General features: G+C 36.6%; 1 protein-coding gene across 3 annotated transcripts; it reads right to left on the reverse strand.

Annotated features, from left to right (window-relative positions):
• Window positions 1–24,823: 24,823 nt before the first annotated feature.
• On the reverse strand, window positions 24,824–52,234 carry P2ry10 (P2Y receptor family member 10). Of its 3 annotated transcripts, XM_048417923.3 has the most exons (3): window positions 38,337–38,472; window positions 34,764–34,865; window positions 24,824–27,375 (listed from the first exon to the last, which is right to left on the reverse strand). In XM_048417923.3, the coding sequence occupies exon 3, from the start codon at window positions 27,324–27,326 to the stop codon at window positions 26,340–26,342; it is 987 nt and encodes a 328-aa protein (XP_048273880.1). In that variant the 5' UTR covers window positions 27,327–27,375; window positions 34,764–34,865; window positions 38,337–38,472; the 3' UTR covers window positions 24,824–26,339. The 3 variants fall into 3 exon arrangements, with proteins under 3 accessions (XP_048273880.1, XP_048273881.1, XP_048273882.1); XM_048417924.3 differs by lacking the exons at window positions 34,764–34,865; window positions 38,337–38,472 and adding an exon at window positions 52,212–52,234; XM_048417925.3 differs by lacking the exon at window positions 34,764–34,865 and having other exon boundaries at window positions 38,337–38,516.
• Window positions 52,235–72,089: the final 19,855 nt, after the last annotated feature.

Here is a 72,089-nt window from a genome sequence, read left to right on the forward strand (position 1 = left end):
AAGCTTCTCTGTTTCAGGAAGTTTCATTTATTAATTGTTGATCTCAGTGTTTGTGCTACTGAGATTATATTTAGGAAGTGGTCTCCTGTGCCAATGCATCCAAGTGTACTTCCCACTTTCTCTTCTATGAGGTTCAGTGTGGTTAGTTTTATGTTGAGGTCTTTGATCCATTTGGACTTGAATTTTGTGCATTGTGATAGAAATGAATCTATTTGCATTCTTCTACATGTTGATACCTAGTTATGTCAACACCATTTGTGGAATATGCTTTCTTTTTTATTTTCTATTTTTAGCTTCTTTGTCAAAAATTAGGTGTTCATAGCTGTATGGATTGATATATGAGTCTTCAATTCGATTCCATTGGTCCTCCTGTCTGTTTTTATGTCAATACCAGGCTGTTTTCAGTACTGTAGCTCTATATAGTAGAGTTTGAAGTCAGGGATTGTGATGCCTCCAGAAGTTCTTTTGTTGTTCAGGATTATTTTGGCTATTCTGGGCTTTTGTTTTTCCATATTATGTTGAGTAATGTTCTTTTGAGGTCTGTTAAGTATTTTGCTGAAATTTTAATGGGTATTGCATTGAATCTGTAGATGACTTTTGGTAAGATTGCCATTTTTACTATGTCAATTCTACCTACCCAAGAGCATACGAGATCCTTTCATTTTCTGGTGTCTTCTTCAATTTCTTTCTTTAAAGTTTTAAAGTTCTTGTCATACAGGTCTTTCACTAGTTTAGTTAGCGTTACTGAACCTCATAAAACAGAAAGAGGGAAGTACACTTGAACACATTGACACAGGAGACCACTTCCTAAATATAACCTCAGTAACACAGACTCTGAGAGCAATAATTAATAAGACTTCCTGAAACTGAGATGCTTCTGTAAAGCAAAGGGCATGGTCAACAAGACAAGATGGTAGTCTACAGATAGAAAAAAGATCTTTACCAAGCCCACATTGGACAGAGGACTGATCTCCAAAGTATACAAAGAACTCAAGAAATTTGACATCAAAAGAACAAATAATTCAATTAAAAATGGGGTATAAACCTAAACAGAGAAATATCAACAGATGAATCTCAAAGGGCTAAAAGATACCTAAGGAAATGTTCAACATCCTTAGCCTTCAGAGAAATGCAAATCAGAACAACTCTGAGATTCCATATTATACCTGTCAGAATGATTCAAATTAAAAAAAAACACTAATGACAACTTATGCTGGAGAGGAGGTGGGATAAGTAGAACACTCCTCCATTGCTAGTGGGAGTGCAAACTTGTAAAGCCACTTTGGAAATCAATATGACGAATTATCAGAAAATTAGGAAGCAATTTACCTCAAGACTAGCAATACTGCTTTGGGGTATATACCCAAAAGAAACTGAATCATATCACAAGGACATGTGTTCAACTACGTTCATAGCAGCATTATTTGTCATAGCCAGAACTTGGAAACAACCTAGATGCCCCTCAACTGAAATGGATAAAGAAAAATTTGGTACGTTGACACAATGGAGTACTACACAGCAGTAAAAATAATATTGCAGGCAAATGGAAAAAAATATTGAGTGAGGTAACCCAGACCCAGAAAGACAAATATAATATGTATCCACTCTTAAGTGACTTTTAGACATAAAACAAAGAAAAACCAGTCTATAGCCCACAACTCCAGAGAATGTAGACAACAAAGCAGACCCTAAGAGAAACATACATGGATCTACATAGGAAGATAAAAATACAAGAGTTCCTGACTAAATTTGGAGCACTGGGGTCACAGGAGAGAGTAGAAGGTGAGAGGGGAGGAACCTCAAAAATGCATAATGTAATAAAAACAATAAAAAAATGTAAAAACTTTTAAACACATTTGTTTTAGAGACAGATGTGTTATGCTACAATCTGTAGATTTATCTAGCTCCAGAGTCAATGTTTCATGAACCTACAGAGTCTAGAATGCAATGGATATTCAGAAATAAATAAAATATGTCTCTTGACTTGGGTGTGGAGTTTAGTATATTGCCACCAGTATACTTCAAAGTTTTATGTTCTCACTGATCTGGAAAATCCATTGACACAGCATAGGCCTATTTTTAATAATAGCTGTCTTTGGGGAAGTGATCTTAGGGTCCTTCAAATATTTCCCAACGCTACATAAAATATGAAAGTTTAATGTTCTGTGTCCCTAACTGAAAACTGATTTCAGTTTTAGAAAAGCCAATGTCTTTGTCTTAGAGTAATACTTTAGGTTGTGATTTGTGGACTCCTTAGGCAGAAAACATATAGTTCAGGTCTATATCTCTAGCATATAGACCAGTAAGCACCCAATAAATGATGAATTAATAAGAAACTCATATTTTAGCATAAATGAAAGGTAGAAAGGTTAGTTTTGAATGTGAGGAAAATAGCACACTTAGAAAAGAGGATGGAGAAAACTAGCACTCATAGGATGCTGAAACAAAATTAGTATATTTTGCATTTTGGGAGGAGTTCAATTTTGGTTTGCTAAAGTATCTCGAAAATTCCTTAAGCTCTTTAAACCCTCCCTGGTATGTAAAAACTGTTTCTCTGTAGCCATGAAAAGAGTCATTTTCTGTACCCCAGTGAAATGATGCTGCCCATGAAAAATTTCTTTTGTTCTCTCCTAAGGAGAATATCATGTGAAAGGCTACAAATGAACCACAAAGAAGCATACCCTCTACTGCAAAACAATGAGATCTTCCTTTCTGCACCCAAGTTTGTACCTGGCTACTGTTCCTGGCTCCTAAAGGGAATATAGACTGACCAAAATTAAGGAGAGAAGAGTTTATGCAGTTTCTTCTATTGTTTATAATCCCCCAGCAGGTTCTTCAAACAAGAGGGCAAAGGATGATATGTGTTTATGTTATTTGTCTTTCAGAAAAATTTACTCAGTATTTTCTCCAGAGGGAAGCTGAGAAGGGAAGTGATAATTTCGGGTTCTTATGACAGGACTTAGCTTGGTCTGATCTGTTTCCACACATTTAATCTCCAAACAGATGTCAGCAGTTTTGTGAACCTCTCCAAGACGCTGGTTTTTGAAATCTGGACAATTCTGATGTTTAAAATGACTGTTAGTCAGGATTTGGTTTTGGTAGGAATGTTTCTACATTGAGGGCCAAACCCTAATTCCTAATAAGAATGTTAGTCTGTGCTGGGCCTGGAAACTATCAGAGCCACTTATTATTAATGGGCCAGTGAGAGTCCTGCTGACTCTTAATGATCAGGTGTTAACATTAAAAAGTGTTGTAAACTTCTCTGTGCAAGGACAGGAAAACTCAAGTGTAAGATTTCAAGGGCCCTTTTGTCATCCCCAGGAATTTCTTAAATAAGTCAAGATCAAAGGACTAATACATAAAGAAGAGAACAAATTATATATAAAAGTTCAACAACAGCTTATAACACTGTACATTGAAGGGAGATGTACTTTATTCTTCATATGGTATGTATCTTTTAATGAAAATATCCTGTTTGTGACAAAGCAAAACAATTTAGTATTAGCTGAATCTTACATTTCAATGTGTTTGGGACAGTGATACTTCCATAATTCTTGGTACAGTGAAGGTAAGACACAGAATAAGGAAAAATAAAGCCCAATGCTGGGGTTGAATATTAAAACATTTAAAGCTTCTATATGGTAGTCAGCCCAGTGAGATGGTTCAGCTGGTAAAGGCACTTACCATGGTGACCCGAGTTCAGTGTCTAGGACCCATATAATGGACTCCTGCAAGTTGTCCTCTGACTGCTCAGAGTACTTCATAGAATGTGAGCACACAAAGACATTCATGCAAAGTAAAGGAATCAGTGCAATGAAAATTTCCTCATGAACAACTTCCTAATATAATATCGCAGGAAGTTACTGCAGCAATTGGCATACAACCATCATGAGAAACTGGATACAAAGTGCATAGCATTTTCCGTCCCTTCATGGGAATTTCTGTTAAATATGAAATTATTTTAATATAAGAAGCAATTTTTATTTATGGATTTTTGAGATTTTATTCTTCACTTTTTCCAGGTTTCTTTTAGTTGGTATTCAGTTAGTAGGACTCATTCTGACACTTTCATGTACAAGTATGAGTGTACTTCACTCATGCTTCCTCCACACCCCTCAAACAATCCATCTTTCTGCAGCTTTCCATTGGTCCTCTTACTACTCCCAAATAGTGAATTTCTTTTGAAGGTTCTGTACGAAGGAAAACATGCAATATTTAACTTTCTGAGCCTGAATTCCATTGCTTAAAATGATGATCTTTTGGTGTAGGAGATCCTTCTGTCTTTGTGTTGCTTTCATTAGTTAATAAAAAAAAAACTGCTTTGGTCCCTTAATAGGGCAGAGCTTAGGTAGGTGGGGAAAATTAAACAGAATGCTGGGAGGAAGAAAGCAGAGTCGGAGAGAGCCACCATGGAGCTGCCAGAGTCAGACATGCTAAATCTTTCCCGGTAAGCCACTGCCATGCGGCGATACACAGATTAATAGAAATGGGTTATATCAAGATATGAGTTAGGCAGTAAAAGACTATAAATAATGGGCCAAGCAGTGTTTTAATTAATACAGTTTCTGTGTGGTTATTTCAGTACTAAGTTAGTCAAGTGGCCGAGACAAACAAGCAGGCTGCCCACTGTAACAATCTTTATTCATTTTCTTGCAACTATTATAATTTAATGAAATTTTTTGTCTATATGTATCTCACATTTTCATTGCCCAGTGAGCTATTGATAGACACCCAAACTTGTTGTACAGGGGGCCTTTTTTTTGGTTTTCTGGCTGCCTAGACTCCCAAAATAATCACACAGAAACTATATTATTTAAATCACTGCTTGGCCCATTAGCTCTAGCTTTTGATATGCTAACTCTTACATCCTAATTAACCCATCTCCATTCATCTGCGCATCACCACGAGGTCGTAGTCTACCAGCAAAGTTTCAGCACGTCTGCCTCCAGCAGCAGCTCCATGGCTTCTCCTTGACTCCTCCTCTTTTCTCCCAACATTCAGCTTATTTTCCCCCACCTAACTAAGTTCTACTTTGCTATAGGTCCAAAGCAGTTTCTTTATTAATCAGTGGTATTCACAACACACAGAGCGGAATTCCGCATCACAAACTGGCTTTGTATCATGATGTTTAATATTGACCATAAACTTGACAGCATCTAGAATCACCTTAGAGACAATTCTCTGGTCATGTTTGTAGAGAATTTTCGAGTTAAATTCAGTGAGGTAGATAAATCAGTTCTCCATGTGGGTTGCACAATTCCTGGACAGAGGTGATGGACTGTATGAAAGTGAGAAAGTGATCTGAGTACCAGCACCAATCACTGTCTACTTCCTGACTACAGATGCAATGTGGGCAAGAGTCTCACAGTACTGCTGCCATGGCTTCCTGCCAGAAAGGACTTCCTCTCAAACTGCAAGACCAAACAAACCTTTCCTTTTCAAGTTTGCTTTGGCGAAATATTCTGCCCCACTAATGAAGTAACTAATGCATATATATTGACTTCTGTGAATAGTAGAGCAATAAATGTTCATGTGTAAATATTGCAGTATGTTGATTTAGTTTCCTTTAGATACATTCAGGAATAATATAGGTAAAACTTATGTTTAGTTTTCAGTACTTTTGAGTTCTATAAAGATACCATCAGTTTACTTCCAATCAGTTATGTATAAGGATTCCTCTTTCCCAACATCTATGATAGCAATCATTGTCATTGATGGTAGACATTTTGACTCAGATGAAAAAAATCTCAAATGATCTTGAATTTGCATTTTTGTACTATAGTCATCATACACAAAGAAAATATTTTCCTGTTAGCTAATATGTTCTCATTTCTCCTACCACACCCCCTAGCAGTTATCATTATCTTTATTTTTCATGAGTTTGACCTATTAAAATTTTCTCATATAAGCATTACTACAGAGTGCCTTCCACAATGTGTATGCCATATTTTACTTAATATGCTGTTCTCTAATTCATCTATGTTATTACAAATGTCAAAATTTCCTGATTTTCTAAAGGTGAACTACATTTCTCAATAGTATGCATATACTAAATTTTCTTTTTATATTCATCCACCACAGGAAATATCTGTATCTTGGCTCTTTAAACAATATGAAAATGGACATAGGATTAGATTGTTTTATCATTATTTTGAATATATTTAGAAATATAGCCCTTAAATGAGATTGCTGCATCACATAGAAGATTTAATTTTAATATATGAGAGACTTCTATGGTCTTCTAAAAATATTTTCATTGAATATTTGTTGCCAGAAGTCACACTGACCAGAGAAGCAAGTAGGATAACAGCAGATCTTCACTTCTCCTCCAATACAAATCCCCAATTTCACCCCCAGATCTATAGGAAATGACCAGCCTACCACCCTTTTCTGTTCCAATTTCCAATGGATCACACAATTCTTTTCCTCCAACCATCCTTCCCCCATGCATCCCTTTATCCTAGCCCCCAACTCCAGAAGGCATTTCCTGAGAACGCTTCAGCCAAACTTGTGCAAAAAGCCGGTAGGCTGGTGAAGCTGGTAGGCCAGCTTGAGATCTTCATTCTTTCTCCTCTCCTCTAAGTCCAATCCTTCAGTCTCATCCCCAGCTCTAGAGCACACCACCTGCTGCTGCCCCTCCTCACTCTCTTCCCCAATTCCCAAGGACCATGCAGATCCTGGTGGGACATGGTGCTTTCCTTCCTCTTGTGAACTACCTACCCCTTCCTACCCCTGTTCCCCTTCTGAACTGTTCACTCCCAATACCTAGACATGTATTCTACTTGAACTCTCTAACCAGTGGCCACACCTGACAGGATACTGGAATAATTCCCTACCAGACAACACAGCCACCACAAACTCCCAAGAATCAGAGAGGGCAACAGAAAGCAAGGAACAAAACAGCCACCACAAAAAAGACAAGATGAGATTTCAGCATGTAGAATTAAAATCATTCCAAACCCAGATTCCTAAACACCAGCATAAAAACACAATCAATAAAAACCAGGAGACTATATCTCTACAAGAGCCCAGCAACCTACCACAGTATGCTCTGAGTATTGCAACATAGCTGAAGCACAAGACAATAACCTTAAAATATCCTTTCTGAATTAGATGTAGGTTCTGAAAAGGAAATGACTAAGTCCCTTAAGGAAATGTATGAAAACACAAACATGCTGTGGAAGGAAATGAATAAAACAATTCAAGACCTGAAAGTGGAAATGGAATAAGTAAAACAGAATACTGAGGGAATTCTGAAAATGAAAAATTAATGAACTGAAACAGGAACATTAGAGGCAAGCCTCACCAAAAGAATATAAGAGGTGGGAGAAAGAATATCAGACATTGAAGACAAAATAGAAGAAAGAGAAACCTCAATCAAAGAAATGTTAAATAATAAAAAAAAAAGAAATCCATGGGCTGGAGAGATGGCTCAGCGGTTAAGAGCATTGCCTGCTCTTCCAAAGGTCCTGAGTTCAATTCCCGGCAGCCACATGGTGACTCACAACCATCTGTAATGAGGTCTGGTGCCTTCTTCTGGTCTGCAGACAGAATATTGTATACATAATAAGTAAATAAATAAATATTTTAAAAAACTCCAGACACAAAACACCAAGGAAATCTGGGACACTATGGAAAGATCAAATCTATGCATAGGAAGAGAAGAAGAAAAAAAAATAAGTCAAAGCCACAGAAAGTGTTTTTTCAACAAAAGCATTGAAGAAAATTTTTCTAACAAAGAGATGGAGATGCCCATAAATGTATAAGAAGCATACAGAAACCAAATAGAATGGACCAAAAGGGAAGATCAATCATCACGCAATAATCAATGCAAGAAGCATACAGAACAAAGAAAGGATATTGAGATTGTAAGGAGCATGTAAGATGATTCCTAGAGGTCACACCAGTGCTTGGTTGTGGATTTCTGCTTTTTTTCCCCATCAGTTACTAGATGAAGTCTTCTGATGACAATTAGGGCAGTCACCATCTGGTCCAACTTCCAGGAATTCTGCTGAAGAGAAGGAGGAATGATTTTAGGAGCCAGGGGTGGTCAAGAACATCACCAGGAAACCCACAGAAACAATTAACCTGGGCTCCTAGGAGCTCACAGACCGAACCGACAGTTAGGGATCCTGCATGGGACCAACGTAGATCCTCTACATATGTGTGAGTATACAGTTGTGTAGCTTGTTCTTCTTGTGGGACTCCTAACAGTGAGAGCAGGGTCTGTCATTAATGCTTGAACTGACTTTTGGAAACCTATTCCTCATACTGAGTTTCCTCACTCAGCCTTAGTACAAAAGGAGGAACTTATTTGTACCTCAACTGGATATGCCATGCTTTGTTGATACCCATGGGAGGCCTGTCCATTTCTAAACAGAAACAGAGGAGGGGTGGATGGGAGAAGGGAAGGTATGTGGGGTTGAGAGCAGGGAATGGGAGGAGAAGAGAAAGGGAAAACAGATCAGGATGCAAAATAAATGAAAAGGAGTGGGGGAAATGTATAGCTAAATAAAACAATAAAAAGAGCACTAGAAAATTTAAGTAATTAACAAAAAGATGCATCTTAGTGAATCTGAGGAAAACAACACCAGATAGGATTTTTTTTTCTTTTCTTCAACCCCTCTGTATGTTTACTTGTTTCCATGGTTTATTTCTATCCCATTTTTTTTTTATTTTTATGTGAAGGAAATTTTTAAGCTGAAAGTGAATTATCTTTGTTACTAGAAAGTAGCTATGTCCAAGTAGAGAGAAAAGAAGTTTTAGTAGAGAAATCAGACTAAAGAAAATGAGAAGCAACGCTAATGAAAGATTATATTGAAGAATATACTTGAAATTTTTTAATCACTTTACTCTTTTTGATGTTTAAAAGCTGTTCACCAGGAGTATCCTGCTCACAAGCCTAATCAGAGGGACTTATCAGCAGTAATTTTTCAAGATGATTCTTTGTATCCTCTTCACACATGAGCACATTATAAGTAGTAATATGTTTCATTTACCAACATCTGCATAATTTAATGTAACAAACAAAGTGCCTTCATTTTTTCTTCTTGACATCTATTAAGACTAGAATCAATTTGCTCTATAGCTACATCCGACAGTGCTTAAATTAAATAACATCAGTAAAGTTTAGAACAAAGCGTATTTGGTTTAAATTCTTTCCTCCTCCATCTCTGCTACATGTGAAAGCTTTAATCCACCTCCAGGTATCAGGCAAATCCTGATGGATGCTGTGTTGTATATGTTAAGATCTCTATATCCAAAACGTATAAAATGAGATTTATCAGATTTATTTCTGCTATCATAAGTATTTTAAATATCCGAAATATTTGACAATATCCTAAACATCTGAAAACTGGACAGCTAGGGAAACCAGCATCTATCTGCTTAGTCCAAGAAGCTAGAATCTCAAAAAAGAAAAAAAAATTTGTGTGTATGAGGGCGAGGACTGATGTTGCAGCTGTAGTCTAAGCTTAAAAGCCGATAAAATAAAAGAAAAAGACCTGGAACCTGTGTAGATATGGACTTCACTAATTGGACTCAGTGTACTAAAAATATAATTATAAAAAAGAGGGGATATAATTGGGTTGTCGACATGAGTCGTTGGGACAATTGGAAAGGAAGAGTAAAGAGTGAATATAACTAAGATGCAGACATTTTCAAAGGTTAAAAAACTTAAGAGAACTCTGTGTTGCCTCTTGTGTGAGTCCATGTCCAGCAGAATCTGATGTCTATAAGCAATAGTAGCAGTAGCAACATTGCACCTGTCACAAGCACTCAATCTTCACACAGTGGCAAACTTTGACTTTCTGTTTGTTGTTACATGTGGTCTGGAGGTTTGTTTGTTTGTTTGTTTTTCCTGACTGTGCCTCCTATATTCAGGATTCATTTCCTTTATTCGTTTGATTAATCTATATTCCAAATGTCTCTGGGAACTCCTTTGTAGACTCAAACAGAAATGTGGAATATTATTTTAACTGTGTAAAGATGTGTTACATTTGTTTATGCTGCAGAATATAACTCTGTGCAAAGGTATGTTACATTTTTATGCTGCATTCCTTTAATTATGTAAAGGTGCATTGGAGTTGTTTCACTTTCCCTGCCTGAGGCACCAGAGTGGTCTAATAAAATGGCCAGTAGCTAGGCAGGAGAGGGATAGACAGGGCTGGCTAGCAGAAAGAATAAGTAGGAGACGAAATCTAAACTCAAGAAAAATGAGAACAAGAGGAAAAAGAGGGACATGCCCAGGACCAGAAGCCAGACAGCTGCCTGCCAGACATGGAGACAATAGAAAAGTAAGATATATGGAAAGAAAGGGTTTTTTTTTGTTTTGTTTTGTTTTTTTAAAGAAAAGCCTGTAGCATTTATTCTAATAGTTATTAATAATAAAAAGTTGAAGTCAGCTATCAGGAGGCAAAAGCTGAAAGCTCAGAGAAGCACAGTGGCCAGCAACTGAAGTTCTTACTTCTACTAATGCTCAGACGAAAGGGGCGATCCTGTCCTCAGACTGCAGACTGCATCCTCAGACTGACTGTTACTCAGACTGCTCCCCAGACTGCCTCCTTCAGACTGCTGCCTCAGATTGCAATAAACTCCTTTCTCCTCCTGCCTTATATTCCTCTCTCGCCCCAGCCCTATCACTCCTGTTCTACCTCCCTAGCGCTGGAATTAAAGGCATGTGATCCCAAGTGCTAAGATCACCTTTGCGTTAGCTGTTTCTCTTTCAGACTGGATCAATTTCCTGTAGCTCAGGGTGGCCTTGTACTAACAGAGATCCATCTTCCTCTGTCTCCAGAGTCCTGGGATTAAAGGTGTGTGCCACCAAGGCACATATAAGTCTATATAAACACACACAGGGGTATTATGCAAATGTTTTAAAGATTTTCATTCATTATCATACTTCATCTCTGTCCTGTACATGATCCACAGTACTTCAGCTGCCAAGATTTTAAGAATAGTGCAGGTAATATTCATAGTCATGTGGTTTATTTTTAAATAAAATCCAAACCACATTCTCAGCTTTTCAATTCCCTCCTTATTCTTCCCATCACATTTTCCTACTAGTTTCTTGTCATCTCACTTTTTAAATATACTCAATGAGTCCTTTTAGTACATATATACCTGAATGGGCATGGATATGTGACCGTCTACTAGAGCACGGGTAAGTTTCTCAGGGCCCCAAATCCCTGAAGAAAACCTACTTACCTCCCATCTGTCATCAATTACTCCTTTGCCAGATATGGAACTTAGTGAGCTCTGTCAGCTATGTTGGGATTTGGATTACTTGATCTTATGCAGGTCTTGCACATATTGTCACAGCCGCTATGAATTTATGTATAAAACCTATTGCCATGTCTGGCAAATAGTGTTACACTGCAGTCATCCATTACTTCTGGCTCTTAAAATGTTTTGTCCCCGCTTCCCATAGGGTCTTTGAGCCTTGGTGTGTGTGTGTGTGTGTGTGTGTGTGTGTGTGTGTGTGTGTGTGTGTGAGAGATATAGATGCCCTATTTATTCCACAACTCTCCATATTCTTTTTGTTCTCTGCATATTGAGTGGTTGTAAATCTTTGCATTAATTGCCATTTTTTTGCAAAAAGAAGCTTCTGTGCAGAAGGTTGAGAGAGGCAATATTCTAAAGATGTAAAGATAAGCATCCAAGGGCAGTTTTATTACTATATCCATTTGAAAGAATAATACTACCAGGTTCCCTGTTAGGGTCAATAACCTTGCCAGAGTCGCGTCTTTTTTTTTTTTTTTTGATTGACATCTGCATAACATGTAGAAGAACCTGTTAATCAGGTCTGAGTGTTCTCTTCTTATGTAAAATGATGGTAAGAAGCCCACAATGACTGAAATTTAAGAGAAAACAAAGATGGTCAAGGCTGCCACAAAACTCCCAGTAGTTTAAGAATCCCATGGAGGCTCTGAAAAGTGACAGTGATGAGGCAGTGGAAAAAAAGTCTGAAGGGCCTGCAATAGCTGGGAAAGAACATTTTTTAATGCCAAGTCTTATGGGAAGATCCTTTCAATAAATGTACTCACAAAACTGGAAAGAAAGACGGCAGAACAGAGTCACCCACCGTGGAAAGATTCTTTACCCTTCCCAGAGGCATCTCAGCCAGCAGGCTGCAAGCACAAAGTTCACCCAGTATGAGGAATGGGTTCCTAGGAACCAGCTTTTGAGACAGTCCCTGATCCCACTGCTAGGACTCTCACAAATAGACCAAGCTACACAACTGTCACACATTTGCAAAGGGCCTAGGTGGGTCCCATGCAGACTCCCTAGATGTCGGTCCAGAGGCTGTGAACTCCTAGGGGTTCAGATCAGCTGTCTTTGTGGGTTACCCCATTATGATCTTCAACCCCCTGGCTTCTTCCCTCTCTTCATCAGGATTCCAGCAACAAGGCCCAATGTTTGGCTATGAATCTCTGCATCTGCTTCCACCAGTTGCTGGACAGATGCAACCCTTTTAAAGCCACTTTTGAAAGGTCACTTTTAAAGCCGGTCTTTTAAATTTCTTTCTCTGTCATTTCACAAACTTCAATGTATTTAGATTAAGTTAACTGAAGAGTTATAGAATTACCAAGTTTTGAATGAATCATGTTTTTCCTACAGTATTATATATTTTTATTTACTATGCTGAGGTTTGTACCTCTGTTGAGATCTATATCTGGTACATGATTTTTCCTGGAGAGACAAAAGCAAATATCTTTTCATCCCACTAGGACACTGATGACAGACCAAAGAAACTATTCCATCTAAGTCGAGCTTAGTGAATTAGTGAATTTATTGGGGTTATTTGCATGAAAGTAAGTGAAGGGTTTTAGAGCCTTGCTCCTTGTTTCTGTTCCTTTTGCTTCTTGTGATCAGTCAGCATCCTGCTCTTGTCACCTGCCACCATAAATTTCCCACCAGCATGAACTCTAGTTCTCTGGAAACATAAGCTAAGATACAGTTTCTTCTCTAAGTTGCTTTGAGCTATGATATTGTATTACAACAATGAAAAAGTAATTCAATATAGGTGGATATATTACACTCTATTTAAACACCCTTCCCCCACAGTTAGCCATTCATTCTATCTACGTTTATTTTCTGGCAAAGTGAACTCTCATTTTTACTTTTATTTATATATTGTGTGTGATTCTGTATGTACATGGGCCACAGTGCATGTATACAGATCAGAGGACAATTTGCAGGAGCCGGTTCTCTCCTTCTACCATGTGGATGATGGGGCTTGAACTCAGGCCATCAGACTTAGTGGAAAATATATTTACCCACTGAGCCATTTTAATGGCCCCAAAATGAACTTTTGTCACAGCACTTTTTCAACTTTAATTCACCAAGAGAGTTCTCAAAGTATCATTGCTAACTCAAACTGTATTAATATTTTCTAGTCTTGATAATATTTTGTCAAATTACTTTTAATAAAATGAGTCATATTTTTACATTTCAGTAAAGCATTAACAAGACTGGTCTCCCACACATTGTCAGTACACAAAACCACTTCCACATGTGATCTACAGAAAGCTGAACTTCAGGAAGGTGGGGCACTTGAAATTCCTTCTATTAGTCATCCCCCTGTTTGCCACATAATCTTCTAGAGCTCTGTTTTAAATGTTCATATGTCCTGATGGATAATCTATAATGCTCCCATGAGGCAAAATCACACCATCATAGGTTAGTTTATTAATTCAAAAAACTTGAAAGAGAGCACTGTGGTAATGTGCCATAAATCAGGTTAGACTGTGAAATGTGCGTGTATATGAAAAGATGTAAAGTGGTTGTGTCCAGATTTTAGTGAAATGCTTCAGTTACAGAGATTGTGTTATTTCTCTGAATGCCGTAAAAATTTGGAAAGGTAACTTCCATTATGAATGAGCACTAATGAAAACTACTACAATAGCAATTTATGGAGCCAGTCTATTGTCACTATTTAGTCTTCATTATACTAGTAACATACAATTATTTGTACTTTTTTTTTAAAAAAACTGGGGCTTGGAAATTTTTAGTTAAATGAGGTGAAATGATTTACCCATGATCAGATAACCAGTAAGTAGAAGGAGCAGGACTTCAAAACCAGTCTATTCTACCCCAAAGTCACACTTCCCTAATTTGTTGTTTTGATTATCTGAAAGAGCAGACAGAAGAATGTGAGGATGCAGGCTGGTGACAGAGGAGAAGCCAAGTATGGCAGTTTCTGTGCAACCAGATTAGGGAATTGAAACAAAGTCTGAAAAAGATAGAAGCCAGGGAAAAGCAGCATGGAGAAAGCTAAAATTAATTTCTTCCCACACTCTGCTGTTCCCCTTTCTCTACAACATGCTTAAAATCATCATTATTCTGATGTGCTTCTGCTATGGTTTGCATATGTGTTATTCATCACAAAGGGTACATGGGCATCCTGCTTCAGTCTGTGGATGGAAGGCATCTTTAGATACATATCAAAAAAATTCAACTGTAGCCACACTGTGTATCAGGAAATGGTGATTCACTGCTGTGGCTTGTAGACTACATAGAATGAAGCTCAGTAGTTCTTGGTTAAAGTAAGTTTGATTTTCCAAAAAAAAAAAAAAAACGAAATTCCTTTCTCTCAGACACTTCATGTTTCTTGAACAACTAGGAAAAAACATTTTTTTAAAAAATGCAGTGAAATGAGAACTTGTCTTTCCTTATGACCTACTAAATGCATTATGAAAATCTTTCATAAAATACAGTTCTTCATTTAAAAAAATTTCCAGATACCCCAAAATAAAATTTGGGCCATTTTTAATTCCTTATATATATATTTTGCCTGTATATGTATAAATAATTTTCTTGTGCTTGGACAGACACTGTCTGAAGAGATGGTTAGCAAACATTTCTTCTTCCTCAATCATAAGTAATACAGCCACATCCTTTCTAAACTGTGTTCTACTGTTAATGGGTCAAATAAGTGCCTAGAAATATTCTAAAGTTGAGGTTACTCTAGAATTTAAGTAGTCAAACTGATGAGCAAATTTCTGTTTTGAACAAATGCTAATTAATCAAATGACTAACATGTGGTATGATATCCATAATAATTTAATAGCAGTCAATTAAGACAGCTTTATTGATTCATTCCTCACAAATTGAAAGACATTTAAACTGTATTTCATTTTCTTTGGGGAAGAAAAGGAAGAGCAAAGTGATTTGATAGGTTTATTTGTAATTGAATGATATTTTATTGAGCCTTTTATATTCTTAACAGTATTATATCATATAGCCAATTAATCTTTGCCCTAAAGTTCTACGTAAATTTAAAAATATTCAGATTTTAACGTATTGAATTGTATTTGTCAGTATTTTATTCAGATTTTTTATTGCATTTTTTGTAGGGAACTCTGATTTATTTTTAGCACTTCAAAGTAAGGACACAATTGAATTACAGGATGATTTAGTACTACCCTGTTTCTGCATTTTAGAAATCACACAAACAATTAACAATAAAATTAATGATGAAGCTCAGGAAACTCCTCAGAGAAGGGGGAGGAAGGATTATAGGAGCCAGAGGGCTCAAGGACATCCAGAGAACAGAGTCTACAGAATCAACTAAGCAGGGGTCATGGGGGCTCACAGAGACTGGAGCAGCAATCACAGAGCCTCTATAAGTCTGTACAAGGTCTTCTGAATACATGCTGTGGTTGTTTAGCTCAGGGTGTTTGTGGGACTCCTATCAGTGGAAGTGGGAATGTCTGACTCTTTTGCCTGCTCTTGGAAGCCTTTTCATTTTCCTGGGTTGTCTCATCCAGCCTTAATATGAAGGTTTGTGCCTAGTCTTACTGCATCTTGTTAAGCTGAGTTCAGCTGATAGCATTGGGAGACCTGGTCTTTTCTGAAGGGAAACAGAAGAGTGGTGGATCCAGGGGAAATGGAGGGGGCAGACAGGGAGAAGTGAAGGGAGGGGAGGCTGAGGTCATGGTGTATGTTATGGGAGAAGCATAAAAAAGTTCAAGTGAGCAAAACCTGAGAAAAAGTTTTGCAAATTATAAAACAAAATAACAGTATAGGCTCATGGGATATTTAAAAATTATATCAGGCATAACCAGTTTCCTTTGGTGGAAATGCACTAAATATTCATAATTTTATGTAATTATTTTTTAAACTATTATTGATTTTGATTCAGTTTGATAACTCTTATTTTGAGTCAAGGTTTCCTGTGTAGCACTGGTTGTCCAGGAACTAACTCTGTAGACCAGGCTGGTCTCAAACTCACAGAGATTTGCCTGCCTCTGCCTCCTGAGTGCTGGGATTTAAAGGCATGAGCCACCACTCCTGGTTCTGTTTTGCCAATTTTTCCGTATACTATCTATACCAATAAGATTTTCATCAGCGTATGACTATAAGGAAACAGTGTTTTTTACATTCAGCAAGACAGTTGTACATATGAATGGACAGCAGTTATGACAGTATAAACAAGACCCACACAAATTCAAAAGAAGCACAATTTTAGCATGGAGACTAGAGTTTGTTATGAAATGTCAGGGTTAGTTGTGGAACTACTGACAATTATTAGCTTCTGGCAGAGGCATAGTCAGTTTTCTTTAAGGGTTTAGCCCTTATTGGATTGACCACACTGTAGTGAAAGCCACAAAACAAAAAGGATATGATTATCACAAACTGTATTTGATGGGTTAAAGAAAAGAAAAAGGACACAAATTGAGTAGGCAAGGAATGGAGGATGCATCTGAGAAGAGTGGGAAGAGAAGAGAATGTGATTAAAATACATTGTACCAAATTCTCAAAAAAAATTAATAAAAAGTGAGAATAAAAGAATTTCCATATCTTTTGCATTGGATGTATAATTATGAGTCTGGTTTCTTTGTTTCTCCGAGGCAGGGAATGAGTTGTACCCAGTGTCATGCACATATTCCCAAACTACTGTAAGACTAAGATAATACACAACAATGTTTTTATCTTTATGTTTGATGAAGGGTCTCAAATTTTCTCACCTAGGATAGCGTCAAAATCCCTTCACAGCCCAGCTTCGCCTTGAATCTGTGATTTCATGCCAAAATCTCCCATATAGCCTGTAAATGGAGTATGCACTTTTGATTCCCAGTCACCCAGATCTGAATAATCACACAAACTATATTAATTATAACACTGTTTGGCCAGCAGTTCAGACATAACTCTAACTAGCTCTTACATCTTAAATTAACTCATTTCTGTTATTTTATATTTTACCACAACACTTGTGATTTGTTATCTCACATCTTGCTTCTACCTGACTACATCTTCTTTCTCCCTGAATTCAGTTTAGTTTTCCCACCTAGCTATATTCTACCCTTTCATAGGACAAAGGAGCTTCTTTATTAACAAATGGTAATAAAACATACTCACAGCATACAGAGGGGAATCTCAAATCAACTTCCATTTTCTGTCTAAATGAAAAGGAAGGTTTTAACTTTAACATAGTAAATTACATATAACAAACAGGTATCAAACAAGAATTACAGTTATAATACTCAATCTTTTTGTATCTGGCAAAATTAAAAAAATATTTAATCATCTACTTTATCTTTGTGAGTCTAAAGTTTTGTATCTATTTTATCTTTTATTATAACTAAGGAAAACTATAACCATCTGTCTTCAGCTCCATCAAGGACCCCAGAAAGATAAAATATTACCTAAATAAACAGGAAATGCATTGTAAGCAACTTCCAAAAGTCTAAAATTGACAGAGACATCTTTCTGCCTAGAAATTCACCCAAAGTTCTTCTGTAACATTGGGGCATCCGTCTTCAGCCTACAGGCTCATAGTATCTGTCAGACTTCTCCAAGAAGCAGGAAATTTGAGACTGTTTCACCTATATTGGTAGTTTGTTAGTCACTTTCTTTTGTGTCCTGAAGAATGTCAGATAGACTCTTTCATGAAACAGGAACCTTGAAGGAATGTCTCACCTTTTGGCAAGTTCAGCAGTCATTTCTCTGCAGGTCCTGTATGTCCAGTTTATACAGCATACAATCAAGCAATCCAGGCAAAGGCAGTTTCTTGCCCAAATCACTTGCCTTGTCGCACTGAAGGCAAATTTCATAACCCGGTTTTTCAGTGCCTATCAACCTCATTGAAGTAATTGGTACTGCCAGAAGCAGACATGTCTCATTGTTGAGAAAACTCTAAGTTCTTAAAACCTTTAAAATGCTATAGTCTGTAGTTTTCTGAAGTGCTGAAGATTGTCCATCTAACTGAATTATATCTCTGTATATCTAGAAAACCTAACTAACATGACTACAATTTTGGCTATTGTAAATGACTATCTGTTAATTATATTTATACAGTAATGTCATTATATATTTTAAAATATATTACATTTCTAAACAAACTATATAAATATAATACCTTAAACAAGAATAAAAATAAACATGTAACAAAATTGACCTTAAATTTGAATCAATGAACCAAAGTCTATACCAATGTAACATATTCATTTCTATATCATATCCCCCCTTTTCCAAAGAAAGAGATTGAGTGTGATCATTAGCCCCTTATAATTAACCTCCTTTAATTGAAATCAAACATTTATAAACAATAATTTTGGGAATTTAAGAATAGTTTTATCTAAACTGCTTCCTACTGTTCGTTGGATGAAGCATTCTTAAGGTTCATGGAAATATTTCACGGGGGAGGGGTTGATCCATTAAACCACATTGGAATCCACAGGTTTTCATCTTCTGTGAAAATAAAAAAACTCAAATTTTGAAGTCAAGATACCTTTAAAATATTGGCAGGCAGTGGTGGCACATGCCTTTAATCCCAGCAGTTGGGAGGCAGAGCCAGGCAGATCTCTGTGAGTTCGAGGCCAGCCTGGTCTACAAAAGCAAGTTCCAGGACAGGAAAGACTCCAAAGCTACACAGAGAAACCCTGTCTTGAAAAACCAAATATACATACACATATACATACATATATAACATATTATATATAACAGAATATAAATATATATATACATATATAATGTATATTTGGGGATATATATATAGTCAAAAAATTCAAAGAAAGCACAGTAATATGCATAAACCAGACCCTCCTTTTGTTGCAAAAGGAGCAGTGGGCTGCGTTCCCACCAGGATTCCAACTTCCCAACTAGTTTACACCCGAAATTATTACACAGAAACTGTATTCATTTAAACACTGCCTAGCCCATTAGTTCTAGCCTCTCATTAGCTAACTCCCACATCTTGACTAACCCATATCTAATAATCTGTATGCCACCACAAGGGTGTGACTTACTGGCATGAGTCTAGCCAGTGTCCTTCTCAGGAAGGGGAATCATGGTGTCTGCCTGACTCTGCTTTCTTTCTCCCAGCATTCTGTTCAGTCTACTCCACCTATCTGAATTCTGCCCTATCAAAAAACCAAGGCAGTTTCTTCATTAACCAAAGAAATTAACACATAGACAGAAGGCCCACCTACTCCAGTCTTTTCCATCTTTTCCTGTTCCATTATGCCTTTCTTATTCTATTTTTCCTTTAAGAACCTCAGTTTAATATCCTTAAATTTTTTTTTATCTATGACTCTGTTTGTCTTTTATCCTCTCTATCTAAAATCCATGAACATTTATCAAACTTACTGTAGCCCGTTTAGAGGTCTTTTTTGTCTGAATCTGTTCTTACTGTGTACTTGTAATTCTTTTCGGTCCAGCAGTGTTTTTTTTTAAAATGTGAAGTGCGGTGGCTAGGATTAATACTGTGGTTTTGTCTTTTGACTCAGCCTCGTCCAACATGAGGGAGTTATGTTTACCTCCAGCTCTGTGAGCCATGCTCACCACCCAAGCTCCAGGAATGCAGCAGGTACTCACTGATCTTCAGGCAAGCTTTATTTATTAAACTACAAATAAAATGAAATTATAACAGCTTACAAAATGGGGAAGGATTTTTGTCAACTGCACATCCAGTAGAGGGCTAATACTCAATATATATAAAGAACTAAAAAGCTAAATATCAAGAAAACAAATTAACCCTATTAAATGACCCAATTAAAAACTGAATACAGATCAAAACAGGGAATTCTCAAAAGAGGAAACTCAAATGGCTGAAAAGTACTTTAAGAAATGTTCATCAAGGAAACGCAAATCAAAACTGCTTTGAGATTTCATCTTATACCCATCAGAGTATAGGAAGAGGAAGTAGAATAGATAGTTCTGGATGAATAGAGAAGGGAAAACTGGAACAGGTTGATAAAGTGGGGAAAGACAGCTAAATTTAAGGGCCATTTGGAGGGTAATACAAAAACCTTATGGAGTAGACACTTCCTAAAATAAATAATAGTGATGTAAATGAAATCACAAAATAACAGGGAAGAGAGAGCACCAATTGGCCATCTCTTGTCACCAGACAAAACTTCCAGTGCAGGGATTGGGTTACATTTAATTGAGTTATTGGCCAAAAGGGTCTCATGGAAACCTTCAAACAACCCAGACTATTGCCAAAACTGTGGACTGTTTGTCACAAATGGATGGCAAGGCCCCGTTGCTGAAGACAACACCTGTACAAATGTTTAAGCATGCAGAAGTTGAGCTAGAACCTATATAAGGCCTCCACCCCTACATGCTTTGGTACAGGAAGATCCTCTGCCTGCTACATAAGGAGAAGTGAAAACTTTTACACAGCTGCAAATCCTTTGATCTGCAGTGGTGACCCGCCTGCAAGATGAGCTAGGGCAATGGTGGCACAAAGCTTGTGAGAGGAACCAACCAAAATCTAGTTTAACTTAAGGCCCACTCCATGAGATGGAACCCATACCTGACACTGTTTGGGTGACCAAGAACCTGAAACTAGATAGCCTAGAGACCTAAGGTAAAACCAAATACTACTTTTCTAAACAATAGTAATTACATCACAATAGAATGACTTCCAGTGAGTCTTGTACTCATAGATCAGTGTCTTCCTCAATCATCCTTGGAGAAGCTTCCTCCTGCAGCAGATGAGAACAAATATGGAGACCCACAATCAGACATTAGGCAGAAAGAGAGAATGAGACCTTGGAGCATTCGGTCCTAAGTAGGGGATCTCTGTCAATTACCTCCCCTCAGAGCTAAGGGAATCCTGCAGAGAAGGAGGCAGAAATAGTGTAAGATCCAGAAGGGAGGGAGATCACCATGAAAATATGGCCCTCTAAGTCAACATGACCATGCACAAATGAACTCACAGAGACCACGGCAGCATGCACTGGGCCTGCACAGGTCTTTATCAGATAGAGTTCTAGAGCAGAAAGGAGAAGTGAACACATGCCTCCATCTCTAACACAGAAGCTATTTCCTATTGATAAACCACTTGCAAACAAAACTTTAGTTTCCTTCAAGGGAATCTTACTGGGGATACAAACCACGCTTAAGGGTTGGCTGCATGCCCAACAGTAGATGGCCAACAGAAAATTAATTCAACAGTATCTTTGCAAATTTCTTGTCCCATAATGTCATGTCAGAGATTTCTCCTTTTATTTCTAATATTATTTTATTTTTGTTCTTATTTAATTTAATTGTATTTATAGTTTTGACTCCTTTCTTGCCCTGCAGGCCCTTTACACACATTTTTTGTTTTGTTTTTTTTTTTGTTGTTGTTGTTGTTGATTTCCAGACAGGGTTTCTCTGTAGCTTTGACGCTTATCCTGGAACTAGCTCTTGTAGACCAGGCTGTCCTTGAACTCACAGACATCTGCCTGCCTCTGCCTCCCAAGTGCTGGCATTAAAGGCATGCACCACCACTGCCCAGCTTACATACAGGTTATGGTTTCAAGTTTAGTGACTTTTGGGGATTTTTGAGTGTGCTACCAAGTGGGGCTCCACTTCAATAGCTGCTTTTTGTGCCTTTTCTTTGGCTATTTTCCTTCTACTCATTTGTTTTGTCCTATCCCAATGTGCTAGTCTTGTTTTACCTTACGTTATTTTATTATCATCCCTGAGAAGCTTGTTTATTTTCTAATGAAAGAAAGAAATGAAGTGGATCAAGATAGGCGAGGAGGTGGGGGAGAAACTGGGAGAAGTAGAGGCAGGGGAGGATGTAATCAGAATATATAAAAACCTGTTTTCAATAAAAAGAAAAATGAGATGCAAATAGCAATCTAATCCTATGCAACCACTGTATAAAATCATCTTTTCAAATAAATTGAGTACTGAAATGTGGGGGAAAAAGATTTGTTCTTCACAGATTTGTATACTTCTTAAAACTGAGGTTATGAATATCATCAAAGATAAAGAATTTATTACGACATAAATGATTGTGGTAAGTATTTAGAAGTGTGGTAAAATGACATTTAAATTTTTTATCTAAATGATTTTTAAGTTTAAAGTGGCAAATTATTATTGCATATATTTTGTTTTAAATTTTTAGGATTTATTTTCAATTTTATTTGTGTGTGTGCATATCATGTGTTTGTAGATACCTGAAGACATCTTAAAAGTGTATAAAAATCCCCCAGAAATAAAGTTACAAGCAGTTGTGAGCTGTAAGATGTGGATATTGGGAAACAAAAATGTGTCCTCTGTCCATCCCCCGTTTCATATTAAATGAAATTTTATGAGCTGGGCATGGTGGCACAAACATTTAATCCCAGCACTCAGGAGGCAGAGGCAGACAGATCTCTGTGAGTTCAAGGCCAGCTTGACCTACAAAGAAAGTACAACCAGGGGTGTTAAACAGAAAAACCCTATTTCAAGAAACCAAGATGAAAGAAAGAAATTTTATGATTTTGTAAAGAACTTGCAACACCAAGTATCATAACATTCTAACTATGTCTTTTTGAATAAAATAAAAATTACTTTAAAATATGAACATTCGCCAGTCATGGTGGCACACACCTTTACTCCTAGCAGTCATGGGGCAGAAGCAGGTGGATCTACACAGCTGGTCTACACAGGGAGATACTGCAAGTTCTAAACCAGCCAGAGCTACATAGTGTGAATCTGCCTTCAAAGAACAAATGAATTGAGAGAGTTCTTATGGGAGCCCTTACCCGTTGGGAAGAGTGGGTGTGTTGGACTGCAGGAGGCTGGGGGGGGGGGTCAGGAGAAGGGTTGCGGGAAGAACAGCGGAGGGAATGTAAAATGAAATTTAAAAAATAAATTATCATTTATAATAGCATGTTGTCTAAAAGTATAGTGATTAAGGACTTCATCTCTAAGCTTCAAATTCCAGAATTAAAAATATTGGGCCTGTAATTCCTTAACTATATACTCTTCCTTTGAGTTATCATTGTTTTTTTTTTCAGTTAACATACAAAGAAGTGGATTTCATTGTGATTAGCAGTATATGCTATTGTTTAGGGATGTTTGTCTTTTTTTGTTTGTTTCTGCTCTGTAAACTGGGAGTAGTTGTGATACATACATAATGGTATTATGAAAAGAAAATCAGTTTGAAAATCCATATTAAGCCCCTCATATATCTATACTGAATAATAGACAATAGCTATTTCTTTTGTAACTCTGTGATTACTCAAATATATGTTTGTGAAATTGTCTATAGAAACTAAATCTCAGAATGAATGAGTAAAAGATGATATATATTTACGACCAGGATTGTGTTTCTATTCTTATGTTCTGATCATTATTTATACATTCAAAATTTTAATTATGAGCCTTGCGTCTTTTGACCATTTAAAACTCCAGACCTGATGCTGGCATTTGAGGCTTTCTTACTCTAAACCTTTAATTTTATAAACCTATCAATGACTTCTTTTATATTTTCTATTCAAACTATAGTACTCTATGTTACTTTTTCCAACATTGGTATAGGAGAACATTGACAAAAATGTTGTTATTCTCACATAGTAAAATGAAAAATATTATTATACCTGTGTGCTTTTCTAGCATTTACTATTCTATAAATAAAAGAGCAAACAGTGCTCCAAATAAATAAAATCCCTTTCTCCTAAAAAGTAAAAAAGTAGAGAACATATCTAATCATGTAGAAATCGCAATATACACACACACACACACACACACACACACACACACACACACACATATATATATATATATATATATATATATATATATTGTTATGAGCTAAAATATTCTTTACATCTTTTTCAAAACTACCAGAATAGGAGTTGATGTGGTTTGTAAGTGGAGTTTAGCAGTTATCTTACAGTGATTTTGGGATACTGGAAAGCAGTTACTACTAGAATTGATTTTTTGAAGAGCCAGTTCCAGGCTGTATGGCTTGCTGTCCCCTTCTTCTTACCTCATATCTCTGCAATAAACAGAATCATAACTATCATAGTTACTACCCACTCTAATACCTTAAAATAATCTTGCTAATTGCTTTTTATTTTAACATGGAAGGTTAGATAGAATCATTAACTGTGAGCACCTTGTCTTGGGTTTCAGGCTCCTCATGTAAAATATTCTCATTATTTCAATCACCATCACCTTCCTCCTTGACATTATGTGAGGTTTTCCAGCCTTTGAAAGTCAAAAACAATCATTGCTTGCTTAGACATTGTCATTTTCCTTTATGAACACATAATTCACAACTAAAAAAAGCACCAAATATTTCTTTTAAATGAAGGACAAAATGAAAGGTAGGTAGTTTAATTTCCATGCTATTCAACAAACGGTGCAGAAAGCACTACTTTTCTCCCAACACTTGAAGGGAAACATATAAAATGCAAACTATGGGAGCTGATTATTTTTATTCTCCACAAAGACTATATAGTAGAATATGTGATTGACTTTCTTGAAAAGTCATCTCTTCAGAGTGAAATGGTGGGTAGAATGATTGTGATAATGCTACCGTTAATCACAAACACATTGAGAACCCTCTGCAAGCAGTGCCTGCAGATTCTGGTTAATAAAACACACACAATTCCAAGTTAAAAAAAAACACTTTATTGGTTTATAGTTACAGAAGTATCTAATGCCCAAGAAATGTACTTTTTATTCCTCCTTTTGGTGGTCTCTTCCTCTTCCTTAGGTAGTCTATAAGCATGTTATAAGGACTGTCACTTCCTTCTCTTGCATGCACAGCAAATGTCTATGTAAATTTTGGACCTAAAATACCAGTGAATTGTCAACCTGAGAAGCTGAGGAGTCCCGTGTATTTAAATCCTCTACAAGAATACTTAAACTAATATCTATAGCATTCAGAAAAAATAAAAGAAGCTCACATGTTACTGTCATATTTAGTCACAATGTGATGATACTTCACTCTTTCTAATGTAATTCTGTGAGTTTTGATAACTGAAAAATCTTGATATTTTGCTTGGTGACATGTAGTAATGTTTATGAATTTAAAAATGAGAGAATTTTAAAGCAGAAACCTACATTTCCTAAAATGTAACTCAGTTTTTCTAACCTTCTATTTATGGTATTTGCATGACTTACATTGAGCAGTAAGATTGACTTTGAGCTGCTGGACTTCCCATCGAGACTATGCAGATTCTTACAGTATTAGGACAAAAATATTTATCATAGAAGACTCTATGGTCAGAATCATACTAACCCACAATCTGTGGATTTTCCAAAGAGACTAAGAAAATTGTGTTAAAATGATCTTTATCTCCTGTGTTTATCTTCAGTTTGTGTCTTCAGCATTCAACTCAAACTTAGTATTGAAATAATACATATAAAAGCATAAGCAGCGGGAATAAATAATATATATCATGTATACTTAACTGTTAATTCTGAGACAAGTTAATTAACCTCTCTGATATTACATTTATGCCTTTGTATTTCCTTTTCCACATTTTTGTCACTTCTATTAGAAAGGTAAGAAGACATGTTATATTTAAAAATGTATAGGAAATTACCAGTTCAGAAAATGATAGACATCTATAAATGCTCAAGGAGTGGATTTACATGCCCTTTATTCAGTAGCAAGATTTCAGTGCAGATTGACTGATTTAATTTTTTGTGTCATTTCACCTGTGTTTTATGTCTTAGAAAGACTTGAAATTTTTAGTCCACTCAGAAATAAAATTATTCCATGGAAGACATTTACGTTTCTGTAAAGATTAATAGACATCATGCATTTCGGTACTTTTCTATTTACAAAAGACAATTTTAAATACCCACATTCAACTTATATTTGGTTGGGAACATCTGGAAAATCTTGGTCTGGTACTTGTAATTAATAAAATGCCATGAATTTTAAATTAGAAGCAGATGGATCCTATTTCCCTTTCTTCTCCCATTTTTTTTTTTAACATTGTGCCTTTATCAAGTGTGGGGCACAACCCTGTGACCACAACCCTCACACAGTAAAATTTATTTTTGCGATTTCCAATGTTCAATTAAAGAAATTGTTTGTCTGGCAATTTCTACCTTTGGAACAGGCCAAACAGCATAGGTAACGAGCAGAATAACTGAAGAATTATTTCATTTTAGCTAACCATTGATGAACCACTCTCCCTGCTCATGAGACGAGAACGGGTAACAGAGCTGCCATGGCGAGATAGCTGGTCACGAAACTCTGAAGCCATGAAATAATAAAGAATTGGGTCCAAAAGGCAGCAGAGACTTGCAAGGCACAGGCAGAAAGGATGGAAATACAGTGCACTTTTGACAATGGGACAACTGGTAATGATACTTTCTTTTACCATGGTGTAAAAAGTGAAGTTAATGTGATAAGGAGTGAAGCAGATGACAAAGACTGCAGCACACATGAAAACCATCCGCAAGGCCTTTTTCCTCTCACTAATTCCTTGGAAAGCAATCGGTGGCTGTTTCAAGGATATAGTTGTTTTCCAGGTACAATATGCGATGGTGATCACTGGAATCACAAATCCAGCCAGCTCTGCAACTGTAACCATAGTGACCATAACCACTGCGTTCATCTGTTTGTACCCAAGATCAGCAAAACAAAATTCCGTGTTATTAGCTAAGCCAGAGCTTCTCAGGATGGGAAATGGCAAACAAGCAGTCCCCACGACGACCCAGATGGCAACACTGATGCCCACGTCATACCTACGCTTCCAGTTTCTGGCTCTGAATGGCTTGAGGAGAAAGAAGCATCTCTGAAGGCTGATGCATGTCAGGAAGCAAATGCTGGCATACATGTTGAGATATTTCAGATAGAAGCAGAGCAGGCAAAGAGCCTTCTGGAATGGCCAGTGACGGTTGATATAATAGTAAATCCGGAGAGGTAAGGACAGGACATGAGCAAGATCTGCCACTGAGAGGTTGATCATGAAAATGATGGCCTTATTCTTCTTGCTGATGAAGCGCCATAGAACCCACAGGGCTGCACTGTTAGCCAGGAGACCAGGGATGAATAGGAAGATATAGGTGGTTGCATACAGAGAGTACTGAAATTCCGGTTGTGTGACATTGCAATTACTCTCAGCAGTGCTGGTACTATTGCTGCCCATCTTGAATATTTCAGTATGTTCATCAAGGTGAGCTTTGGAAATATGGCTCCTGTCCAAACAAAAATTAAAAAGCACAGTGGTTAAGTAATACTTCAGTGAATACTTAGGACTCACTTTTACACTGAGATATACATAGGGATAGCTCACATATATGTAAGTGGAGGTTCAATGAAGATTCACTACTGGTCCAACACTGCACAGTAAATCCATTAAGAAATAATGGAATGTGCCTTGATGTATTTATTATATTGTTCTTACCAAAGCAAAGACCTCGCGGCAATTAATATATTACTTACTTGGTTCTCCAGCATAGAAAATGATCTGGATGACTTGAAAAACCTGGAAATATGATGTTCTCATTATTTTATCATAACAGCTTGCTACTCTGGAGTCCTCCTGAAGTTGACCTAACTCCCTGGGTTTGTGTTTCATTCTCAATTTACATGAAACCCTGCAATACTGTATGCATTTAGATATTGAACTATAATTACTGTCTTAGTAATCATGGAAGTATAGTGCTCAGGTCTCCCTCCCTGAAGAATTCTATATCATTATACATGAAAGTCTGTATACATATATATTTTAAATGAAATGTTCCTATCCAGGCTGACAATACTCCCCGCAAGAACCGGAGACTATCTAGCAAAACCCCAATGCCTGGCATGAGAAGCCTCTTTTGAGTTGTTGGTTGGGGTTGTCCAAGAGATTCCCAAAACATAGGCTATTGTTGTTGTGCTTGCTTACCAGAGGTGGAAGGTAAGTATCTATTGTTGAAGTCACTATGCACATTGGACACCAGACCTAGAAACATGAGATGTATTTGACCTGAAATGTTTCTCCTTTAAGACCTTCTCCTTTCATGGTACCAATAGGCACCTTGCAATCTTCCAGAGGAATACAGCAACTGATAACTATACTGCCTATGAAACACAGCAACAACCAGTATGACACAACAATCCCACAGGTGCAATAGTGGCATGCACATCCTGCTGGTAACCAACAGCTCTCTAATTTGAACTTAAGGTCCACTCAATAAGAGGGAAATCATGTCTGGTACTGGAAACCTAGTCAGCTAATCCCTGGATAGTGAAGTCATGAATCTTGGAAGAGAATCTATAGCTGACATTTCACTAAACCAGCAAAATCCTTCATTACATTCTAAATGTTCATTCCACCTACAAATAAGTGTATCCCTCATCCCTCATCAAGGAAAACCACAACCAACAAAAATGTAGAGTAGTTCAGTTGGACTGGGACTGAACGAGGAGGTGATCTAACCAGATTCTCGGAATTTGGTCGGATTCTCTGAATGTGGCTGGCCCGAAGTCTTTCTGAAAAGCCATTGACTATGATACTGGGACCTGTTTCCTCTGCATATACTGGATTTTGGGGATCCAGTCTGTTTGGATACTCACCTTCCTGGACCTGGAGGGAGGGGGGAGGAACTTGAACTTCCCACAGAGCAGGAAACCCTAACTGCCCTAAGGGACGAAGAGGGAGGAGGAGAGGGAGTGGGGGGAGTGGGAGGGTGTTGGGAAGAGGGGCGGAAATGGAAACTTTTATAATTTAATAAAATTTACTTTCAAAAAAAATGTAGAGTAGTGAACCCTAATCCTAAAAGATACATCTACAGTACAATTCCTGCACCTAAGGCTCAAAGATTATTGAAAAAGAGGGGGGTGGAAAGATTGTAAGAGCCGTAGGAACAGGAAGTTTGATGTGAGATTGTATCTCTTAGAAATGCCAGAGAATCTATACCCATGAAGTCTCATCAACATGACTACCTAAACAAGAATTGAAAAAAATATACCACCAATATACCAATATGGATGGGGACAAACTCATGAGGCCTTAACCCTAGATGAAGGACTATAGGGAATTAAGGAATTCAAAGAGTGAAGGAAATAATATTCTTTGGGGAAGAGCAGTACTAATTGATTATCCAATTCCAAATTGTTAGTCCTGAAAATATATACATACAAGTATCATTATATGGACTGAGAAGGTTATATTATGTATTTAGGAGTAAACAGACACACCTAACAACAAAAAGTTCTTGAATTTGAAAGTAAGGTAGGTATGGGAGGGGTTGGAGAAAGGAAAGGTAAAAAGGGAAACAATATAATTATAATCTCAAACAATACTTTTCTTAATTTTAAAAGAATTTTATATTGGAACATCAGCAGTGGATGCATTATCCAATAGTCACAGTGAACATTACCCTAGCAACAGTAAAACAACTTAAGATTTAATTTTGTATTCATTAAAGTAATTATCATAAGAAAAAAGGAAATCAAGCAAGCATGCCCCGGGCTTGTTTCTGACATGATGTAGCTGGTTGCATTTTTATTTTAATTCTGTTGTGTGTTGAGTATATTTACTACAATGGAGTGATGTAATTTTTAGCTCTCTTTATTTGTGGAGGAATGGCTTCTGATATCATTTTTAGTCCCATTGCAATACACAGAGATGGGATAAAATAACAGAACCCCAAGTGATGATGTTTCAGACAGAAAAGAATCCAAGTACTTTCACTTCCCTCCCTCTTCTCTCATATAAATCTGTTTGGCCTACAATCTGTGATGTGTCATAAAGAGTGGTTAATCTTGTGTATGTGTGGATGACTTAGAGTTGAGAGTATTCAAAGGCAGAAGGGAAGAAGTCGTATTTCAACTATCAAATTCAGCAAAATAAGTTGTCACAGGTTTTATCTAATTTATTTGCATAAATTATTGTTTATTATTATCATTATTATAAAATATTATTAGTAGTAGTAGTACCATCATAACACAGATAGGGAGACTAATGTTCAGAAAGATTTAGTGAATTTCGAGATTTTCTTGTCAGCATTCTATTGTTGTGAAGAGACACCATTACTAAGGCAATTCTTAGAAATCATTTAATGGGAGCTCAAGAACTCTGGACCAACAACTAGGGAGCCTGCATGGGACCAACCTAGGACCTCTGCATGTGTATGCCAATTGTTTACCTTGGTCTGTTTTGGGGGCCCCCAGCAGTGGGATCAGGCTCTGTCCCTGGCACAAGAGCTGGGCTTTTGGAACCTATTCCTCATGCAGGGATGCCTTTCCCAGCCTTGATGCAGGGGAAGGACCTTGGTCCTGACTCAGTGTAATATGACATGCTTTGTTGACTCACATGGGAGGTCTGTCCCTTCCTGAATGTAGGAGTGGATGGGGCCGGGTAGACTAGGGGAGGAGGAAGGGAACAGGAAGACAGGAGGGAGGGGATACTGTGGTTGGTATGTAAAATAAATGAAAATTTTTATTTAAAAAGAGAAACAAAATGAAGTTCCCAATTTTTAAAAAAGGGGAAAAAAAAGAAATGATTTAACTAGAGAATTGGAGTCTTCTTACAGTTTTAGAGGCTTAGGAAATGATCATCATAGTGAGAAATAAACAGGCATGGAGCTGTAGAAGTAGCTGAGAGTCTTCAATCCTGATCTATAGGCAGCAGGCAGAAAGTTGGGGGAAGGGGAGAATGAGATTGGGTCTGGCCTGGGCTTTTGAATGTCAAAGATCACTCCCAGTGACACATTTCCTCCAACAAGACCACACATCCTTATTCTTCTCAAATACTTCCACTCTTTGAAACTGAGAGGTGGGGGGTTGGCCATTCTCCTTTAAACCACCACAGAGGTAACAAAGCAAATTTTGCAGGGTTGTTCCAAGTCTCAAGGTATTTTCAATTTGTTCTTTGCATCCCTGTAACTCGGTGTGACTTTAAAATGTTGCTAGCTTTTATCCACCATTTTCACAGATTCAATAGGAAATGCCCTGAGAAGTACATGTGTTAATTTCTATGGCCTCAGCTGGTGGCACTCTGGAAACTTTAGAAGGTAAGGCCTAACGTTATGATGTGGTAGTTCACCCGTGATGAGCTAGGTCTCTGTTTTCCATCTACCATAGTGAAGGGAGTAGAAGTAAATCCTTTCCAATAACCACATTGACTTCAACATCAGCATTGCTTCTTTTGTCACCTGTTACCCATGCAGAGGCTGTCAGAGGAAGCTACCAGCTAAGGAAGCAATCAGCACACATACTTTGGTAAGGAAGCGAGCAGCACACAATTTCAAGAACTCAGAAGAGCTCACGCCCAGTCGAATCGCACTTCCGCTTTTGCACTTAACAAACAGGGCTATTTGTTTTTGCTTCACTGGCGCAGCTGGCTGCACTTACTAACAGAGCACGTTCTCACCGCTCCTCTGAGTGCAAGAGAGCTCAGTTCAGCCAGAACAGAAAGCTCACGTCCCATTTGTACCTTTTCTTTTTTTTTTGGGGGGGGGGGGGGTTGTGCCTCCGAATCTGGCACATATAACTCAGAAATTCAGTCACGAATTTAGTGATTCTCATGACCTGGTTACCAAACCTTTTCTCTTCTCCAAACAGAAGAGTAAACAGGAAGAGTTTTTCCTCAATCCCTTCAGTGAAAATTAACTGTAAAATCTCCATGCTGAGAGCGATGGGGAACTTTCTGCTGTTGATCAACAGGACTATAGTACCTTGCAACAGAAACACTTAGCTTCTTCTGAAGAATTTGTGTCACTTTGAAATTTAAGAAATAAAAGCAACCTAAAAATCTACTAAGAAAAAATGTCAAGTGTTCGAATGTGTTCCCTTTTTGTTTCTGTCTTTGATACCATTCTCTATCACTGCTGCTTCTTAGCCTTTTCTGGGCCTCTCTAGCCCTGTATCTGTGGGTAGTTTTCCTTACTTACCCTGCCACCATTGCTCTCCTTTAACCTAGACATATTTTTGGTTCCTGTCTCATGAAGAGATATGAAATTCATGATTCATTCCTGAGTGTGTGCTTCCCTTTTCTGAATCTGTTGCTCCCCGTGTCTAGAATGTCCTCCCTCTACGTCTTTACACTTCTAACTACTCAAGTCTTGGTTTGCAAGTTAGAGAACCCTTCTCCATTTGATCTTTTAGGGTAATCCAACTTATCATTACATGGTCTTTGTAGCATTAACACTTGAAATGTAAAGGCTCACTTAAACATTTATGTATCACATGGTTCACTCTGTTATCAATCAACTTCATTCATATCATAAAAAGATATTTTGTTCATCACTATGTAGCTACTAAGTATTCAAATAGTTTTGTATGTGAGCTGTTCAAAGCTCCTGTCTCAATGCATTTTGCAAAAATGGAAACCTTAAGGTATCAACTAGTACACTTTCGTTACCTGCTGCTTCCTTAAAATCTCTCTGCTCATATGGATTATTAGATTTCCCAGTATGTACCTTTTATTTTACTGCTCTGGAAAGTTATAGTTTTAGAGGCTTAAAAGAAGAATAAATGAATCAATTTAGAAATCACAGGTGGTCACACATATCCTTTAGAAAAAGTCAGGCTATCTCAGATTATACACTGCCAGCAGAACTTTAAGAAAAAAAGCAGTCCTTGTAATATGCTTCTCGTGGTTTCTTATACTTTTATTTTATTGTCATTGAATATTATAAGCATATCAGAGATAAGTATATTTGCCTCGTTTCATTAGATTATTTTCTGCACTTCGACTCTGAAAGGCAGTGAAGAGACTGAATCTGCAGATCCCAAAATTCTTGACACTTAGTAAGTATAAAAGGGAAATAATATTGTGTATTTAACCCCCCACCCCCCACCATAAGCATGGACTTTTGAGGACTATGGCAGAATCCAATCCTATGAATCATGTGATGGATTTTATGCAAAACAGAGAATTTTCACAAATTTTATCCCTATAAAGCTCATGATCGGAATCTTTTAAAGAAATTATTGGAAAAACATCTCTAAAATATCTATAAAACCAGTTTGTCACATGACTCGAGGTGAAGGGCATGGCAACAAGGAATCTTTATCTCTGTGAGGTAAGTACAATCGATACTAGTAATACCTTTACCATAGTTTTACCTGATGTATTCAAGAAAAAAAATAGTGCCTTGTTCTAGGTCATAAGGCTGTTTATTCTAGAACTAGAATCAGAAATCAGGTATGTAGGCCTCTTAATGATCTGTGTATCATGTTACCCTCATTCTATGAAATTCTATGATATACAGTATCTCAGCCGAGTGAAGATGGTACTTGTGCTAAGATGTTTACACTCTCATATTGGTCTCTATAGGGACAGTTTTGGGGAGGAAAATTAAGTTTGTATCTGGAGAAAAGGTAAAGTTAAACTTAGTTTTCCTGAATTGTTGACTATTCTATTTATATTGCAGCAATCTTTCAAAACTGAAGTCTAGTTCTGTCTTTTCAACAAAGATTTCTATAATCATGCTGGTATCCATTAATTATCATTAATGAGATTCATCTGGACTTCATTTGCATTTTAATCTAGCAAGCATATATTTCTTTATGTATATATTATACATGCTAATTACTGAGGATATGGGAGTTGAATCATAAATTCTGGAGAAAAATTTAGTTGACAGAAAAGCTCAAGAAGTTTGCATCATTGGAGTGGAGAGAAGGCTCAACAGTTTAGAGCACTTGTTCTTGCAAGGATCCTGAGTTTGATTTCCATCATCAACATGGAGGCTAACAATCGTACATTACTTCCATTCCTGGAGATCTAATGTCTTCTTCTGACTTCCACATGCACAAGGCATGCATGTTATTCACAGACATGCATGTCCATAAAAATAAATATTTTAATAAAAGGAGTTTATAGTCATGTGGGATAGAACATAGAGTAATTCACCATAATAAATTTGAGACCATGCCATAAAAGTGTACCGAAGGTATTTCTGTAGAAAGAGAAAGAAATGCTGGATAGAGGAGGTGTGTAATTGAAACTTGAACAATAAAGCAGCTTCAGCTATTAGTTTTGAGGGTAAGCACGATGTAAGAGAAGAAAGGACTTGAGGAGGTTTGAGTGAGAATGAATAACATTCATAATTCCCAAGGTATAAAAACAGGATAATAGTCATTCTACCCAAGCTGGTGATTAGGATTAGACTGTGAAAGGTATAGAGTAGGAGAATCTACTTAAAGGAAAAATGATTGAGACAGGTAGTGCCATAACCTGGAAGATTTTGAAGGAATTTTAGGGCTAGATGGAATCCTTGAAATATTCTGATAAGAATTTTGATATAACTATACTTGAAGTTCACAGTGATACCTCTAGCAACATTGTGGACATTAGTTTAGAAAGATGGCCCACAGGATGTCAAGTCATTTTCATATAAGTAGATTGATCAACAGTTCACGGTTGCCAGCGATGTGTGGAAAGTTTTATATTCAGTACTAAAACCACAGAAGATCACATCATCAACAGAACCGCTCTTTCAGACTACTATGACAGTTTAGGTGATAAAGAATAAGCTCTAAACTTCGTAAGACATGAAAATTATAATTTCAAGTAAAAGTCAGAGAAGATATTGGTTAGGTCTTGAAAGTCAAAGACTATTTTATTAGAAAAAAATATAAAATTTACCTTTTTTATACTGGTACCTCCGAAATTTACACTCTATCGAGTTTCATCAATTCCTGTCTTTTTCAGGGATGTTCCTCTCCAATGTAAACACTAAACTCCACTCTAAAATGTGTCATTAGAACTTGTATAAGATAGAGCAAACATATACTCTCTGTGATTAAAAACCTTTCTTTAGAGCTTATCTCAGAGATCTATAATCTCCTCTGTCTCAAAGGCCTACTTTGATGCTCTTTTTATTTCTGGGACTGGGCACCTGTACTTTGACTTTTTTCTTCTTCAAACTGTAACTATATTTACATATTTTACCAAGAAAATGCACTTTTTGTATAGGACTATTCTGTATCTTAGGCATTTATATATTTGACAAAGGTCTAGACAAACAATAGGAACTTAAGAATATGTAGTGTTGGCATATGCTAACAAACAAGAAAGTTGACTTCTTGTGTCTGTCCCAAGATTTACTCTCCCAGTCAATAGTCATATTTCAGTCTCTGCTCCTGAGATAGATGAAATTAGATTCCAAGAAATAAGGACACCGAAAAAATTCAAAGTCCAGAATTTCAGCTTTCTATTTCCAACCAGAACCTAGTCTGCTTAAGTAGAATTTGATCATCTAACAGTATAGTTTTGTAGAAACAAGTATTGTTTCAAAATACATATTTATATCAGATTTTTTAGTCTGATTCACTAATGATGAGCTCAAGCTCCCCATCCTAACAAACTCCATTAATGTCCAGTTTTCACAAAGAGACAAATCAAGTATGCTTATATAATTATAATTTGATTTGTAATAAGATTCTTCATAAAACTAGAGAAAGATGAAACTCACCATTTCCAAACAACTTAGTGCATGGAAAAATTATTATAATATGGCATTTATATGGAATATACTCTCCTCAAGATAAAGACACTGCCATTCTAGGATCTACCTCTAGCACTTTTATGTATATGCACTAAGGATATATGGCAAATGATTTCCCTCCAGGTGTCAGAGTAGTATGCTATCAGAATTGAGGATCTTCATGAAGTTTCACTTTTGGACTCAAATCATAGTAGATTGCAGATAGAAAATCCGGAACATTTTAATTTTATTTTTGATAACTGTAGTGCTGACTTGAGCAAGACGTGTAAGATAGGGAAGACTCACAACAGTAGACAATCTTTTTAAAAATACTAGATTTATATCAAAGTGATTTGGATTCTATTAGTCAAATACCAATTCTCTATGTTGCTGCAATAAGCCCCCTTTCCTGTCTGTCACTTTCATTTTCTTTATTATTAAAATAGGACAATTGAACCCACTGGTCTTTAACTCCTTTCTAACCTTAACTTACCTTGTCTGTATGGACACTACCCCTAACACTACTCACTGTCACTACCTGGTCCTTATGCAGCCACCACCCCTATGAGTACATATACTTAGATATGTGTATTTGATTGTCAAAAATCATTACTGAATGATATATTACAAATAATTGTATCACAAGATATCATTTAACTGAAAGTTGGGGAAATTAGCACTCAAATGAGTAATCCCATTTTCCTGAAGCTTCTAAGCTCTGGAATCTGAGTACAGGAATTCAGTTTTAGGATCAACATGACAGTTTATTCCCTGAGTACCAGTTTTATGAGTCTTCACCTTCTCAGTCTTCCTTCGCTTTTTAACCTCTTAGCTTTAAGTAACCAGCACAACTAAACAAACCTGCTTATCAAAATTACTTCTATTTTCCTTGGTAGCAGGGATAGTCTGCAGCCTTGTCATCTTGGAGGAAGAGAAATTTAAAAGAGAAAGGACAAAATTACTGTCCCGCTAATAAAACTGCTATTAGTACATTCTTCTTGGTGACTGCACATACAATAGTTAGAAAGTAACAGTGCAATGAGGTAGATTGTTCTGATCAAAGATTTGGTTCCTACAATCGACAACAATCCTTCATTTTTTTATGTTTTGGGAAGAAAACAATAGCTTTAAAATCTTGATCTGGATTATAATTAAACTTTTTGGATAATTAAAATAAAATTTAGAACTCCCTACCAAAATACTGCTTTGATCATGAAAATTGCCCATAGTGTGGTTTCACAGCAAACAGTTCTGTGTTCTGTGTTAGAACCATGACACAGAGCTTCATGGGACGCCAACTCATTTATCTCAAACAGAGATAGCTACCAAGCACAATCACAAACTTCTCAAAAAAATTCATGTGGAGGTCTTTGCTTCTCTACTACTAGGATTTAGTAGCCTATACAATTTTAATCAAACAACTTTACCACTTAGGCCCTAGAAAAATCTGTGTTTGACCAAAGAAGGGACTGTATTCAACAGGAACCATTACAAAAAGCAACTGTCCTAAGCCTATGACTTGATTATCAGTATAGTTTAGACAATTGGCAACCTAAGTATATCTGCATATCACCTAGCTGTGTACCATATTTCAGTTATATAAATTTCCTAATTGATAGAAATGACAATGACTCTCTGCATCTATTTAAACAAGCAAAATAAAATTCCTCATTTGAGAATTCTGAGAATTGAGATCATCGCCTCCTAAAAAAACAGGGCAAAGCCATTATCATTGTTCTAAGGTTACTTCTGGGGTCAGCTAAGCACAGAGTCTCTCTTGAAGCATTCCCCAGAGAGCTTGATTTTGACTCACTACTGGTAGTTCCACTCCTAAGAGCAATCACTGAAAGGCAAATGTCCCACATTTGACTCTTCTATAGAGAAGGACTGAGCATAGGACAACAATTTCCCCTTAGAGAATCAAGGAATACCTCTGAATAAACTCTAAAATCATCTGATACATTGTTTTTCCAATACAAAAAATGAAAGGTCCATAGGTAGATTTAGAATTTTTCTGAAAGTCACAGTCTTCTAGAGGGGAAAAAACATGAGTTTTAAGACTCAGTTCCTAGCTGCAATTCTGCCATTAATTACCTGAGTGGTCTTAAGTGATATCATCTCACTGGCTCTCAGAAAATCCAATTGTATTGTGACGGATTTTTATCTGGATAGTCTTTTTAGATTTGAGATATGTCATTTGTCATTCTTCTTTTATCCTAGTGGAAAATACTATTTGTCTCAGTATCTAAGCAAGCTAAACTTACTGTTAGGAGTATAAACTTTAATATATATATAATTTATATGTTTATATAAATATATGTATTTCCTATGTAAATATAAAAATTATACACAACAGTAGTGCATATCCTCTTTTTTTGGCTAAGTTTGTCAAATTGTCCCAAATGAGACTAAATGAAACACTGTATTTACCTTTTGGGTCATACGCCATTCTTTGTCCACTGTACAGAAAGCCCCTTTAGCAAGTGGTGAGTTATATCACATAAAACAATACTGCTGTTGTAACAGTGGAGGTTCACAACATTAAATTTCACCTTGAACTCTGACTAGACCCAAAGGCAATCGCATTCGTTTCTCCTGTAAGAATCCCGTGATGAGAAACCAGAGACCATTTCAAAACGCTGACTTCACATCTGTTCCTGTCCTGATCTTCCTGTCTCCACCAATCCCCACAAACGGAAAAACAAAGTTACAGGTGCTGGACTAGAACTTACCCTGATTCTGAGCCGGGATAAGCACTCTTGTATCTTTGCAAGGAGATGGGAGCACAAAAGCACAACTCTGGGCAGCACGCACATATCCTGCTGATAACTGAAAAAATTAGTGTTGAAAGAGGAAGTTGTGCACACTGATGTCTCACCGCAGAAACCTTACTTGCACAGAACGAAGGTAAGTCCCTTGAGCAGATGACGCTAGTCGAGTTTGATTTCTTCTTTATTTCATTGGTGCTGAACAAACAACAAATAACATCCTTGTCTTCTTAGCTGTTACCCACCTGATTTCCTTCCACCACAACCCAGATGTTTTTCTTACAGTATTCCAGTAGGTTTTGTGTCAAGATAAGATTTCTAAGCCAAATGTGAAGAAAGTTTACCTAAGAGCTGGAAAACTGCTGCTCTTTCAATTCCAGGAGGCAAAGGCTGAGGAAACTTCAAAATACACGTCAAAAATAACAACAGGATTCTCTTTGCTTAAATTTTCCACTAAATCTAGATTATTGTCATCTCTATCCATCAGTTCACATTTGAATGTGTACTTTGTTTTGCGTATGTATTGTGCCTTTACTATACTGAGAGCAAAGTCTACTTTCAGTTTATTTCTGTGTTCCAAACCAAGCATTTTCAAGAATGCTGTTTGAATGAAAATTGAAAACTGAGGAAAAGGATGATTAAGTAAATGCTTAAAGAATGCACTTGTAAATAAATGAAAGGCACTATTGATTGCAGAGTTGGCCTCCAGAGTAATGAGTCTGATGATTCTGCATAGTGTCAACAGGATCTTCAGAAATACGCAACTAAATACCACACTTAGAACCAACACTTTCTGCTAAGTTTCAGCATAATTCTGAAAAAAAAAAAAGCTTACACAAACCTCTTCAGGCATGTAAAAGAGCCACACTAATAATCTGCAGCCTGGAGCTGCAAAGAACTTTCTGGGTAATAACCATAGTAAAGAAGAAAAACAAAAATACTTGTGGGTTAGGTCAACGTGCAGCATTTTGATTCACAGATAAGACTGATTAAAGAAGGAAATAGAAGACCATATTTTTGTAGGAGGGCAACCTGGATCTGCAACAGTTCATTTTGCAATGAACGCATCTTATAAAATCAGAACCGTTATAAACTTAGGTGGAGCGAGACCCAGCACTCAGGGATGTCCAATAAAAATTACAGGGGCATTGAGCGATGGAAAAGCAATGGTTTTAGCTTTGGAAACTAAGCCCCTGACTTGATTGATGATAGGTCCATGACTTGTGAGGACTGGCAAAGGGAGAGGGTATTCTACCCTGCCTGAACTATGCAAATGAAACAAGCCTGAGCTTGAAGTCCTCTTCTTAATTCTAATCTCATAGATTTATCTAGCTCCAATCTGTTGTTAATTTCGTTTTTTTGACTTGGCATCTCTACTGAAAAGAGAATAAGCTAACAGGCCAACACACATCTCAGTCCATTTGGCAGGTCTCTTCTTTACTATAAATTATTCAATTGGCGTCATGATACAAATCTGTCCCTTATGAGTTTGAGCACTGTGAGCCAGTTTTCAAGGGTATTATCCTTTTCTGAAAAATATAGTTCCAGACCTGTTGAACTTAGAAGCCAAAGCCTGGGCTAGAGGGAGAAAGAAACCCTTTCCTGACAAGGGACAAGCCAGATTCATTTCACAGACCACTTGGAAATGTGGCTAGCTCACCTCTGTCTCTTGTAGTCAGTAGCTTCACCTATCATTGGCTCTAACAAGAGTAGAAGAAGATCAGAAGTCAGTGACCCAATTCAGGCAAAACAATTTAATTCTGTTAAATCTGTAGGTTATCTAGAAGGAACAAAGCTACGGACAAACAAAAAGAGCTTAATAATGTAACAGTCTTTTCTATCTAAGATTCATAGTCAAGTTTTTTAGTTGCTCAGCACAGGTGGTAGCCTGCACGTCAACATCTCAGCCATAATAGTCTAAATTTAGTGTAGATGTCTCATCTTGGCCATCAATCTGGATGCTTCTTTTGTTCTTGCTTACTGTTTCATAGATTCTGCTGGGAAAGTTTACAATTTAGTGCTTCAAATGTTTTTAGGCCCTCTAAAAGTAGCATTACACGAGTGATGAGAGCCATGTTAAAAGATATTATTCATTACCATCTATTATATTTTCTACTAGAATCTACCTGAAATTAGAACTAGGAAAAGCTCATTTTTTTCTTAAGCAACCAGGGTTATTTAATTATTGTGGACATATGCAGCATGTAGTCCCTTTTTCATAGTCTACTGAAAAACATGGGGTAAATTTGAATTCTCCTGGCACTGATGGCAGAAATCTATTTATTGTGTGTCATTTTAGATTAATAATTTTTGTGACTCAAATTTAATGCCTTTGCCTAACTTTGCATGTTGTTTTACATTTACTTGTAGTTTGTAGTAGCATACTACAGTATGTATCCTTTTAAACTAACATCAATATTCCTCAACTAATAAGTAAAAAATACAATACAAGGTGAATTGTGACTTCAAATATTTTATATTAGAACCAGTAAATACAAACTATTTTTGAATAAACCATTTTAAGTTCTCTGATTTCTGTCTATATATCCATAGACTATCACAGTGAGCTATTTTATAATTAATTAACCAATAAATACTTAATAAACTATAATAATGATCAGATTTTTGAAATGCTGAGTGAAGGTGATAGGATTCAGAAGCTTAAAATATTACTTCCGTTATGCAGGAGTCAGGTTATGACAGGTTAATCATTCATAAAAATCATTAGGAAGTGTAGCATAGTATATAATTTGCATTAAATTGTGTAGAAATTAAGATTAATTGACCACAGTATGAATCTGTTTGGGAAAATATTTAAGCCCTAGGTGCTCAGGAGACTAATTTTACACTAAATTGTACATCCCAAAGAGTAGAACATGTGTTTCTGGAAGACTGCTGGGTTTTGGCATTTTCTGTGATACAGAAAACATTTTTTTAAGTTTTTAAAGTTATCAATCTGAAAACTTTAAATGTAACAAAATAAATTGGTGATTGCATGAGAAGTATTTCTTTAGATAAAGTTTTGGAATGCAGCTAAGTGGTTTTCTGTTTAACTTGAAATTTTATTTATTATTATTTTTAACTTAAAATATGAACACATAATTACCCCCCTTTTCCTTTCCTCCGTCTAACCCCTTCCATGTGACAACCCTTGCTCTTTCTTATAATCGTGGCCTCTGAACTTTGTTTCTTAAATTGTTCATATATATACATATATATTGGAAGATTTGGAGGGAGGAGAGAGAAAGAGAAAATTATGCAATTATATTATAATCTTAAAAAATAGAACTTGAAAACTGTGATCATATAAACACACTGAAATGCAAGCACAATGTATAGAATGTAAGCAAATATAGCAAAACTTCAGCATTGCAGGAGTATAACATACTTATGAGAAGGAAATGGGAAAGTAATTCTAGGAAATAAAAATTATTACCAAGTACACAAGTAAAAAGTAGACTTGCTTGTATTTGAGGGATGTTGAGTACAAAAATTTTCTGAGGTGCAGGGCATGTTGGGAAACAGGGTATAATAAGATATTTTTGGCACATACATACAAATACTTAGAACATGAAAGTAATTAAGACCTAGGAAGCTATGAGATACGTTTTAAGCAGAACTAAGGCAGGGGAATGAAAATTATTTTGAATACTTTTGTATACTGTCAACATTGAATCCTTTCTATGGAGGAGGAACTGATACTGTCTCCTATCTTATCCATTTGTGAATTGAAACACAGAAGAGTAACTTCTTAAGTAAATTTTTAAGATGGGGCAAGCAATAGGGGAGACAAGATTCTGACCCAACGATATTTGCCTATATGACCCCCTAAAAGATCACTTAGAAGGCAAAACTGGATGATGAAAGCTATTTTGGAGAATATATTAGTAACTTAAGTGTGAGGTAATAAGAATGTGGATTAGGGAAACAACTAGGGATAAATGAAGATGGTAGACTAATTTGAAAAGAATTATATCTCTCTAAAGTGCTCTTAAAACTGTAATCAGTAAAATGAAAGAGGAAATGAACCTTCATGAATAGGAATAAATCAATCTTTGAAGAGAGCCAACTTTTGCATATTTTCCATTAAAAGTTTTTGAATTGTACCTTGAAGTGTCTTCTTTCAGGAAGAAAACATAATTTATAGCTGGAAAAGAGATTTATTTTTCTAAATACCAGAAGACATTTATCTTCTGGTATTTATTGTTTGGAAGACATTTATCAGTCCAGAGTCACTTCTTGGTGTCCCCTATGAAAAACTTCCTGTCATAAGAAGTGAAGTGATTTCACTGGATATGGAATCTAAAGAAACCTATTTCATTAAGATAAACAACTGACCATTTTGGTATATTGTTGTAAATCACCCGGAATAGTGAAATTTCACTAGATTCTCGAAGATCTCTTTGGTTTCCAATCATCCAATGTCATGGAAAATGACTAAAATGTCAAGAGGCAAGGAAAATAACACCATATTTTGTCCTGTTTTCTTATTTTATAGAAAAGCATGTATTTGGCAATGAAACTGATAGTTGGAAAGGCATGCAACAAACAAAGACTGTATTTGTGCATCATCTTCCACTATGAACAGTGTGGTTTAGTTTTCTTTTAGAGGTTTCAATGATTTTCCTCTTTGTTCCTACTGTTGTAAAGGATTATTATTTTACATGCAAAGACAGATAGCATGCTTTGCCTTATTTGTGACATCTAGATTATTAAAATGCTTTGTTATTTTCAAAGAACAAATGACATGCATAAAAATGTGAAATCCAATATTTTGGACTATTAATATATGGTATTAGGATAATAAAAAACTTAAATAACCTGAGTGGATCTTTAATACTAAAAGAAGGAGTTATAAAAATAGCATGAACATCACAAGGGTATGGATTCAAAGTGTTCAGAATTTCAGTTACCCACAAGTAGCAGAAGATTCCTCACATCAGCATTGTTTGATGTATTGATGTCAGTAACCTTTTTGAATTTACATTATTTCACACTCTTAAAAAACACTTAGGATCCAAGGCCGGGTATGGTGGCACCAATAATTTCCTGGAGATAAATGCACTTTATTAATGTGACATTAAGAGAACCATCCAAAGAACAAGATACATTAATAAAGTTTTTTAAAATGCAATAGGAAAGGCTGTGTGGTAACTTTTTAGAATTCATATCATAATTACTCTATAAAAATATTATTTTTCAAAATTCAACAAATAGTAGGCTTTATAGAATACATTAAAGTTCAAAGTAGATAAATAACATTATTTTATATAGTAATTTCAGTAAGTATCCTAAAATACCAGAAAAATATTTCTTTAAAATCCATTGGTGTAACTGTTCTTTGAATGATTCTCTAGTGACATATTAATAACATGAATTAGTCTCCAGAAGATTATTGGCTAAGGAAGTGGATAAATCATGTCCTCCAAAAGTTTATCTGCCAGGGAATGAATTCTCTTTCCCATGAGGCAGTATGTGTGTGAGGTGGAGCTTAATGTAAGGTGTTTCTTTCATGAAGGCAGAGCCCTCGTTATTGGGCAAATGCCAGATTAATTAAATAATTTATAGCCTCCCTTTTTTCTCTTCCATGCATCATGTTTTTTTTTTCTTTTTCCCACAAGTTGAAGCAGCACATAGCTGTCACTGGAAGTTGAACAGATGTTCTTGAATTTTCAAGTCTATCAGAGTTTATTTCTTTTACTTATAAATTGCCAGCCTCGTATATTTTGTTATGCCAAGAGAAGGCAGATTAAGAAACTGATTTAGAAAGGCTCTGCTAGATGATGAGGACTAAGGAAGAATCTCTCTAGATCTTCTTGTGGCCCCTTTCAGCTTTTCCAAGCTTCCACATGAGGCTTGGATTCCGGTAGGGGACCTTCATCCTCCTTCCTTTCCTCCATTCCTGTCTCTCCAGACCACTACCTGCAGTAAGATGTGGGCTTCCTTCCAGCCCACATCTATGCCCTAGAGACTCCATGATACATTCAAAGGCAGGTCTATTAGAATTAACATCAGAAATTTCTCTGGAGACTCTGAAATCCAGATAGGTGTTCTTCTACCCCAGCTCTAAGAGATGACAGCTGCCAGCCGAAACTACTATGACTAGCAAAACCGTCAATCACAATTGATGAAGAAAGAAAAAATAAAAATATTTCATGGTAAAAATAAATTTAAACAATTTCTATTCACCAATTAAGCTCTATAGAAGACACTAGTTAGAAGTAAATTTTCGGTCTTGAAGTGAGGGCTAACTAATTCCAAAACAGTTATTCAAAAGTAGGAAAAAACACAGTATAGCAAAATAATGGGAATTAATAAATGCAACTCATTATTAGCCCTCAATATTAATGATCTCAATTCCGCAACAAAAATATATAGGCTACCAAATTGGACTAGAAAACAAATCCATCTTTTTGCTGCATCCAAGAAGTACAGATCATCATCTAAAGGGTTCACAAATGAAAAAGGGATTCCAAATAAATGAAATCAAGAAGCAAGCAAGTGTAGATAGTTTGATATCTGATAAAAAAATAAACAACCTCAAACCAAAACTAATCAAAAGAAATAGGGAAGGACACTATATATATATTCATTAATGAAAGAATCATTAAGAGGACAGTACAAATTGAAACATTTATGTACCAAACACAAGGGCATCCAAGTTAAAAGCAAAATAAAATTACAAAAATCTACCCACTACTACAGCTAAAAAATCATATTTTGACACTATCACAGTGACTGAGGGAGACTTCGATACTCCACACTCACCAATAGACAGACTTCCCAGACAAAGAAATAAATAGAAAAATTCTGGAGTCAAATAACATCATAAAGCTAATGTATCTAACAAGCATCTTCAGATATACTAAAAATGTACTTTTTTTTCTCAGCAGTCCATGGAATTTTTTCTAAAAATGACCTTGTATCAGGACACAATGATAGTATTAACAGATAGTTTTAAAAATTGAAAAAAATCCTACATCTTATTTGACCACCTTAAATTAAAGTTGGCTATCAAAAACAATAAAAATGGCAGAAAGCTCACAAACTCATGGAAGCTAAACTGCTTAATACTGAATGTAAAATACGTTGAGACGAAAATCAAGGAGGAAGTTAAAAAGACTTTATAATCAAATAGAAATAAATATAAATCACAGCATATTAAAATCTATGAGACACCTTGAAAGAGGGAGCCATTGTGGAGTTAGCAAGAAACCAAGCACTAGGGAAACTCCCAGGAAATCACAGACCTAAGCAATAGTGGAGAGGGTACCTAAATTGCCCTTCCCCTGTAATCAGATTATCCAGTAGCTGATGGAAGCAGATGCAGAGATTCACAGCTAAACATTGGGCCAAACTCCTGGAGTCCAGTCAGAGAGAGGGAGAAAGGACGTTATGAGTAAAGACGCCAAGACCATGATGGGGATACCCACAGAAACAGCTGACTCAAGCTAGTGGAAGCTCACTGACTCAGACTGAAAGCCAAGGAACCAGCTTAAGGAACTAGACTCTCTGAATGAGAGGGACAATTATGTGGCACGGGCAGTTGGTAGAATCACCAACTGTGGAACCAGTATTTATCCCTAGTGTATGAACTGGCTCTTTGGAGCCCATTCCTTAAGGAGGGATATCTTGCTCAGCCTAGATACAGAGGGAGGGCCTTGATCCTGCCTCAGGCAATGTAACAAACTTTGTTGACTCCCCTGGGAGGCCTCACCTTCTCTGGGGAGTGTATGGAGGGTGGGGGGGGGAGGAAGCTGGGAGGAGTGGGAGAACAGGAGGGAGAAGGAACTGGGTTTGGTACATAAGATTGTTTTAAAAATAAAAAAAAAATGATGAGACACAATGATGACAGTTCTAAAAGGCAATTTCAAAGCACTAAGTGCCTCCACAACTTGGAAAGAACTCACATTAGTAACTTATTGACATACCTGAAATCTCTAGAAAAACAAGAAATAATACCCTAAATGACAACAAGAAATAATAAACTCAGGGCAGAAATCAATGAAATAAAAATGCAGGCAACAAGAAAACACTATGGAAAGGGACAAGAATCCAATTCTTACAAAGCTTGCATTATATAATCATAGTAGTTCAATAAGAAAAAAACATAACAAATGTGAAGAAGTAATAAATATGGAACTCAGAGGGGGAAACAGAGCAAATAAAGGAATCCTAGAGAGTGGCTTGGATAACCAGAGAGCTTGATTAGACACTTAGAATATATCCAAAGGTCCAAGGATAATAATTTCTAAATAAACATGAATATATGAAAGTAATATCACACTAAAGACACATCAGTAAAGAAAAATTTCAAAAACATCAAATGAAAATTTTAGAACTGTAAGTACAAATTGGAAAAAAACCTCACTGTAAACCCAAATGATATTTAAAACATCAAGTAATCAGTATAATTTAAGATAGAATGACTGCGGTTACCAATCTAGTCTTCCAAGAGATGAGCCCCTTAAGTAACCAGCTCTCAGTTCATGAGCAACACTAATTGAACTGAGCAGGATGTATTTGTGTCTTTAGGCACTCATGCATGTGTGTGTTTGTGTATGTGTGTGTATTATGTGTTTGTATAAAACAGTATTTTAAAGGAAGAAAGAGGAAATATGATGGAAGAATTCGAGAGGTATAAAGAAAAGGGGAAATGAAATTATATTTTAATTGTTAAAATGAATGAATCCCACAATTAATGAAATTAACAACAGCAAAAAAAGAATTAAAGAATGAAGAAAACAGAAATATTATGCAAATCAATGAGAATTTCAGAAGGGAAGAAAAAAGCGAAAAACATTCAAATGAATATTTGAAGAAATAATGGTAGAGGACATTAGTCTGGTGAAAAAAAATAAATGGCTGAAAGTATAAATGCAAGAAGCTATATAAGGATAAATTCACATAGACAAAGGTTCACTGCTATAGTAATATGATCATATTAGTGGGGTGTTTTGGTTTGTTTTGTTTTTGAGACAGGGTTTATCTGTAGCTTTGGAGCCTGTCCTGGAACTAGCTCTTGTGGACAGGCTGGCCTTGAACTCACAGAGATCTGCCTGCCTCTGCCTCCCAAGTGCTGGGATTAAAGGTGTGTGCCACCACAGCCCATATTAGTTTTAAAGGTATTTTTGAGTAAACTATAGACGCAGATGCAGTTGTGAGCAATAGTATCTTATGTCAGTTATAATTGCTATAATCAAAACAAACAAACTATGGTAAGTACCATTGAAGATGCATTAAAAAAAGAACTTTCATATATTGTTGGGAAATGTAAAAAAGTACATTACAGACAAAGTATGGGAGTTCATAAAAAAACTAAAAATAGATTGTAATATGGTCTGGTTATCCCACTTCTGTACAAAAATTCAAAGTAACTGAAATAAACACACAAAAGTGTTACTTGTATACCCCATGTTTATTGCAAGACTTCTAAGATGTAAGATATAGAATGAGTTTGGCAAATCAAAACACATGAGTAAAGAAAATATGTTGGTTGGACAGATGTGTCTGTACACATGACATAAGCGCAAGAATCTGAGTTTGGATCTCCAGCACCCATGTAACAACAAGAACAATGAAATGCTTGAGCTTTTTGACACATGCCTTTAACCCTAGCATTGGAGAGGTACAGACAAAATGATAGTTGGAGCTTGATGGCCAGCTAGTCTTGTTCAATTGGTGAGTTCCAGGTTAGTGAGAATGAGACATTGAGTCTCAAAACAGAAGATGAAAGTGACTGAGAAGAGATCTATCTAATGTTTACCTCTGGCCTTCACATGCAGGCATACTACATTATGATTAGCAGACTTTGGGGAGAGTGTTGGGTGGGATAGATAAATGAAGGTTGTATTTAACTAATTCATGCTGCATGCGTGTGCTAAAAGGTCACATTGAATCTCATTAATATAAGTAACGAATGTTGATAAAAATATTAAAAATTATAATTGTTAACAGAACATCAAATATACAGCCCATTCAACTTAACAAATGCAGTGGCCCACATTCTGAGGATGCAACACCTCAGTTAATGAACTAGTTGCTGTCTTGGTAATTGAGTCAACTGATATTTTGGTCAAGTTGAGCAATTGTACCTCCCCGGGAAAGTTATGCATTGTTTCAACTCGCAGGTAAGCAAAGCATTATCTGTGTGGAACCACCATACCATCAGTGACAAACATTTGTTGTGCTTTGTTTCACTGGATGGAATAGGCTCCAGAGGCTGAGTGACTGGGTGCTCTACTTCATCATAGAATAAGGTCATCCCTGTGTTGTTGACTTGTCCTCTAGCACCCAATCAGAAAGTGCACTCTATTATTCTTAGGTACCTGCTGTCACTCTACCTAACTTCAAAGAGCCTGGCCTACCAATTTTGTCAGAGTATTCTGTGTCTAAGTTACTACTATGTGGTGGCTCACCTTCAGGAGCCTGAGTTGCCACTCTGTACTATTTGTTCCAAATGACAACTCTAGAGGAAACCATCTAGCCCAGTGGTATATCAGGGCTGTGTTCAAAAGCCAGACACAGCTACATCTTTACCTCCTAGACTCAAGCTGCTAGGGTATATCTCAGAATCAAAGACCTTGGCTTTGTGGGTTTTATACATCCAGGTGTGTTTTAGAGAGTAAACACACAGATCAAGATCCAGGTGTTGTAGTAGTTCTTAAAACCTCTACGATCAGAATCTGTGCTCATAACCACTATGAGCACTGTACCTTACAATACTGTGCACCTGTGACTCTCTTCCTGTCATCTCAGACACAACACCAGAAATGAAACCCCTATTTAAATCTCCCCACTGTGCAGAATATAAGTATCCAAAAGACCACTAACACTGAGCAATAATAGTCTGGTCATTTTAAATACACAATTAAACACAATTGAATAAGTTACACAGAAGGACTATACCTCTGTACCCACTCAAAGTAGGGACAACTATTCCATGCCCAATGGGCTCCCTGACTTTCATGTACATACATATAAAGGCAATCCCCCAAAAAAGTCCTTCAGAAATGTTTAAGTGACTGGCCTGAAAAATTTATGGACAAAATGGGAGGATACAAGAAAGTCAGAAAAGCAAGGAATTATGACACCATAAAAAACAATAGCTCTGCAGTTGAACTGAAATTAATGGAAATTTAGACAGTGCCTGAAGGGGAATATAAAATAGTGGTTTGGGCTAGATAAATTAAAGTACAGATAGATAATTGAATAGAATCAGGAAAATAAATAATATGAACTATTACTATATATATGGTGATACATATTAACTTGTATTCGGAATGAAGGAAAGTCATATTATACCTTACCAAAAAGTTAAAAGCAAATTGATTGAATTCACTAATAAATCTGGCTCTCAAAAGCTGCATAAGTGGGTTCTTCAGTAAAAAACAAAAATATGCTCATTATTGACATGATAATATATGAAATTATAAATGTCAGCAATAAATAAAAACATACTTAAATTCAGAGCAGTCCAATGTGATAACAGTAGTTTGTTAATCGCTTATATTTCTAGTGTGAAGGTTAAGAAAAGAAGCAGTCATGCATAACTAAATTAACAATAAATTGCTGAAAAATTCATAATATAAAAATATGTAAATTGCCACAGCAGAACTTATAAATTGTAGAATGGAGGATAAAGGTTATAACTTTTATATATGATACATTACATTGTCATTAACTTAAAATAGTATCATTATCAGATATTTTATAACGCACAATAGTAACAAAAAGCCATAATAGATGAAAAATGGTACAGTGAATCAAAATACAGAGCTAGCAGAACTTGCCAGGAAGGCAAAAACAAAGTCTGAAAACAAGTAACAAAATGACAGGCAGAAAACAAATAGCAAAATGACAGTAGTAAGGTCCATAGTGGACTTCCTGTATATTGATTTTATTATGTTGAGATATATCCCCTGTGTCCCTAGATTCCAAGTCCAGCACTTTCATGATGAAGGGTCTTTGGGTTTTTAAAAGGCCTTTCTTTGTATCCAATGAAGTGATTGTATACTTTCTGTTCTTGAGTCTTTATGTGGTAGATTTCATTTGTTGGTTTCTGTATGTTGAATCATACCTTTATGTCTTTGATGAACCCTCCTTGATCCAGACCAAATGACAACATGGAGAGGAAAGGTGAGGATGAAGGTTCACCCCTATCGTAGGAGCTAGAGAGTCTTGAAAAGGGAGAGTCAGTTTTGTTTTGTGATATGTCTCCTGGTAGGTTGACCATGCTTCAATGGAAAGCCACACATCCAATAATAAGTGAACAAGAAAAAAAAATGGTCTTTGTAGGAATTTTTAAAAAGACAAGAGGATGAAAAATGAATGAGTAGGGAAAGAACTGGATCTTGGAGGAATTGTGGTAGGGAAATAAATATGATTAAAATACTTTGTACAAAATTCCCAAAGAACTAACAAAAATAGAATTATACCTTTAGGGCAGCAATTATTGAACTGCATGATCCAACTAAAAAATTGACTTAGATGCGTATCAATAAAGCACAAAAACATTCATAATAGCATTACCCCAAATCAAATAAATTCTGTTTCAATAAATGTTTCTATCTTGATGAGAAAAATTATTTTAAGGCCCAGTATATAAAGAAGAAAGAAATTTTGAAGCATATAAATATTTAAGATGAGTAATGCATGAGAAGGTAAAAAGACATAGAAATACAATAATAGAAAACAATTTCAGTACTCTACTTTCAATAATATTTTTACAGAAAATACTAGACTTGAATTGTATTTAAGATAAAATGAACATAACAACATGAAGAATATTTATCCAATAACAACAAAATACACATTGCTCTCTACTAGACCTGAAAAATTCTCCAAGATGTTGTGTCACAGAATAAATATTATCAACTCCCAAGGGACTGTAATCATATCTTATATTATACATAACACAAATAATATAAAAAATAGACCTTACTAACAAGAAGAATTTTATAAAATTTGAAAATCCATAGACTTTATCCAACATTCTCTTGAACAGCCACAGAATTAAAGAAGAAATCAACTGAGAAATTTAAAATATTGACGGTTGATATTTATACCCATATCTTAGAGCTGCTCTCAATTTTGTTCAGGAAGCCACTTTTTTCCGGTGGATAATGGTTAATATAGAGACTCATAATAGGTCAAAATACCAAACATAAATAACTCTGAGTGCTGAGCTGTGAATGGATCATCTACAGCAACCTCCCACTCTCCACAGCTCAGGAAACGTTGCAGAAGAAGCAGAAAGAATGTAAAGGCAATAGATGAGTAAGGGAGCTGTGAAATGCATACTTCTGGAAATGGCATGGCTTCTGAATGGATAAAATCAGAGTAAATATGATAATTCGCACAATATCTATAGAAGATCAAACCAGTCAAGTTTCCCGTTTTGATGGAAGGAGCCCCTTCAGACCCACCCATACCCCAGGGAAATGTTTGAAGGTGATGAATCCCAAAAGGGGGAGAGTAACTTTCTTTGAGGGATGTAATCATTAGTACATTGCTCATGTCCTAGTAAATGACCCACACCCATGTACATACAGCACTAACTGAGCTACGGGACTGTTAATACTTCTCTCAGGGAATCCTTTTTAAGAGAGGGAGTAAGAATTGTAGGAGCCAGAGGGGTCAAGTGTAGCTTGAGGGGCCTGCTTGTTGGGGTTTCTGTCCTGCCCAGTACCCAACAAGCCAGCAAGTCCCAAGGAAAATCACACACAGGACTCCATAAGGTTATAAACTGATTGGCCCATTAGGTCAGGCTTCTTGTTAACTCTTATAACATATATTACCCCATTATCCTTATCTATGTTAGCCACATGGGCTCAGTACCTTTCTCAGTGTGACAGCTTACATGTTGCCTCTTCGATGGTCTGTGCAGGAATGGCAGAGGGAGTTTCCTCCTCCCTAGCTTTATCCTATTCTCATTGCCCCACCTCTACTTCCTGTCTGGTTGACCCGCCTATACTTCCTGCCTGGCCAATCAGTGTTTTATTAAAATACATGATTGACAGAATACAGACAATTGTCAAGGAAACAACAAAGCCCACATAATCAACTAGCTTGGGCTCTTAGGAGTTCACAGAAATGAACTGACAACCAGGGAGCCTGCATGGAAATGACCTAGGCCCTCTGCATATGTGTGACGGTTGTGTGCCTTGGTCTTGTGGGCCTCCTAAGAGTGTGAACATGGGCTGACTCTGACTCTTTAGCTGACTTTTGGGACCCTACTCCACATACTAGGTTGCCTTGTCCAGCCTTAATACAAGGGGAGGTGCTTAGTCTTATTGTAACTTGATATGTCATTTTTTATTGATATTCAAGGAGGAGGAGTGGATTGGAGAGGGAGCTGAGGGGAGGTTCGGGGAGCGAATGGGATGAGAAAAGGGAGAGGAAACTGCAGTCAGGATATAAAATTAATTAATTAAATTTAAAAAAGAAATAGTATTAAAAATAAAAATATCTTTGGGTAAGCCAGAGGAGAAATATAATTTAGTAAAACCTGTAGAATTAGGGAAAGCCTACTCTAAACAAAAACTTTAAACTACCTACATTAAAGAAGACTAATAATCTCCAAAATAGCAACATTATGCCTTAAGTAAGTAGATGTAGAAAATCTAACTAACACCAAAATTTGTGAAAAGGGAACTAGCAACAAAAATAAGAACAGAAAGAAATGAAACAAGGAACAGAAAAAATATGAGAATTTAAAAATTCCTAAGGGCTGGTTTATTTTAATAAATCAAGTCATCAAAGTCTTACTTAGCATTGGTAACATTAGTGAAAGAAAACTTAATATTCATATATAAACATTAAAATTTCATGTCAAAAACTTGAGAGTAGTATTTTTATATAGTAGGAGGTTTTAGCATCCTTCTACATAGTTGTGTGGTGATTGATAGTGATAACATATTATATATTTCAAAAAGCTTGAGAAAAGAACCAAAAGTTTGCACCATAAAGAAACAATAAATGTTTGAGGTAACAGATGTGTTTGACCTGATTCAAACATTTTATATGTCCCTGTATTAAAGCATCATGTGGTAACCCATAAATGAATGCATGTATAATTTTCATGTTTTCATCTATCCATTAAAAATAAACTTAGGAAAGAGGCACAATGGTGGATTTTAAGAAGCAAGTAGACTCTTTTAGCTTCTCAGCTGTTTAGAATCCAAACAAGCAGAAAATAACTTCTCAATGAGGTAGATGACTTCTCAGTGAGGTAGATGACTGAGTTAGTGAGGTAGATGACTTAGTGAGGTAGATGACTAAAGTTATATAGTAACAGACAAAGACTTAAGAATACCCAGAGGTTCTTGCCTCTAAATTTGGAAAATGTGTAAGGGAAAGCCCACTGTGGCCCAACTGCGTGAGAGAAGAAAGTAACATTAAGAAAAAGGGGAAGAAATTTAGTGAGGAAAAGGGCACAGAAACTTTGCAAACAGAAAAGTTGTTTGAACTTAGCTAACCCAAGAGTTGAATGGTACACTCTTTTTTTCTTTCTGCGAGACAAGGTCTCTCTGTGTAGCTCTGACTATACTGGAACTTGTTCAGTAGAGCAGGCTGGCCTTGAGCTCACAGAGATCTACCTCTGCCTCTCGAGTGCTGAGATTAAAGGCATGCCCCACCACCGCTCAGCTTGCATGGCACACTCTTGTATGAGAAGTTACCTGTAAAATGTAAAAACCTGGTACTGTAACCAGTAACCAGCTTCCAACGGTACTCTCCAGTCTTCCTAGCTAGTGACACATGAACATGATCTGCCAATATTGGCTCTGTAGCCATATGTAGCCCCAGAAGAACACAACTGAAGCAAACTCATTGGAAAACATATTGAGATTAGAGTTGGAGATGCGGAAGAAAGATGAGTTCACTTACCTTTCAATACTGGTAGCTCAGACAATCAGCTAAAGGAAGCTGGAAGATTAAGCAGGAACATTTAATTACATAAGGAAGGTGGATCTTAGAAAACTTTGGTCCCTTCTAGCAAGTATAATTAGTTCTTTTTTCCTACCACATAGGCTTCACAGGAGTTGTGGAATCCAGAAATGCAAAGGAGAGCTGGTACTGGCAACACTGGAGCTAGCTGTCTGGAATAAACTATAACTGAAGGAACTTTGGATGGAAATGGAGGGAATGCTTTACTGAGTGAGGTAGCTCAGACCCCCAAAGATAAATGCCACATATTCGTTTTCATATATGGATTCAGGAAACTAGAAAAGAGCCTTTAAGGGATGACTAAGAAAGATCATAAGGAAATGAGGATAATAGAATAAAGATGGTATAAAAGGAGAAAGGGAACTAATGAGAGAGACAAATCTATATGGGAAGGGGTGTGGGAGGGGAAGATAAAGGAGTGGGGAAGAATAACTAACACTAAATATGTCTGAAAACATTACATAGGCTACACTATAAGCTTACTAAAACATAAAAATTATAAAAGAAAGTTGGAATGGAGGTACCGTACATGGAAGATAATAATATTCTCAGGAATCACAGGTTATTAAACAAAACTCCAGATCCAGGTGTGGGATACTTGTATTTGAGTTTTTGTCAGGGGGTCCGAGAGACACCCCATAAATGGTACAGGCTATTACACTTGCTCTTGTTTGCCACCAGACCTCAATGGCCACTTGTGGCCTTCTATAAAATGATCTTCTTTGATCAGTGTTGAGAGGTACATTTATTGGTAGGTATAAAGATAAGTATTTAGAGTACAACTAGAAATTATATTGATTTAGGAATGTGTTAGTGGTGGATTTTTCCTCTAAGATTCATGCAATATTAGCCCTAGGCAGTTGGTTAGGTTTCTAATACCAGATATTTTTTTCCTTCTGTTGAATTGTCTTTAAGTCCAATTAGATAGCTGTTGGCTACTGTCATGATATTTGTGACACTATTGTTCTTGATATAATGCTCATTATTGTGGTTTTTAAGTATCAAAGTTGGGAAGGAATATTGATTGTTTTCCTTCCTTGGCAGCTTGCATATCACCTTTTAGTACTATGAAAACAAGTCCATAGGGAAAACGTTTTTGGATCACATCTAGCTTGATTATTTCAATATTCGTATGGATTCACCAATAGGGACTTACCTTCAGCTTCATAGAGGCAACCAACAGTGACAGCAATGCCTGTTTTGTTTGTGGTGTCTCTTGGACTCTCCTGAACAACAATTCAAAATATTTATCATACCTATAATCTGATTTTTGTTTGATAGTCTATGGCTCTTGAGAGAAGCCTTATCATGCCAAGTGACAAATTTTCATTTAATTATGTGTATATTAGCCTTAATTTTATGCAAATATATAATGATTCACTGACTGTCTCAAACATTCTCAGTGTTATTTATCCCTCTTCTCTCCCTTTCATTCTGTATTGTTCTCCCTCTCCCCTGTCTAATAAAAGTCTACTCATTTTCCCATTTCCTCCTACGTAGCTACTGTATTGTGCTATTTCCCTCAATACAGTTCCCCATTTCACATCTCTGGTCTCTTTTTTACTTTACTGGTTTCTGTGATTTCTACGGCTTATATACTCACATCTGAATTTTTGGAGTTAGGAACCAAAAATAAGCAAGAACATTCAGTGCTTATTTTTCTGAATCTGGGTTACCTCACTCAATGTGTTTTCTTGTTCCACCCATTAAACTTCAAGTTTTTTTCATTGTTTCCATTTCCAAGAGTCTTAGTTTCTTCTCTATTGCTGTGATATAACAAGACCAAGGCAATTTTTAAAAACCGTTTAGTGTGTGCTTACAGTTTAAGATGGTTATATTCCATGATGTCGAAGTAAAAGAATGGTAGCAGTAATGGTTGATTATTTACATCTTAACCCACAAGTAAGAGGCAAAGAGAAAGAGAAAGGGAGAGAGACAAACATTGAGAATGGCACCAGTCTTTTGAAAACCTTCAGTGACACACCCACTCCAACAAGGCCTACATACTAATTCTTCCCATATAGTTCCACTAACTGGAGATCAAGTATTTGAACATAAGCCTATGGAGACCATTCTCAGTTTATAACTAATGTAGACCTCTGTGTGACTCTTTGGGACTTAATGGCTGCAGGACCGGGCAGGACAGAAAACCTCGGTCAACACAACACCATTTATTTTCTGTTGCTTTCTTAATCTCAGCCATTTCAACTTGGATAAGATGAGATCTCAAAGTCATTTAATTTGAATTTTCCTAATTGCTAAGAATGATGATAACTTTTTGAGATGTTTCATAGCCATTTATCTCGATTTTGATAACTCTATTCAAATTCATAGCCCATTTTAATTGGGTCATTTGTTTTCTTGATTCTGGTTATCTTTTAGTTCTTTATATATTGTGAATATTAATCTTCTGTCAGATGTATAGCTCACATTCTTCCTCTTCACTTGATTGATTATTTCCTTTTAAAATGAGTGTCTGAAGTTGGCCTAGTTATGAAGATAACATATGCAGATTTGATTATTATTCTCATTGCTTTCATATTTTCATGTATGTTCTAAAAACAATTAAGTTTTTATTCCTGAATACAATAATCTCTTAAACATCTTTTTAAAGCTGGTCTAGTGGTCATTGGTTCCATTTTTTTCCTTTCTTAAAAAGTCTTGTTTTTATTTTCTTTTGCAGTTATTTTCTTTCACAAGTTGGGATATTTCATTTTATTCCTACCTGTCCTCTCAGTTTGTATTAGTGTATTGAGGATTCTCTTAGATGTGATTTTGTTCTTTTTCCTTTGCAAAACTTAGAATTCTCTCCCAATATTAAACTTTTTATAATTTGTCAGTCATATCTAAGAATCCTTCCTGGCAGTCTTATGGGTCCCATCGTCTAAATATCCATATAGTTATTATCAGGATCATGCTTAGCTATTATTTCATTGAATACATTTTTTAGGCCTTTTCTGTGTCTTTATCCTTCAAATATCACAAAATTTAGATATTTGCTAATTTAATGACGTGCCAAAAGTCCCAAATGTTGTCTTCATTCCTTTTTCATTTTTTTTGTCTGACTCATATATGTCAAAATATCTGTCTTAAAGTTCAGATATTCTCCTGCCTGATATATTTTAGCTTTATTTTTAGGTATTTAATTGTATATTTTATTTTTATAGCATTTTATTTAACATAATTTATCCAAGTATTAATTTAAAAGTTACTAAATATAAAAATATTGAAATGACCGTGGTATACCTGTAAAATGATGCTTGGGCTTGGCTAAGGGAAGCTTTGTTGCAAGGTAGTGCTTCTAGCAGTGGGAACTCAATCAGTGGTGGTTGGTTGAAACACCTGTTGTAGAGCCATACAAAGTCTCTACACCAAAACTACTTTACAGATTGTTGAACATTCTTCTAACTGGTTTTCAAGTCTGTGATGTCTATTAAACTTCCAAGTAGAGAGCATTGTTAACACCTATACTAATGGAATCTACTAGCACTCTTATATTTACTCTCTTCTCTTAAAGGGAATGTTCCCATTCTCTGACTTGGATACCCAGATTCTCAAGTGCTGAAGTGCTTTCTATCTCTTTCTATGCTATAATCCCAAGTCTCTACATCTTGACGGTCTCTATTCCCTTCCTTCCTTAGTTCCTGTATCTTCCCTCAGTCACTCACCTCAGCATCCAGTTACAAAGATGTTGTTAAAAAGGACATTAACATTTTTATATAAACATGTTGACCTAGTTTTTAAAAGAGCTCTAAAAAGCACTCACATGTACAGGAGCACCTAATAGAAAGGAGTAAAGTTTGCTAAGGGAGAAAATGATCCATATACTATCAATTATAAAATATTTTAAAGAAACTCATAAAGGCACAAATGAATTGAAATGGGTCTCATGTTCATGAGAGAAATATCTATCAAATCCTCAATGTCACCCTTCTTAGAAATAGGAAAAAAGCTAATATTTATGGAAAAACATAAAATACCATGAATTCCCAAACCATTTCTGATGGAAAAATAAGAAACAATGATTGGAATCATCCTACTTTCTGATTTAAAGTACAATTTTATAATAATTGAAAAATACTGGTATTGGCATAAAAACACATACATATCCCAGTTGCACAAGGAAAGTACATATATGTGTGTATGTGTGTATATGTATAGATCTGTGCATATATGCATATATCTATATATTTATATATGTAATGTTTGCGTTTATTTATGTAATGGAATGCATTAGGCAAAGTAAAGTTCTATTATAAACAATGGATCTTGAAAACTACATTTCCACTGACAAAAACAAAAATTGGACATTTATCTTTCTCCATACACAAAATAAACTCAAAATTAAAAAGATATCTAAATGAAAGATAGAAAACTATAACCTTCTAGAAAAGAATGCAAGGCAAGTCTCCTTCACATTGACCTGGCAAAGATGTTTTTATAATGGCAAACAAAAAGCTTAGGTGACAAAACAAAATTAATTAATGGAACTACCTCAAATTGCAATATATCTTCACAGCAAAATAAATTAACTGAAAAAATTTAAAAATCACAGTTTTGTAAAAAGAAAACCTGCAAACTATATACCAGATAAGTGTTTAATATTCAAATTTACATTTTAAAATTCCACACAACTTAGAAGTAGAGAAGTGAATAATCTGACTAAAACCCTATCTTGAAATACAGAGAGAGAGAGAGAGAAAGAGAGAGACAGAGACAGAGAGAGAGAGAGAGACAGAGAGACAGAGAGACAGAGAGAGAGAGAGAGTTTCTCTGTATAGCTTTGGAACCTGTCCTGGAACTCACTCTGTAGACCAGACTGGCCTCAAATTCACAGAGATCTACCTATCTTTGCCTTTTAAGTGCTGAGATGAAAGGCATGCACCACCACAGCCGGGTTAGGAGTGTTTTCTAAAGATATAAAAAATGGTCAACAGAAAAAAGACAAAATGTTCAACATAATGGAAATGCAAACCAAAACCATTATTACATGTTGCCTTATATCTATTAGGATATTTCTCCTTTTAAAAAATTACTTACTTTTATTTTATGTGTCTGAGTAATTTGCATATATATGTATCTGTGTACCATGTGTATGCAGTGTCTGCAAAGGCCAGAAGATGACATTAGATTCTCGGGAACTAGAGTTACTTTTGATTGTTATCCTCTGTGTAGATGCTGAGATCAGAGCTATGGTCTTCTACAAGAGCAGTTGATGTCTGAGTCATCAATTGAGTCCTCCAATTAGGCTATCTCTTAAAATCAAAGGGTAACAAATATTAGTGAATATGCTCTACATATTCTTTTCTCTAAAAGGGAGCTCACGTTCACTGTCAAATGAAACATAGACTAGTAGATTCATTATGGAAAACAGTATGGATGCTCATAAATGAAAGGAAGGAAGGGAAAGAGGGAGAGAGAGAGAGAGGAGAAGAAAAGAAAGAAGAAAGGAAGGGTATATCATCTGCTCTTGCTATCCTTCTGTGTTCATACACTAAAAAATAAAATCACCACCTTATTTCTTTTAAAAAGAAGTACACTCTTGTCTTCAATACAGTATTATTCACAACAGCAATGATTAAGAAACAGCCTAGCACCTATATGTAAATGAGGTGATTTTAAAAACATGGTCTCTGTCTCTATCTCCATCCATCACCAGCTGAAGGTTTTATGGTGATATGCAAGATAGTCATCAGTGTGGCTATAGGATAGGGCCAGTTGAGGTGCCCTCTCCTCAGCTGCTCAAGGAACAAGTTGGGGCCATCTCCTTGGACACCTGGGTTCCCCTCTAGAGTCAAGTCTCTTGCTGAAGGAGGGAGAACATGAGCAAGGAAGTCAGAACCACGAGGAGTGCGCCCACCCACTGAGATGATTGGGCTGATATAATGGGAGCTCACCAAGGCCAGCTGGACTGGGACTGATGGAGCATGTGAACAAACTAGACTCTCTGAATGTGGCTGACAAGGAGGGCTGACTGAGAAGCCAAGGACAATGGCACTGAGTTTTGATTCTACTGCATGTACTGGCTATGTGGGAACCTAGTCTGTTTGGATGCTCACCTTCCTAGACCTGGATGCGGGGGATGACCTTGAACTTTCCACAGGGCAGGGAACCTTGACTGCTCTTTGGACTGGAGAGACAGGGGGAGGGAGAGGGAAATGGGAGGAGGGGGAAGGTGGAAATTTTTAATAAAAAAAAGAAAAAAAACATGGTGTGTATAGGTACATACTGATACAGTTATTCACCATAGATAAAACGGGTGCAGCCTTGGCATGAATACCTTGGTGTAACCAATAGCTCTCTCCCTGGACTTAAGACCTGCTCCACAAGAGAGAAAGATTGACTGGTATTGGAAACCTAACCAATTATCCAGAGCCAGTAAAGTCATGAATCTTAGAGGAAAACCCACAAACATCATTTTTCTAAACATACATAGCTAAAATTACATTCTAAATATTTATCTTTTGTTGTGGGAGAATTGTCTGTATTCTGTCAATCATATTTTAATAAAACGCTGATTGGCCAGGCAGGCAGTATAGGCGGGAAAGCCAGGCAGGAAGTAGAGGTGGAGTAAAGAGACTGGGAGTATTCTGGAAAGCAGGAAGCTCCCTCCACAGTTCTGCCCAGACCACCGGAGAGGAAAGATGTAAGCTGCCCCACTGGAAAAGGTACTGAGCCATGTGCTAACGTAGATAAGGATAATGGGGTAACATAAGTTATAAGAGCTAATAAGTAGCCTGACCTAATGAGCCAATCAGCTTTATAACTTATAGAGTTCTCTGTGTGATTGATTTTCCTTGGGAGTTGCCGGTTGTGAGGTACCAGGCGGGACAGATACGCCAACAAGCCAGCCCCTTTCATGTTACATATGGCACCCAACGTGGATAACTGAATCCACAGAAAGCTTGAGAAAGCTTGGGAAAGAGTAGAGTAAAGCATGTCTTCTTGGTAGCAGCAATTTCTCGGGTCTACTTTGCTTGCTAGAGGCAAGCAAGGCTCTCATCTAAGAGAGGCTTCCTGACTCAACGTTAGCTGCAAAACTTTGCAACTCCTTTAAGAGGTCCTGCCGCGAAACACTTAAACGGTATTGATGAAAAGCTGAACGCATGCTTTTCGGTTTTCAGTTTTAGCAAGAAAAAAAGCTGCGCTTTTTAAAAAGCTGGCTTTCTGGGCTGTCCTGCCAGGGCAAACTCTGACTCTTTCAGGCAGGCAGTCTGACTGAGTGTGGCCTGTGAGCAGAATGCTGCAGCTTGCTTGCTGGCAAGTACCTTGAAGCACCATAGAGTTGTGGCAGTAAAAATGGCCCCAACAGTACCTCTGCCATGAGGCTGGAAAGCTAAAGAATGGGCTGGATCTAGTCATCAAAGCCACGGCTTTTCATATTGCTTTGTAAATTAAAGGCTCATGTGGTCAGAAAATGAGAGATATACAGTAAAGAGAGATTCAAAGACGAAGAAAACCTCTAAATGGGTTATAGTGTGTTAAAAATAAATGCAGGATAAAAGTTAAAGTTCTTAAAGTAAAAAGAGAGGAGTTGGGTGTGGTGGTACACACCTTTAATCCCAATGCCCAGGAGCTAGAGGTAGATTGACCTCTGTGACCTCAAGGTGTGGTAACACACACCTTCAATCCCAATGCTTGGGAGGCAGAGACAGACAGATTTCTGTGAGTTCAAGGTGTTGTAGCACACACCTTTAATCCCAGCACTGGGGAGGCAGAGACAGAAGAATCTCTGTGAGTTCAAGGACAGCCTGGTCTACAGAGTTATTCCAGGACAAAGATATACAGAGAACCTGTCTCAAAAAGTAAAAGTAAAAATAAAAGAAATAGAGGTTAAAATAAAGATGGAAAATACACAGAGAATCTTGATACTGTATACTATCATGCTCTCTTTGAATTGTTTGAATGCTGAGGAAGAAGCAACAGCTGCTGAAAGACTTTTGTTTATAAATACTGCTGAACTAACCCAAGATAGGTATTTTGAAAATACCTTGACTTCAAAACTGAAGTCAAAAGGTATGTTACTTTGGAGAAGAGATTTTGCTTTTGTTTCCACAGAAAATGAGAAGCTATGGATTCATTCTGAGTTAAGAAAAATCAGGTTTGAAAAAGGAAGACCACCTGAGAAATCTCCAATAGGAACAGATGATCCAGATGTCTGAGTTCTACATCCTGAACTGATTCAAGACTGCTGCCTGAGATGATCAAGACTCACAGGATACTCCAGTCAGGACTTGATTATAACTCTAAATTTTCTTTAGGTCCCCATAAGATCATCAACGCCCCTAACCAGCAGGAAGTAGCCTGAAATACTACGCCCACATTCCCAACAAATGGACTATGGGTATTTTCCTTTGTTTAAAAAAAAAGAGGGAAATGGTGTGGGAGAATTGTCTGTATTCTGTCAATCATATTTTAATAAAACGCTGATTGGCCAGGCAGGCAATATAGGTGGGAAAGCCAGACAGGAAGTAGAGGTGGAGTAAAGAGACTGGGAGTATTCTGGAAAGCAGGAAGCTCCCTCCACAGTTCTGCCCAGACCACCGGAGAGGAAAGATGTAAGCTGCCCCGCTGGAAAAGGTACTGAGCCATGTGCTAACGTAGATAAGGATAATGGGGTAACATAAGTTATAAGAGCTAATAAGTAGCCTGACCTAATGGGCCAATCAGCTTTATAACTTATAGAGTTCTCTGTGTGATTGATTTTCCTTGGGAGTTGCCGGCTGTGGGGTACCGGGCGGGACAGATACCCCAACAAGCCGGCCCTTCATGTTACAATCTTTATACCCACATAGAGTGTAGTTTCAATCTCTCATCAAAGAAACTTCTCTTTGCAACAGATGGAGAGTATTATAGAAAACTACAACCAACAAAAATGCAGAGAACAGGAGACTGCTCTGTTGTTCTCAGTTCCAATTTCTGCGTGTAAGGCAGGGTCATTGATGAAGTGGGACAGAGTGATTACAAGAATAAGAGGATCGCAACATTTGCTGTAAGATTGTGTCTCCTAAAAATGTTAGAGAAGTTCCACCCATGAAGTCTCATCAACATGATTGCCTAAATAAGACTGAACAGCAGTGACACCAATGAACATACTAACAAAGAAGGAGGGAAGCTTGCAGGACCTCAACTCTAAACAAAGAACTACATGAAACTGGTGAATGCTGAGAGCAGGAGAACTGGTTCTTCCCAAGGAAGAGTGACCAAACTATTCCAATATCAAGGAGTCAGCCTGGAGGTTTTATATGTGTGTGTGTGTGTGTGTGTGTGTGTGTGTGCGTGTGTGTGTGTAGAGAGAGAGAATATATATATATATATATATATATATATATATATATATACACATATAGATAACATTATATGAACGGAACAGGTTGTGTTTATACATTTAGGAATATTTATATGCAAATATGTAGTAGCAATTAAAGAAAAGACTATACATTTGAAAGAGAAAGGAGGGCATGCACAGATGTGGTTGAGGGAATAAAAGGGAAAGGGGAAAATGATATAATTATATTGCAGTTTCAAAAGGTAAGACAAAAATTATTTTAAAAGAAAGGCAGTGTTCCAATATGTGTCTCTGTCTCTATCTCCATCCATTGTCATATGATGGTTCTGTGGTGACAGCAAAATATTCGTCAGTATGGTTATGGGCCAAGGCCAGATCAGGCACCCTCTCCTCTGCTGCCCAGAGTACAATCTGGGGACCCCTCCTTGGGCCTGGGAACCCCTCCAGAATCAAGTCTCTTGCAAACCCTAAAATGGCTCCCTTAGTTGAGATATATAGTTCCCTGCTCCCATATCCATCCTTCCTCCCTCCCCCATCCCATTCCCCCAAGCCATTCCCAATCCTCCTCCTCTCCCCTCTCCCTAACCATCTTCCCCTACTTCCACCCCCCACCCCCCATGCACCCGAGTTTGCCTGGCAATCTTGCCTAGTTCTAATATCCAGGAGGATAACTATATGATTTTCTTCAGGTTCACCTTCTTATTTAGCTTCTCTAGGATCACAAATTATACACTCACAGACCTTTAACTATGGCTAGAATCCACTTATGAGTGAGTACATACCATATTCCTCCTTTTGGGTCTGGGTTACCTCACTCAGTAAAGCGTTTTCTATTTCCATCCATTTGCATGGAAAATTCAAGAGGAACACTGGACTTAACTCCCTAGGTCCAAATGAGAAGCAGAGGAAGGGAGACCGTGAGCAAGGAAAGCAAAATCAGAGGGGGCCTTCATCCGACAATGGATGGAGATAGAGACCGAGACCCACATTGGAGCACTGGAAGTCAGGACCGCGAAGGGTGCGTTCACCCACTGATACAAGGGGTCTGATCGAATGAGAGCTCACCAAGGCCAGCTGGACTGGGACTGAATGAGCATTTGATCAAACTGGATTCTCTGAATGTGGCTAACATGGGGGCTGACTGAGCCCTCGAGGTCCAAATGAAGACTGAGAAGCCATTGACAATGGCACTGGGTCTTGTTTTGTCTGCATGGACTGGCTTTTTGGGATCCTGGCCTGTTTGGATGCTCACCTTCCTGGACCCGGAGGGAGGGGGGAGGAACTTGGATTCCCCACAGGACAGGAAACCCTGACTGCTCTTAGGAATGGTGAGGGAGGAGGAGAGGGATTGGGGGGAGCGGGAGGGTATTGGGAGAAGGGGAGGAAGTGGAAAGAGTGTTTTCTGATACTTGAATAAACAAGAAAAAAAAAAGAAAGGTAGTAGTGATTCATGCCTTTAATCCCAGCACTCAGTAGGCAGACACAGGTGAGCTCTGGGAGTTCTGAGGCCAGCCTGATCTTCCAGGACAGCCAAGGCTACATAGAGAGACCTTGTCTCAACAAAAAAGGGAAAGAAAAAGAAGAAAGGATAGGAGTAAGGAGGGAAAGAAGGAAGGAAGGAAGGAAGGAAAGAAAGAAAAGATAAGAAAAGAAAAGAAAAAAAGAAAGAAAGAAAGGAAAAGAAAATTCTATATAGCAAAGTGGTCTCTATATGGGATGGCTTTGATTTTAGTTCAGGATAACAGACAACTAGAAAACAACACTTCCAGTTCCTCAACTACAATGTAAAGAATGCTGGAATTTTTTTCCCAGTTGAACCTCTGATGAGACCTGAATCCTAATTAAAACCTGAAGCAGGAAATCAAAGTGAGGGATTTACCAAATTATATCTTTGGGTTGCATTGGTAGAAACTGAGAAAGTAAAATAGTGATATCTTAAGTCACTATTTGTGGTAATTTGTCAGATATCATACAAAAATAAATCAGAGATTAGAAGCAAATTTCCTCCAAATGATGCCACTCTTGAGAAATTCTGAATTCCTTAGCTCCCAGAGCCAGCAAGAGAATAAAGCTATTAAATTAGCATTTCTACTCTATTAATAGACGTTTTCTACTTAGAGACCACAGTCAAGGTACTTCACAAGGGGTTAGACGAAAGTGCCATATGTCAGAAATCTAGATATCAAGTCTACTAAGGAAGAGTACAAATCCAATCAGAAAACTAAACACAACCCCAGAGATACCATTCCTAAAAGAATAATATAAGTCATATACTCAATGTGTGCAAGTGAAGGTAGCTTAATTCAGCCTGAACTTAACCTTGCAACTAAGTCAAAACTTAGTTGGAATAAGGAATAAGGAAAATACAATGTGTTTCAGTTGTATGCATTTTTATTGATCTGAGAACCTTGATCTAAATCAATAGAAATATTAGTAAAATCTTTGTCATTGCTTCATTTCTGTCAATGAACACCAGCCAAGGACTACCAAAAACACATTTTTAATTGGACAGTTCAGATTTGGTACTAGGTGCTGAGAAGGAAAACACATCATGGGTCTTTCATTAAAAGGCTGTTAGAAGAGATACGTGAAACTTGAGGTTGTAGTGGAAAGTCTGATAAAAAAAATTAGGAAAAATACCTTTACTCTAGGCTGGATGATGTTGAAAAATAAAGCATTCATTGCTTCTATTATTGCGTTTCTGGATTTGTTAAATTTTGTGGATGTTTGAAAAGTTTAGTCAAATTATTTTCCAAGTATTAATGACTTTAATGTATGTTTTTATTTTAAACTGATATACAATAAAATAATATATATTTATTCACACATAAAGCACATCAATTTAATGATATAATGAAAATATTTTGAGTCCTCACACATAAGACAAGAAGAAATTCATGACAGTCTATGCTGTTAAATGTTATTTGGCTCCAACAAATAAGGATCAAAGTATCATAAAAGTTTTGTGATATTATTCTCACTCCCTGGATCTTACCACTGTAAGAGTATTTATTGCTGTAAGATCCTCAATTTCACATAAGTTATTTTAATAATACACATTTCCTAAGAATACCATGACAGTGCTTAAGAGAAAAATTTGTGCCAAACTTTAAGTAACATTAGAAGAGCTTCTTTCTTTCTTTCTTTCTTTCTTTCTTTCTTTCTTTCTTTCTTTCTTTCTTTCTTTCTTTACTTATTTATTTATTTATTAAAAATTTTCACCTCCTCCCCGCCTCCCTTTGCCCTCCCCCTCCCCACCTCCCCCTCCCTCTCTGGTCCTAAGAGCAGTCAGGGTTCCCTGCCCCATGGGAAGTCCAAGGTCCTCCCCCCTCCATCCAGGTATATAAAGGTGAGCATCTAAACAAATCAGGCTCCTACAAAGCCAGTACATACAGTAGAATCAAAACCCAGTGCCATTGTACTTGGCTTCTCAGTCAGCCCTCATTGACAGCCATATTCAGAGAGTCCAGTTTGATCACATGCTCAAATGAACAAGTCCCAGTTCATTTGGCCTTGGTGAGCTCCCATTGGATCAGTCCCACGGTCTCAGTGGGTGGACGCACCCCTATTGTTTGCATGTGCTATGTAATTTTGAAGGGAGCTTGTTTATTGTTTTGTTTTGTTTTTTATTTTTTGAGATTGAGGCTGTTTGTTGTTTGTTGTTTTTACTCTTTACTCTTTTGGTGCTTACTCTATTTAATCATTGTCCCCCTAATATCTTAACAATGTTTATAATTTGAGCATTATAAAAATGTCATATAAATAGAAGTATATATTGTGCAATCTTTGGAGTTTGGGTTTTCACTCAGAATAATTTTCCAGAAGTTTATGAAGAGTTGCATATGTTGATAGGTCATTTGCTTTATTTTCAAGCAACATTTTACTATATATGATATCATATATAGTAAGACTGAAGACAATGGATCTCTGGCTTCATTATAAGTTCTATAGAGGTGTAGTAATAAATAAAACTTTTATATTTGAGAGATATAATGTAATAGTGTGATGTGCACTTACATATCAAAATAATCATAATCTCACTTACTATACAGCCACAACATCACAGAGTTACCATTCTTCTGAAAAAAATATATATGAGTTACTATAAACCAATTTGAAATTAAGAAAATAATTTAGTACTTGCCTTGTACTGAGGATCAAATAGAGGGTTTTCTACATGCTAAACACATGACTATCACTTCATTGCACCCATAGTATATAATAAGTTACTGTTACTACAGTCACCATGTTGTATATTACATTTCAAGAATGTATTCAACATATAACTGAATTGATGCTCTTACATGACTCTCTTTTTACTTTCTCTGTCCTTAGCTTTTGCCCATTATGATTCTGTGCTCCAGATTCTGAGTCTGATTTTTAGATGCTGTACTTAAGTGAGACCTTGAATCACTTGCCTTTGGCTTATTTCACTAGCATAATGTACTCTATGTTAACCTATTTTGTTGCAAAATTACATACCCAGCCCTACTTAGGGAATTCTGAACCATTTTTCAGTACAACTGGGAGAAAACTGATGCAATTATTTGTGCCTATGGTAGGAGATCATTCATTTTAAAGAATGAATAATATTTCATTATATATACAAACACATACCAATTATGTTTTCTCCACCTATCCTTCTGTCAACAGATACTTAGTTGTTGGAGGGGGGCCCACTTGCTTGTCCTGGATGCCCAGCTAGCTTAGCCCCAAAATAACCACACAGAAAGTGTATTAATTAAATCACTGCTTGGCCCTTTAGCTCTAGCTTCTTATTGGCAGACTCTTACATCTTAATTTAACCCATTTTTATCAATCTGTGTATCGCCACATGACAGTGGCTTACCAGGTAAAATGCCCAGCGTCTGTCTCTGGCTGATTCATGGCGTCTCTTGACTCTGCCCTTCTTTTTTCCAGCATTCAGTTCTATCTTCCCTGCCTACCTAAGTTATGCCCTATCAACAGGCTAAGGCAGTTTCTTTATTCATTTATGGTATTCAAGCATACAGAGGAAAATCCCATATCACTTAGGTTGTTTTCACACCTTAACTAAGTTGAATTAATTTGCCCTTCAGAAGTTATTTTCTTTTTATTTTTCTCCTTTTGATTGAACCCAGGACTTCCTGGATGGAAAGTAAAGTGGCCTTTTCACTCTTCATTGAAAATGGAGAGAAAATTATAATAGTATCTAGATTCACAGAACTCAGATATCCCAACGTGTTTTATTGAGAATATATGTGTGATATTGTCTAAATTAATTTTGTATATTCATCACTCTGCAGACCATGAAAAGGTTGAAACTTAATTATAAGGAGACAGTCAGCCCTCAAACTAGTGTTCGGTGAAAAATTACTGACTTTAACAGTCACATAAATATGGTTCTGTAGTATCTGGTAACCAATTGTTTTTATAAAGAGACAGAAAACAAGATGGGATTCCGGCTTATTTTATTGTTTTGTTACTGTTTTTGTTTGTTTTGTTATTTGATTTTTACTTTGTGTGTCACAGTCTCAGGTACAACTTATCAGCTGTTCAATTGCAGCAACAAAATAGCAGTAGACATCATTCAAGGCTATTTAATAAATTTTTATTTTGTGCCATTTTCATGTCACAGTTCAAGTACTGCAATAATATCTCCATTATTTACATTGGCACATGTCGAAATAGAACTATCAGCTTTATCTGCATAATTATCTGTTCTAATCATGTCTATTGTCTTTCTTGGAAACTTTCAGTGACCCATGATAATGCATTAGTTCTGTGGTACACCCTTGCTTGGATCTCAGACTTCTATAAATATGATTTTCTCTTAGTTTTCTATTTTCTTCTCTGCCCAAATTGGTACACTATGCTTCAAGCAAACTGATTATCTCAATTTTCAAACACAGTAGACTTTCTTATCTTCAAGCCTTTGTATGAATGTATTTATCACTAAAGACTCCAGTTCCACTTTTCTGCCAGTTAGATTTTTAACCAGATTTCTGTCAACGTTTTGTTCAAATTTCACATCTTTTTTACTTTGTTGGAGAAGATCATTACATTTTTTTGAACATCCAGAATGTATAATCATTTACATTCTATTCAGTATTTTAGTTCTGTGTCTACTTGTCTCATCTAGTATGCCCCTTCAACCTCTAGATTACAAGTACAAGTCACATGTATATATGTGTACATATGTTTATGATATGTATGTGTGTGATAAATTCTCAGTCATTTTGTTAAAATAAATTGAACTTAATTGAATTGAATATCGTGATCAAGTTAGAATCTATATAAATATTCTTGATCTGATAAAATTATCTTGGCAACCTATGTGTATGCGTGTATGTAATATATATAAGTATACGTATATACACATACATATATATGTATGATTTCTAAGCATATATATGTGTGTGTGTGTGTGTGTGTGTGTGTGTGTGCCTAGAAATCTTTACCTCTAATAAGGATACTTTTACTTGTTAAATAAAATGCCCATCTATGTTGTTATAATCAGTCAAATTTAGTGGATAATTTTGGTGTGAACTGAAAACAAATGATATCATTGAAATGTCTCAGTTCTCAAAAACATCTTTAAAAATTCTATTCTGTGATTCTTTTCTATTTTTTAGGCAAATTATCTTAAGCTTGTTTTTACATTCTTAAAGTAACTGTCATACCTCTATTCATGAAAGATTTCCTCTATCTGTCAAGAGGAAAGAACAAGAGATAAATAAGTTGACCTTCAGTTCCGGCCCTGCTGTAAAATGTAGATAAAAATCCTTGCTTCAGAGAATTTTTGCAAGAGCCAAGGGCAAGAATACATGCAAAGTGAATGCTTTAGAAATAGAGAAAAATAAGACAGTGAAGTCAGGTATTGTTACATGCTTCACTGATCTTTAATGAAAATATTAGATCAGCACAATGCATTAAAAATGTAATTACATTAAATCATATGAAAGTCTTATATTTTTTCCCTTGGTTAAAGAAAAATGTATAGATCCCAGAGCAGTTAATTTGATCACGTCATCCTAGCAACCAAAAATAAACAAGTATAAACAATTCAATTGTTAAGCGAATAACCTTCCAAAAATCAGCCTGGCTTGTCAAATCTGGATTCAGATTTATTCCAAGTGTTTTCCCTTGCTCTTTGCATTTCAGTCTAATGATATTTTAGAGTATACAGAAACAGGAAGCCAGTAATGCTTTTGCTGAAGTCATCCTTGGTCCTTTTCCTTGATCAGATCTCTTGCAGCTGTGTGGTAACTTATACCAGATTCTCATGGGGGAAAATGTGCGTGCTGATTCAAGAAGTTACCATAGAATTTGGCAACATCTTATTGTTTTTCTCTAATTCAATCATTTATCTCATCACCCTTATGTAAAAGAAGCTTAGTGTACAAAATGTGGAGCATTCCACATTTATCCAGAACCTTTGAAAGTCATGGAGAGGGTAAGAATGTTTTATGAAGGTATGAAAGTGTCATTTAACAGAGAAGTAAGTTTTCTAACCCTAAATTATTTTATATGCCTCAAAACAATCACCTCAAATATATGATCATGTATATTTTAGAACAGAGTCATTATCTAGTCACATTGCTAACAAGGACCCATCACTATTTGCTGTCTGTTGTGGAACAATTACTTTGTACGCTGTGAAAATGTGTTGCTTCCATTGGCTTATTCAAGAGCTAAATTGCCAACAGCTAGGCAGGAAGAGCTTAGGCAGAGCTTTCAGACAGGGAGAGAGTTTACTGAAATGAAGAAGGGTGGAGTCACCAGCTGGACACAGAGAAAACAGGACATGTACAAGATGATGAGGTAACAAGCCATGAGTCATGTGGAAGCAAGCAAATTAATAGAAATGGGTCAGTTTAAGTTATAGGAGCTAGTTAGAAACAAGCTTATGCTACCGGCCAAGCATTTATAATTAGCAGTAAGTTTCTATGACCCAGAAAACCACCATTTTAAAACTGCCACTTTTTTTTTTTTTTTTTTTTTTGCTGCGGCTGCTGAGTCTGGAAAATCTCTCTTAAAGGAACTATGGCACACTGCCAGCAAACAACAAAAAGTTGTGTTAAACTCTCTCTATTTTTCTTCTAGAATTCCTTTTGCAAGCCCTCTCAGGTTTTATGTGGATTTAGTTGACCTTGTTGGAGCACCAATTGTTGTAGGGGAGAGGGCCACTTGGTCAGCCCGGCCTCCCGGCTTGCTTAGCCCCAAAATAGCCACACAGAAACTGTATTAATTAAATTACTGCTTGGCCCATTAGCTCTAGCCTCTTATTGGCTAACTCTCATATCTTGATTTAACCCATTTCTATTAATCTGTATATTGCTACATGGCAGTGGCTTACTGGGAAAGATTCAGCATGTCTTACTCTAGTGGCTCCATGACGGCTCTCTCTCACTCTGCTTTCTTTCTTTCAGAATTCAGTTCTGTCTTCTTCACCTACCTAAGTTCTGCCCTATCAGGCCAAAGCAGTTTCTTTATTCATT

The sequence above is a fragment of the Myodes glareolus genome, chromosome X, assembly GCF_982192425.1.
Source record: "Myodes glareolus chromosome X, mMyoGla1.1, whole genome shotgun sequence".
NCBI classification, from domain to species: domain Eukaryota; kingdom Metazoa; phylum Chordata; class Mammalia; order Rodentia; family Cricetidae; genus Myodes; species Myodes glareolus.

Bases quoted from the DNA above. Each gene is read 5' to 3' on its own strand.
- P2ry10 (XM_048417924.3), bottom strand. From the start codon at position 27,326: ATGGGCAGCAATAGTACCAGCACTGCTGAGAGTAATTGCAATGTCACA.